We start from the raw sequence: 72,089 nt of genomic DNA, 5'->3' as shown, positions 1-72,089 counted from the left end.
GGAGAAAGTATTATTATGCACGTTTTTTTATAGGTGAGGAAAGGAAGCTCAGAAGGGCGGGGTGACATGTCCAGGATCACACAGCTAAGTAGCTAGGAGCACTGGGGTTGGAATCCAGGTTTTTGATTGCTCTTCTGTTGTAACAAGTGGTACGATTATGAATATAGTCCTGGGCTTCCTGGTGGCTCAGTGGTAAAGAACTTGCTTGCCAGTACAGGAGACTCAGCTTTGATCTCTGGGTGGGGAAGATCCCCTGGAGAAGAAAATGGCAATCCACTCCAGTGTTCTTGCCTGGGAAATCCCACGGACAAAGGAGCCTGGAGGGCTACAGTTCATGGGGTCGCAATGAGTCAGACACGACTTTGCAACTAAACAACAACAACCCATATAGTTCCAGCTGTTCATTCACTGTGTGACCATGCATGGTTGTGTGACCTCTCTGCTCGTCTGTAAGATTCGGATACTATGTGGACCTACCTTACAGGGCTCACGTGGAACAAGGTTTCTCGTATATAACTGTAGCACAAATGTAAACTGCTGCTATTATTCTACAGGGAAGAGGCAGTGGTTTGAGAGATGTCAGGTGATTTACAGCACTCTTTTCCCACTCTTGGGACTTAACATGAACTGCAAAACTTAAGTTGTTACTCGGTAGCCTGTGTATGTTTTTGGTCTGGTTTGTTCATTGATTTACCAGCCGCGGTTTGCAGAACTGACCAGAACAAACTGGCCTTCCCAGGGTAAAAGGACCGTCTGAGTGAGGCACTGAGTCCATTTTGGATTCACACTTCCCTTCCTGCTGCATTTCTGAATTTTCTGGCTCTTAATGGTTTTTGAAGCAGTTGCTGTATGTGTCCTAAGCCACCTTAAAATCTGTAACATGTCATATATGTAACACTTCATAACAAGGGAAGTACTTGGGCTCCCTGGGCCTAGTTTTTATTTCTATTTTTGAAATTATATGGTAGTCGAACTTTCTCTGTCTGCCATCACTTGACATAATATCCTCAAGATTCATCCCATGCTGTCATGAACAGAAAGATTTCATTCCTATTTACAGCAAAGTAATATTCCATTATATGCCATTATATATTCCATTATATGCCATTATATATTCCATTATACACGTGTGTGTGTGCTAAGTTGCTTTGGTCGTGTCTGACTCTGCAACCCTATGGACTGCTGCCCACCTGGCTCCTCTGTCCATGGGATTCTCCAGGCAAGAATACTGGAGTGGGTTGCCATGCCCTTCTCTAGGGGATCTTCCAACCCAAGGATTGAACCTACATCTCTTATGTCTCCTGCATTGGCAGGCAGGTTCTTTACCACTAGTGCCACCATATAGTGCATGTATATATATATACACACACACACATATACATATAGTGTATATGTATATATGTATATGTATACATATGTATATGTAGTGTATATATATTCATTCACCCATTGATGACACTTATGTTGTTTTCGTGGCTATTGTAAGTGATACTGCAATGAACACAGAGGGTGCATATATGTTTTCTGATTAGTGTTTTCATATTCTTTGGATAAACACCCAGAAGTGGAATAGCTGGATCATATGGTGGTTCTAGTCTTAATTTTTGGAGGAATCTCCACACTGGTCTCCATAGTGGCTGCACAAGTTTGCATTCCCACCAGCGGTGCACCAGGGCTCCCCTTTGTCTGCCTCCACTCCAGTGGCTTTGATCATGGCCATTCTGACAGGTGTGAGCTGGTATCTCACTACGGTCCCTAGGCCTGCATGGAGGGCCCTGAGTCAGTCATGTGGGAACTTGTGGAGCTCTGTTGTTTGCCACGCACTGGGCTCTGCTGTTGGGGAGTAGATCTGGGTTCAGTTCAGTTCAGTTCAGTTCAGTCGCTCAGTCGTGTCCAACTCTTTGCAACCCCATGAACCGCAGCATGCCAGGCCTCCCTGTCCATCACCAACTCCCAGATTCTACCCAAACCCATGTCCATTGAGTTGGTGATGCCATCTAACCATCTCATCCTCTATTGTCCCCTTCTCCTCCTGCTTTCAATCTTGCCCAACATCAGGGTCTTTTCAAATGAGTCAACTCTTCACAACAGGTGAAACTCCAAAGTATTGGAGTTTCAGCTTCAGCATCAGTCCTTCCAATGAATATCCAGGACTGATCTCCTTTAGGATGGACTGGTTGGATCTCCTTGCAGTCCAAGGGACTCTCAAGAGTCTTCTCCAATACCACAGTTCAAAAGCATCAATTCTTCTGTGCTCAGCTTTCTTTATAGTCCACTCTCACATCCATATATGACTACTGGAAAACCATAGCCTTGACTAGATGTACCTTTGTTGCCAAAGTAATGTCTCTGCTTTTTAATATGCTGTCTAGGTTGGTCATAACTTTCCTTCCAAGGAGTAAGTGTCTTTTAATTTCATGGCTGCAATCACCATTTGCAGTGATCTGGGTTAGGAGAGAGGTGTCTGAGGTTTCCTTCATAAGAGATAAAAATAGGGACTCAGTTAAGAGAAGGGCTGAAAGGAATGTGTTCCTTCAATCCCACTTTCATCATTCAGCATACTGTCAGTGAGACTTAATGTCTCACTGAGACTGATGGCACTTAATTGTATATAAGGACACTTCTTATTTATAAATGCAGGTCATTTTACACCTATTTTTAAAAATTTATCACTGTCAACTTCCACTATTTTTTTCATAATTCTCTCCAGCATAATACTCTACATTCAATAGATTTTTAAGAAATGTTGGCAGGAACTTTTTTGTCTCTGACATTCACTCACATATTGTATTCATATAAGAAACATTTATTAATTTTGACTTGATGTTACACACTGTACAAGTGGGACAGGGTGGATACAGCTGGAGGTAAAGAGCCATAAAGACACAGTTTCCATTTCTAAGGAACTGATTGTTTTGTGGGGAGCAGAACATGAGTGCAAAATTGAAGAGGAATGTACTTCGCTCCCCATCTTTCTTGCTACCCAACGTCATTTGCTATCTATCGCATTTGAAGATTGAAGACAGGAGAAGGGGACGACAGAGGATTAGATGGTTGGATGGCATCCCTGATTCAATGGACGTGAGTGTGAGCAAGCTCCGGGAGATGGAGTGAAGGGAAGCCTGGTGTGCTGCAGTCCATGGGGTTGCAAAGAGTTGGATACAACTGAACCACTGAACAGCAACAGCAGTTCTGCTGTCCAACATTCTTTGCTACCTGACATTCTTTGTTACTGTCCATTCTACTTCTGGATATAAACCTTAAAAACTTTAACACATATGCACATCGTAAGATCCAAGAATATTCATTGCACAATCTGTAGTATTAGTGAAAACCCAGGAGTGGGATGATGCTGTAATAAATACTCAAAAATGCAGAAGTGGCTTTGGAACTGGGTGATGAGTAGAGGCTGGAAGAGTTTTGAGGTACCTGCTAGAAAAAGCCATCATTGCTATGAACAGACCATTTGGGTGATTTTTTCTCTTTCTTTTTAATTTAAAAAAAAAAATTTTTTTAATTATGAAAGTATGATAACACATTTACAGGAGACTTGGAAAATACAGAACAAAGTTACATATACTTCCCATATATATTACAATTATCTTAAGTAATATATATAATAATGTATCTAAAATTAAGATTTTTAGTTGAAGTTTCAATACCAAACTCTCAAAAATTAATAGAATGACTATACAGAAAAGTAGAAGGATATAGCAGACCTGAAAAGCACCATGAATCCATTCAACGTAATTAACATATATACAATTTTCACACAATAGTAGTATACAAATTCTATTCAAGTTCATTAGGGGTGATTCTGATGAGATGGAGCCGCTGCTGCTGCTAAGTCACCTCAGTTGTGTCGGACTCTTGCGATCCCAAGGACTATAGTCCCCAGGCTCCTCTGTCCATGGGATTCTCCAGGCAAGAATACTGGAGTGGGTTGCCATGTCCTCCTTCAGAGGATCTAAGACACCAGGAAGCCTCAATCTTCTTAAGTACTTCTGAACAGAATGTTGGCAGAAGTCAGGATGGAAAAAGCCATTCTGATGAAGTCTTAACTGGAAACGAGGAACATTTTATTGGACAATGGAGGAAAGGCCATCCTCCTAAAGTGGCAAAGAATTGAATTGTGTTCATGTTGTCATGCTTTGTGGAAGTTAGAACTTGCAAGGAATGAAATGAGATATTTAGCTGAAGCAGTTTCTAAGCAAAGAGTTGCAAGAGTAGCCTGATTCTTTCTGACTCTTCAGGATAAAATGTGAAAAGAAAGAGAAATGACTCAGATGAAATTGTTAATAAAAAAGAAATAGAAATTAAAGATTTGGGAAAATCTCAGTGGTGCTGGAGAAGACTCTTGAGAGATCTTGGGCCGCAAGGAGATCTAACCAGTCAGTCTTAAAGGAAATCAACCCTGAATATTCATCGGGAGGACTGATGCTGAAGCTGAAGCTCCAGTACTTTGGCCACCTGATGCGAAGTGCTGACTCACTGGAAAAGATCCTGATGCTGGGAAAGATTGATGGCAGAAGGAGAAGAAGGCAACAGAGGATGAGATGGTTAGATGGCATTACCGACTCAATGGACGTGAGTTTGAGCAAACTCCGGGAGACAGTGAAGGACAGGCAAGCCTGCTGTGCTGCTATCCATGGAGTTGCAAAGAGTCAGACACAACTGAGCGACTGAACAACAACAGTGTCTGTGTTAGAACAAATGAGAAGTGCCGTGTGGGAGAGGACACCAAGGATGGGTCCAGGCGAGCCTTCGATAAAGAGATTTATTCTGCCATCTCCATGGAAACCAGGAGCTCTTCTCCAAGATGATGGGAGACTAACTCTCCTTTCCCTCCAAACTGATTCAGAGGTCATCAGGGGTGCTGCTTCCATCACAGGCCTGCCTTTAGGGTGGGAGAGAGCAGCAGGGGCTGCTGGCGCCTACCGGAGCTCAGGAGGACCCACCAGCACCACCTGGCATCATGTGTCTGCAACCTGCACTCGGGCATGGTGCTCCTCAGCTGCCCTAGGTGCAGGCAGGTGCAGCTGAGGCAGGGGCAGCAGACTTTGGCAGCATCCATGCTGTGCCCATGGAGTGCATCCACACTGGGCGCATGGCTGCCTCCACCTAGGTTTTGAAGGATGGGACCAACCACCTGTGGAGCCACAGGGGTGGGAACTGTCACTCCTTCCTTCTTTCCCGTCTCTCCTCTTTGAACTGGGAGTGTGTGTCCTGTGCCCCTCCTACCATTTTGTATTTTGGAAGCACATGACAGGTTTGGTTTCACAGACACACAGCTGGGGAATGTGCCTCAGGATGAATCTTACCCTGAGTCTCACTTTATCTGATTTACATGATAATTTGGAGGAGACTTTGGACCTTTGAGTTGACATATGAGTAGGACATGAATTCTGGAGGGTCCATGTGGACTGCTACAGGCTTTATTATAGCTGTAATAAAGATTTCTAAAAGCCCTTATTCACCCTCATCTCTGTCCCTTTCCCCCTAGCTTACCAGTTACCTGTTCTCACTATCTGAAAGTGAAGTTATTATACGATGACATGGATATTTCTGTGCCACCTCCCCAGGTCATGTGTTAACAATCCTAACCTCTGATGTAGTGGTATGTGTTTAGAGGTGGGGCCTTGGGAGGCAATTAGGTCATTAGGGTGGACCCTTCGTGAATGGGATTAGTGCTCTTTTTGAAAAAGACCCCAGAGAGCTCCCTTTCCCTTTCTGCCACATCAGGACACAGCAAGAAGACAGTTGTCCATGACTAGAAATCTCACACCAAATTTGCTGATCCTAGCTTGCAGAACTGTGAGAAACACATTTCTGTTGTTGATAAGCTATCCAGTCTATGGTTTTTGTTACTAGCCTGAATGCACTAAGGCATCAACATAAACATCCATCGATAGGAAATGGAAGAACTGTATTATATCGTTACAGCAATTAAAATGAGCTAACTTTACATTTGGGCTTCCCAGGTGGTGCTAGTGGTTAAGAATCCACCTGCCAATGCAGGAGACATAAGAGATGTGGGTTTGATTCCTGGGTTGGGAAGATCCCCTGGAGGAGGTCATGGCAACCCACTCCAGTATTCTTGCCTAGAGAATCCCATGGACAGAGGAGCCTGGCAGTCTATAGTCCATAGGGTCATAAAATGTCAGACACGACTGGAGTGACTTAGCATGCATGCAACATTACATTTATAAACAAGTATAAAGCTCAGAAATACAGTGGTGAACAGAAAAAGGCAATCTTGAGAAAGCATAGTATGTGACATTTATATAAAGCTTGAAAACATGTAAAACAATATTATAGAATGCTCATAATAGAGGTATATATAGTAGTAGGAAAAAACATGCATCTGAAAAAATAAAATCAGGATGTGGCAGGTACAGGTGTTGTTATGCAACTTTATAATTTTCATGAATGTTTTACGTGCTAAACAAAGCACAGCTGAAATGCTTATCAGCTTGGCACAGATCAAGATGGAAGACACATTACGAAACTTAAGTGATCCAGACATCCTCAACCCTTCTGGCACCAGAAACCGGTTTCGTGGAACACTGTATTTCCATGGACCAGGAGGTGGGGGATGGCTTTGGGATCATTCAAGTGCATTACATTTATTGTGCACTTTATTTCTATTGTTATTACATCAAGTCCACCTCAGATCATCAGGCATTAGACCCCACAGGTTGGGGACCCCATTGTAATTGCCGTTCTACTTCATGTCATTGTAATTTCACTTTCAGATAGTGAGAACAAGTAACCGGTGAGCTGGGGGGAAAGGGACAGAGATGAGGTTGAATAAGGGCTTCTAGAATTCTTTATTACAGGTGTCTGTGAGGGTTTTCTGGAAATTTGAGGTGAGGTTTGAGACAGGAAGGAGGCAGCCTGGTGAATAAAGCAGAGAACACCAAAGAGAGATCGGATGATGAACAGTCTGCTTGAGTAGTGAGCCATTTCGGAGTGATTCATGCAGCCAATATTTATGATGTATCACTTATGCACATAAATCACAGAGACGACCTAAAATGTAGCAGAGAAACAAGAGCCAAAAAGGAAATGGAATTTGCTCTCCCCTCCCCCAACCCCATCACTCTGCATTCTAAAGTCAAAGTAGAACAGGACACAGAAAAATCGGCAGCGGGGAGGGGGGCAGGGAAAGGATTCTAGGGACGGGAGGGTCCCTCTAGAGAGGCTTGTATCTTTGTACAATGGGAACAAGAAACGGGGGTCCCAGCTGTACTGCTCCGTTTTTCATTCAGACTTGAAACGTTTCCCGCTTGGGGTTGCTTGGCAGAGCACTGGCTGCTCAGAATAGAAAACCTGATCACAGGCTGCTTTTCCTATGTGACACACCACCTACACTGTAACATGCTTCGGTGGCTGAATCAGAAGGTGACGTGCTTTTCAGTTCGCTAGAAGATATCCTGCTTGTCACAAACCAAGTAACTCTTGCCAGCATTTTCCAGTACAGCCTATTCGGTTATGGATCCCTCTACTAAACATAAGGTCCTCCAACAGAGAGGGGGGGAGGAAGCGTTGCTGCTAACGTATTAGCATCTTGCAGCGTATTCACGACGACTTCCTGTGGAGCTCAATGAAATGCCAGGGCTCAGTTGTCACAGGGGACTGTGTTCATTCATTGAGTTCCCTACCGGCAACCCTCCAGAGTGTTACAAATCCACTTAACAACCTCGAATTCTGGGTTTTCTGTTCATATTTGTAAATTAACATAAAGAAATACAGACTCACAAGCAAGGAGAATTCCCATAGGCTGCTGCCAAGAGGTTTTATGTTTATTTTGGCATTCAGAAGAAATCTTTTTGAATCCCTAAAGTGGGGAGCAGTTCTTTCATTAGGAATAAGTGAGGCTGGCCTAAAATGGTTCTGGACTTTCAAAAAAGTCTCACTTCTAACGAAAGCACTGACGCAGAAGTATATGAATAAAACAGAGCAAAGCCTCATGGTGTGCGGATAAGGCAGAAACTGAGGCACAAGGTGCCTCACTTCCTTCTCTGGGTTATTATCTCCTCCCATTACCTTCAAAAAAAGGCAACATCAGAGAGACAAAATTGCCACCCTGAAAATCTTTTTAATCCTTTTCCTCCACTTAGCCAAATTCCAGTTCACTTTATGAGGACTCTGGTACCACTTCCTGGCTTTTCTCTTAACTTTTCGCCTCCTCTCACTTGCCAAGGAGAAATAGGAAGGTCAGCAAGTGAAAAGGCTGAGTTTCCACATTCTAAGGGAGGTGACATTCCAGATGAAGCCTGGGGTTCAGACCAAGCTCTGGGAGAACACTGCAGGCTCGTGGGCAGTGAGACTTAGGGCCAGGTGAGGCCAGGGGCCTCACAGAGACCACTGCTATTGGGGAGCTGCGTCTTTGATCTTCACAGACCTGAAACGCAGAGCGCCTCTACCTGTCAGGAGTGGCCCCTTGGCACGCAGGGCAGCTGCATGTTTATTTAAGAACCCCACTCCTCTAAGGCAATGTTCTTGACCCTTTCTCACTGACATTCACAGTAGGAAATATATGTTACTTTACCATCTGTATTGGTCAGGGTCCACCAGTCAGGAAAAAAAGAAACTAAGTATTTTAACAGAGAGAATTTAACATAGGGAACGGTTGAACAGAAGTTGGAGGGCCTAAAAAACTAAAAAGAACACTGGAGTAACCCATACATCATAATTGTCTTGGGGACTGGAGATCAGAACAGTGAAGGGCCAGCAACTTTAAGGAGAGATGCTGAGGAGTTGGGCCATCAGAGAGGAGGTTTCACTAAGTAGAAAAGCTAAAGACCCACCGAGTCAAAAACATTCTGTCCTTTTAACGCCAAAGATATTATAAAGGTATTTTGGGGAATATCCAGAAATGCACATCAGAGGAGCTTGAAATTTAATAAGGAGAAAAGACAAAAGACAATGAGTAATTAATACTCGATCAGCCACTAGGCAGCCTGGTTAGATGTCAAGTGGATGACATAGAGGAGTAATACTGGGTAGAATAGGATTGTGAGCAGGAATGATCCGGGAAGGTTTCTTGTCAAGGCCTGAGCTATTTTTGATGGAACAGGCAGAGTTTAGGGAAGGAAGGGAGCATCCCAGGTGAAGAGAACACCAGGAGCAACAGGACGAGTCCACGCACGTCTGGTGTGGTGCCGAAACCTGGGAGTCAGAACCAGCGAGGGAAACCCGCGTGCTGGCCAGGGCCAAAATGAAGCCTTGCTCATGGAGAGGGTCTGTGAACTGAACGTTGGAAACTGTGCCCACGTTTAAGAAGCAGGTAGAAGACATAGTTAGGAATTCAGTGACAATGCTTTGCAGAGAACCAAGGTCAAGGAGCATGTAGGAGGGAGGTCTGCAAAGTCAAAGGCTGCTGAGCCCAAGGAACTGAGGACTGAGGGAAAACTCTGGTTCACGTTAGAAGCATGTTTCTCTTTTTTTTTGGGGGGGGGGGCGGCGGGGCTGCTGCACAGCTTGTGAGATCTTAGTTCCCAGACCATGGACTGAACCCCAGGCCCCACAGTGAAATCGCCAAGCCCTAACCACCGGACTGCCAGGGAATTCTCATGAAGTCTCTTTGATGAGGGTAACGGCTCTTGACCATATTGTCTGTCTCAGTGGATCAATCTTTCGAATTTGCTTGGTGTGTTTGACTATCACTTGGACTGGTAGAAAGTGCTGAGTGAAAACACCCAGTCCCCATGGTTTCCCAGCCGTCCGGAGCAGGTTAGGGTTTTTAAGGCTGTGCTTCAGTGGCTGGTGGTCTTCTCGTGCGTAACTGCCCTCCTCCAGCTTCCTGCAAAGCAGCTGTTCCCTTTTGCTGCTGTCATCCACTCTCCTCAAGGGGCCTGTCCTTCTGAGCAGAGGCTCTGGGATCCTGACTCAAGAAAACAAGGAGGGGTTACACATGGGACCGTGTGTTTGGAGACCTGTTCATGGTTGTGGGCTGCACTGAGACCCCAGCCAGCTGCCTTGCAATTGCGAGTAACTGCGAACGAGGGAAACCAGATGAGGGATCGATGGATTAGGTGAACCTGTCACCCCAACTAAACATGTGTTCAGCTGGGAGCCGAGCAGTATCAGCTTCCCCAGGAGAAAAGGAGAGTCTATTTATAGCCTTATTGTATGTGCACAGTTGTGACCAAATTGCTAGAGGTGACAGGTCTGGGTGTTGCTTCTGTGCTCGTTACACAATTAGGTTTTGTTCTGGATTTTCTCGTTTGAATGCTGTCATTTCTTCTGCACGATAGAAGCTGTGATCTTATAGTTTGGTTTCTTTTTTCCCTCCTAGACATCAGATTCAGCTACTGGCAACCCCTTTCTCACTTATACTAAATAGTTTTCATAAAACTAGTTTTATGCTAAATAGTTTTACAGGCTACCACTCTGTACGTAGCCTAAACACATCATGTGCATAAGCTGCTTAATACTTACTGAGTAACTATACTGTGGGCTGAATCAAATAGAATATGCAGATATATTCTGGGGGTGAAGACTATTATTTTAATAGCTGGCACTACAGTTTCTCTTGGCAATATACTTTCTTGGTATAGGAACATACTTTGATAAACAGTTTAGGAATGGAAGGTGGCCCTAAGTATAGACTCGGAGACAGAGATAAGAGTACTAAGTAAGGAGAGTATATCCTTCATTTAAAACACTTCAGTTGCTCCAAACCTTCAGAAGACTCTGCTATACAAACAACCAAAGAGTCTGCTTTCCACATCGTGTGGCAGCAGGAGAGAAAGGCATTGTAGGAGGTGGGATGTGAAGGAGTCTAACTCTTCAGAGAAAACTAGAGCTCGGAACCAGAATTGACCCTGAAACTGTAAGCCCCCAGGGAACATCTGACCTTGGAGAGAACCCTGGCCTTCAGCAGGAGTTGGAAAAGGGACTTGACTTAATTTCCACAAAACCCCTGTGGACAAGGTGACCCCAACTGAAAACTGGATGACATACATGGCAGCTTGCTATTTTTAATCATGATTTCTGGAGAAACATTTATTACTAGAAAACAACAGGGCCAGTAATCCCTACTTCCTTCTCCATTTACTTCAATCTGTAGGCCTCAATTTCCTCATCTACATTTCTGGCAACTGGATCTAGAATATGTATATGGTCTCTATTAGCATTTACAGCTCACTGAAAGGACTGATGCTGACGCTCCAATACTTTGGCCACCTGATAAAAAGAGCTGACCCACTGGAAAATATCCTGATGCTGGGATTGAGGGCAAGAGGAGAAGGAGGCAACAGAGGATGAGGTGGTTGGATGGCATCACCAACTCGAAGGACATAAATTCGAGGAAGCTCTGGGAGATGGTGGACAGAGGAGGCTGGGGTGCTGTAGTCCATGGGGTCATAAAGAGTCAGACACGACTTCAAAAGACTTAACAACAACAGCTCTAATAACAATCGCTAACATTTTAAATGTTCCTTTTTGAGGTAAATTTACTTACAGTGAAACATACAGATCTACAGCTAGCATTTCATGGGTTTTGACAAATGCATATACCCTCCTAAAGTGAAGTTGCTCAGTCGTGTGGGATTCTTAGGGACCCCATGGACTGTAGCCCACCAAGCTCCTCTGTTCATGGGGATTCTCCAGGCCAGAATACTGGAGTGGGTGACCCTTCTTTTTTCCAGGTTATCTTCCCGACCCAGGAATCTAACCAGGGTCGCCTGCATTGCAGGTGTATTCTTTATCAGTTGAGCTACCAGAGAAGCCTCCTAACCCAAATCCTAAGCAAGATACAGAACTTTTCCATCACAGAAAAATTCTCTCTTCAGGCAAACTACACCCTCTCCTCCAGGCTCCCACCCTTCTGGCTCTGATCACCATGGATCAAAGAACTAATATTTAAAAATTATGTTTAAATCCCAGCATTTTAGGGTGCTTCATTAGTATCAAAGCTTTTATTTCTCACAAGGCCTGTGAAGCAGCTATTACCTCCATTTTGCATACGAAAACGTTGAGCATCAGTGCGATTCACTGGCCCCTGGTTATCAGTATTTTAGACGTTGTTGCTCTTAACCTCACAGCATCTCTGAGGCGGGTCACGACCAGTCCACACCGATTGCTGCTAAGTCGCTCAGTCGTGTCAGACTTTGTGCGACCCCATAGATGGCAGCCCACCAGGCTCCTCTGTCCCTGGGAATCTCCAGGCAAGAACACTGGAGTGGGTTGTCATTTCCTTCTCCCCCACACCGATTATTCAAGGGTTATTAGAGACCAACTGTCAATTGAAATCAACGCCACTTAACAAATTCTCAAGCCTTCTGAATAATCGTAAAGGCCGTGTGCATTACGTTTTAGTAAATGATTCGTTTTATCCCACTCAGAAAATGGCAGAAAGGAGGTGTGAAAGGCTGCAGATTTGGTTTTTACTGGTGAAGAAGCCCCAGTGAGGTGGTTTTTAGGTTCCAAACACGCCAGACGGCCGGGCCAGAGGAGGCTGCCAGGATGGGCGGCGAGGGAGGGGCTGGACCCGCGACCTTGGCAGAGCCGGCGCCGCTCCTTCCTCTGACGCCACTCGCATCTCTCTCTCAGGAAAGAGTGGACTCGCGTCCTGGCACGGGGGTGGACGCTGCAGCGCAGGACTCGTCGGCGGCCTCAGAGCTCAGCTCGTCAGCCGTCCTCCTCAGTGGCGCCGTCTCCCTCCGCTCTCCGGCGCACCCTCGCGCCTCCCTGTTCCCGCAGCCCCGGCCGCTGCCCAGGCTCCTCCCCGAGCCGACTCCGAACCCTCGCGCTACCCCCCAGCCCCACCGCGCGGCCCACGGCTGTCATGGCAACAGGCGGCCGCCGCCGCCGCCGCCGCCGCCTCTTCACGTACGTAGGGAACTAACGGACTCCGCAGCGGCGGCGGCGGCCTGTGTCCTACCCCAACCCCACCTGGACCGCGGCAAAAACGGTCGGCCGACCTGCGCCACCTAGGTAATGAATCCGAGGTGGGGCGGGGGCCAGAGAGAGAGCCGGTGGTGGGGTGCTTGGGTGGACAGCCACACCCCAGCTCCCGCTGCCGGAGACACTGGGGCCATGCGCGGCGGGGGAGACTGCGTGCTGCGCGAGAGCGGGTGAGAGAGAGGCCGCGAGCGGTGGGCGCGCGGGGCATTATGGGGATTGTAGTTCAGAGGCTCCTCGGGCCTGCGGCCTTGGTGGCTCGGCCCGGACGGGCGAACTACAAAGCCCGGCGGCCCCGACAGCTGGGAAAGACCGATAAACTTTGAGCCGGCCGGGGGAGACAGGGAGAGTCTCTCTCTCTGGTGAGGGGGTTTCTGGGGTGGTCGCTGAATGGGGTTCTAAAGGGGAAGTGGAGGTGAGACTCGGGCGTTCCGCCCTGCCATTTGTCCCGCCCCGGCTGCAGCGCTGTCTCCACCCCGGCCCGGCCACAGCCCCGTGTAGAGTCGGGGAGGAGTCGCCTCCGGGGCTGCGGGGCCTCGGGCCTTCGGCGCCTCTCACCCTCCCTAGTTGCTGCCTCTTGGTGCAGAACCGTATGTATGGCACAGTTTTGATGGGCGACCGAAAAACTATATTTTAACCGATTTTTCTCCTTTCCCTGATTTGCTCCTTCATTGCTAGGTACTTGATCAGATTTGTTCTGAAGTAGTTCAGAGGTGTTTGCATTAATTAATCCCATTGGTTAATAATTACTCAAAGGGCATTAATGTTTAAAGGTTAAGTGTGGAAGTAGATAAAAGGTACCATGCTGTTGTATAGTAGTATCTGATATTTTTTCCGTTTTGCATTTTATTTATTGAGGGCCACGATTACAAAGTGAGCACTCCTTCACCTCAGCCTACTAGCCTGAACACTACCTACACATATTTTGATGCCATTTTATGATTATTTCAACTTTGAATTACTAAATTTTTTTTTTTAAGTATAGGATTGTGTTTTTAAACTAAATTTTTAGCAGTGGGTAGTAATAATTATTTTCTTCTATTATTACCATGTTTTTCAAAATTTCTTAGGACCATTTTTCAGAATGAAAAGTCCCCTGTTGTTTCTTTTTTAATGCTCTGAAATACATTTTAGTCCCTAAAGTTTGCCCAGGCCCTGGAGGTAAGGAAGCTGATACAGATTTAGAAAACCTCCCTAGTCCACCCTTTTAAAATTTTTCAATAGATAGATAACTATCCTAGAAATCTGGTATTTTACAATGGTGTGTTGGAAAATTATTGGTGCAGTATGGGCTTCTTTTGTGTGTGTGTGTTTCTAAACAAGAAGACAACTTAAGGTCACTATGAAATTAATTTTCTCTCACTATAAGATTCATTTTCTCTTTGGTCACTGTAAACTTGATTTAAAGAAGCAGTTTTGTAGGAGGAGATAAAAAGTAACTTTAATAAGACCACTGGGGATAAAATCGAGACCTTATGTTACACATAAGGAATTTGAAATATTTATTCATTTAGGATTTATTTATTCATTCATTCAGGATTTGTTAAGGATCTATTATCACATATCATATTGCACAAGGCAGTATGCCAGGTGGTGGGAATTAAGAGCTGATAGAAGATAATCTGTGTCCTGCATAGGCACACAGTCCTGTCATCATAATAGTGTGGAGAGACGGGTGCAAGTTGCTGCAAGCCCAGAGTGGGAATATGTTATAGTGATATTATATCACAGTAACATGTATTGAATACTTACTCTATGGGAGGCATATTTTGCATGCAGCCCCTTATTTTATCCTCACAACAATCCTATGAAGTAGCTCCTGTTATTTAGAGATGAGGAAACAGCCTCAGAGACCTTGCCCATAGCTGAATAAGGTCATAGCTGAGTGAAGTGTGAACCTGGGATTTCAGCCCAAGTGGGTCTAACTCATCTAAATGATCTCAACCACTGATGGCATCCTTTGTACCCTTGGGGAGGATTGTGACTGTCTAAGGAGATTAAGAGAAATCTCCAGAATGATGTGACATTTGACTTGTGCTAGGAAAGTTCATTAAGCTTTTATTGGAGTGAGGCTGAGGAAAGCCGTTCTAGGCAAATGGCATAACAAAAGCAAGGGAGAGATTTGAATGTTTTGTGTTTGGGGCATCCTTGACTGTTCTGATGACTGAAACCCAGAATATTTGCAGTGTAGTGGAGAGACCAGATATCAGATTACTCGGTACCATGATAAAGAATGTAGAATTTTTCTTCAACATGGGGTCACCATTGAAGAATTTCCAGTGGAGTAGTGGCCTTATTGGGCTTCGCAGGTGGCTCAGTGGTTAAGAACCTCCCTGCAATGCAGAAGATTCAAGTTTGATCCCTGGGTCAGGAAGATGCCCTGGAGGAGGAAAATGGCAACCCACTCCTGTATTCTTGCCTGGAAATCCCATGGACAGAGGAGCCTGGTGGGCTACAGTCCATGGGGTTGCAAAGAGTGTAACATAACTTAGCTACTGAGCACACATGCAGTGGCCTTAACAGGTTTATATTTTAGAAAGATAAACATAGTTTAAAGTAGAACTTTTTTCTTAAACCTCACATGTAAATATTATAAGTGAATTAGATAGATTCCCTGATAGCTCAGCTGGTAAAGAATCCGGTCACAATGCAGGAGACCCTGGTTTGACTCCTGGGTGGGGAAGATCCACTGGAAAAGGGATAGGCTACCCACTCCAGTATTCTTGGGCTTCCCTGGTGTCTCAGCTGGTAAAGAATCCACCTGCAGTGCAGGAGACCTGGGGTTGGAAGGTCCTCTGGGGAAGGGAATGGCTACCCAGTCCAGTATTCCGGCCTGGAGAATTCTGTGGACTGTATAGTCCATGGGGTTGCAAAGAGTTGGATACGACTGAGCAACTTTCACTCACATTAAAAATTAGTTTGAAAATATTTGCTTTCCTACTTAAAAACCATTACTGTGGAGACAAAAGAATTAACTTAAAATTAATATAAAAATTATAGTGACATCTGAAGCAATTTTGGGTTCTGAGAATAAGCTGGTTTTTCAGTTCAGTCCAGTCCCTCAGTTGTGTCCAACTCTTTGTGACCCCATAGACTGCAGCACACCAGGCCTCCCTGTCCATCACCAACTCCTGGAGTTTACTCAAACTCATGTCCACTGAGTCGGTGATGCCATCCAACCATCTAATCCTCTGTCGTCCCCTTCTCCTCCCGCCTTCAATCTTTCCCAGCATCAGGGTCTTTTCAGATGAATCAGCTGTTCTCATCAGGTGGCCACAGTATTGGAGTTTCAGCTTCAGCATCAGTCCTTCCAATGAACACCCAGGACTGATCTCCTTTAGGATGGACTGGTTGGATCTCCTTGCAGTCCAAGGGGCTCTCAAGAGTCTTCTCCAACACCACAGTTCAAAAGCAGCAATTCTTTGGCACTCAGCTTTCTTTATAGTCCAACTCTCACATCCATACATGACTACTGGAAAAACCATAGCCTTGACCAGACGGACCTTTGTTGGCAAAGTAATGTCTCTGCTTTTTAATATGCTGTCTAGGTTGGTCATAACTTTCCTTCCAAGGAGTAAGCGTCTTTTAATTTCATGGCTGCAGTCACCACCTGCAATGATTTTGGAGCCTGAGAAAATAAAGTCAGCCACTGTTTCCCCGTCTATTTGCCATGAAGTGATAGGACCAGATGCCATGATCTTAGTTTTCTGAATGTTGAGCTTTAAGCCAACTTTTTCACTCTCCTCTTTCACTTTCATCAAGAGGCTGTTTAGTTCTTCTTCACTTTCTGCCATAAGGGTGGTGTCATCTGCATATCTGAGGTAATGAATTTTCTCCCAGCAATCCTGATTCAATCTTGTGCTTCTTCCAGCCCAGCATTTCTCATGATGTACTCTGCATGTAAGTTAAATAAGCAGGGTGACAACATACAGCCTTGATGTATTCCTTTTCCTATTTGGAACCAGTCTGTTGTACCATGTCCAGTTCTAACTTGCTTCCTGACCTGCATGCAGGTTTCTCAGGAGGCAGGTCAGGTGGTCTGGTATTCCCATCTCTTTCAGAATTTTCCACAGTTTATTGTGATCCACACAGTCAAAGGCTTTGGCATAGTCAATAAAGCAGAAATAGATGTTTTTGTGGAACTCTCTTGCTTTTATGATGATTCAGCGGATGTTGGCAATTTGATCTCTGGTTCCTCTGCCTTTTCTAAATCCAGCTTGAACATCTGGAAGTTCATGGTTCACGTATTGCTGAAGCCTGGCTTGGAGAATTTTGAGCATTCCTTTGCTGGTGTGTGAGATGAGTGCAATTGTGTGGTAGTTTGAGCATTCTTTGGCATTGCTGTTTTTTGGGGTTGGAATGAAAACTGACCTTTTCTAGTCCCATGGCCATTTCTGAGTTTTTCAAATTTGCTGGCATATTGAGTGCAGCACTTTCGCAGCATCATCTTTTACGATTTGAAATAGCTCAATTGGAATTCCATCACCTCCACTAGCTTTGTTGGTAGTGATGCTTCCTAAGGCCCACATGACTTCACATTTTAGTTTTCCCAAATGTGTGTCTTAGTCGTGGTATAAGAGAGAAATCCAGTTATGCTGGGGGAAAAGCTTTGTGTGCGTGCATTTGTTTTGTGGGTCGATGGTAATTTTAAAGAAGAGAAGGGTGTGGTTGGAGATGCTGCTGAAGAGATAGGTTGGAACCAGGAATTTGTTAGGTTTAGATCTGAGTCATGAAGGAGACAAGTCATAATTATGTAGAACCAAATGAGGCAGCATTTTTTCTTCTTGGTCTGAGCATGAACTTGAACTGAGCTCTTCTTTTTGTTCTGAGACTAGAACTCTCCTTGAAGATATTACTTGGACTGTTGTGTATAGGGCAACACTACTGGGTCAGTTCAATTGCAAATATTGTAAGATGCTGATTCATTTTTGAATACATGATAATGCTCAAAATAAGAGAAGTATTGTCAAGTATGTGGCATTGTTAAAATATCTATGCCTCTTTCAGATGTAACCTGACCATTTAAAAGTCCTAGAAACTCTTCTAATTTAAATTCAAGGAGATTTTTGAAAAAATCCTCTTACGTTTCAAAGAGTTTAAATGGTTAAACCTTTTAAAACCTCTATTCACAGAGGTTATGGTTAAAAGTAATTAAAGTTGTGGTACAGCTTCTAGGAATTAACAATGAAAACTGGGTTAGTTGAAAGTAGCGGCTTTAAACTTATGCATTAACGTTGAATGTGGAGTGAAAATAATAGCTTACGTTGGTTCAGTGTTATGTGCTTGGAATGAGGCTAATGTATTTCACATTTAATTTTTGCAATAACCTTGTGATGATAAATATTATTTTCCCTATTTTATAGATGTAGAACTATGTAGAGGCTGAGAGAAGTTACATGATTTGCTTGAGAGCACAACTGAAAATTTGTAATGCCTGGATTCATACCCAGGCTTTTTTGCCTGAAATTTTAATGTTGCCTTCACACTTGAATAGTTTAGCTTGGTATACAAGTCTAGATTGGCAGCCTCCAACTAGTAGCACATGAGAGACATTATTCTGCTGCCTCCAGGCTTCCAGTATTCCTTTTGAAAAGTTAGCTGTTAATATATTATTTTTCCTTTGTTGATAATATATCATTTCTCTCTATTGGTTTTAGGTTTTGTAGTTTTACTACGTTGTCCTAGATGTTGACTTGTTTTTATTTATTTTGAAACAGAGTTACTATCTTGTATAGATTTTGAAAAAGTTTTAGCCATTATGTATTGAATATTGCTCTCTCCTTTTTTTTTCCCTAGAATTCGTAATAGACATATATTGGGCCATGTCTTTGTACTCTCTGCATTTCTTATCTTTGTTTACTTATTCTGTGTTTATATGCTGCATTCTGGGCAAGTTCTATAGCCCTATAGTCTGGTTTCTTGATCCTCCTTTCATCTGTGCCTGATCTGCTATTTCCTCAGTGCACTGAGTTTTTCATTTCAGTGAACATTTCATTTTAATGCTAAAAGTTGTTCTTGATTCTTTTTCAAACCTGTCTGTTTTTTAATGGCTTGCTCCTATGTTTTTAGGTATATTTATTTTGTAGTGACTATTAGATTATCAAATGCTTTTGATAATAGCAATAATTCTGCTATATGTTGTAGCATTTGCCTCACTCTTATAATGGATTATATTTTTTGTACCTTGACATTTTGGATATAACCTCAGTGCAAATACTGTGAAGTCTTGGTCAAGGATGTATCCTGTACTTTTGGTTGTTTCTGTGAAGTGCCTTATGGAGAACTGGTGAATGAATAAATGCATTTTAGTATATTCATATAATGAGGTGCTACTCAGCAATAAAAGCATCAAATTACCGATACATACAACAATCTGGTTGAATCTCAGAAGCATTATTCTAAATGAAAGAAGTCAAACACCAGAATGTATGCTATATGATTCTATTTATGTCACATTCCAGAAAAGACAAATCTGTGGTGATTAATGAATGGAAGAATGCATGCAGTTTTGTACACATTTTTCAAAAGAAATAAAATTGTATTCTTAAAATGTGTGAATTTCATGGTGTAAAAAGTATACTTCAGTAAAGCTGATTAAAAAAAAAAAAAAGCACGCAGCATTCTATGGCAACGGAAGTGAGAATAGTGGCTGCCCTGGAGGGCAAGTACCAACTGTGAGGAGTCATGGCTTCAGTGGGGTATGAAAATGATCCATATCTTGATGTGGGTGTTACCTGGGTGTAATCCGTTTTAAAATTCACTGAAGATGTGTTTACTCTGTGTGTGATATACTTCAATAATAAAGTGCAAAAGGAGAAAAATACTTCATAGAGAGGAGCTAGAATACAAAGTTGAGAAAATCTAGAAGAAAGTTGAGCAAAAGAGCAAAGAGAGAAGATAAGTAAATTAGAGGGCTAATCTAGAAAGTCCAGTAGCTAAATAAAAGGTGTTCAGAAGAGAGAAAAATGAAAAGAAATCGTCAACGAACTAATTCAGAAGTTTTCCTAAAATTGAAAGACACTAGTTTCTAGTTTGAAAGAATCACATATAGACCCATGTCAAAGCATTTCATCAACAGTTTTAGGAAACTTGTGTCAAAGAGAAGATCCTATAAGTTTGCAGAAAGGGAAAAAGACATATATAAGCGATCAGAAATTTGAATGACTTTAGTTGCCTCAACTTAATCTTGAAACTTAGAAGGTAATAGAGCAATGCTTTTACATTTTTAAAGGAAATTATTTGCAAATGAAAATTCAGTAATCAGTCAGACTATCACTGAAGTATGAAGATAGTTTACTAAAGGTATTTTAAGACATGCATAGTCTCAAAATTTTATTTTACTCCCCATTTATGGAAAATGTATTCCATAAAGGAGACACTTGCTCTTTGGAAGGAAAGCTGTGATAAACCTAGACAGCCTATGAAAAAGCAGAGACATCACTTTGCTGACAAAAGTTCATACAGTCAAAGCTATGGTTTTTCCAGTAGTCATGTACAGATGTGAGAGTTGGGCAATAAAGAAGCCCGAGTGCTGAAGAATTGATGCTTTTGAATTGTGGTGCTGGAGAAGACGCTTGAGAGTCCCTTGGACAGTGAGGAGATAAAACCAGTCAATCCTCAAGGAAATCGACCCTGATTATTCATCAGAAGAACTGAAGCTAAAGCTCCAGTACTTTGGCCACCTGATGCTGACTCATTGGAAAAGACTGTGATGCTGAGGAAGATTGAAGGCAAAGGAAGAAGGAGGGAGCAGAGGATGAGTTGGTTAGGTAGCATCACTGACTCAATGGACATGAGTTTGAGCAAACTCTGCGAGATAGTGAAGGACAGGGGAGGCTGGCGTGCTGCAGTCTGAAAGTGAAGTTGCTCAGTCGTGTCCGACTCTTTGTGACCCCATTGACTGTAGCCTACCAGGCTCCTCAGTCCATGGAATTTTCCAGGCAAGAGTACTGGAGTGGGTTGCCATTTCCTTCCCCAGGGGATCTTCTGAACCCAGGAATCGAACCCGGGTCTCCTGCACTGCAGGCAGACGCTTTGCCATCTGAGCCACCAGGGATGCCCTGCTGCAGTCTGTGGGATTGTAAAGAGTCAGACACGACTTAATGACTGAACAACAAGAGGGCAAACCAAGAAAGGAAGAAAGACATGTGATAGACCGACAAAAAAAAAAAAAAAGATTCAATATAGAAAAGACAAAGACTACTCCAGATAATTGAAATACCAAATTGAACAGCCTTGGGAGGTAGATAAGAGTGTCCAGAGTAAAGGTTAGGCTTGCTTACAGCCTTGAAAGAAAGATAGTATCTTCATCTGGAACAAAGGATAGGCATGCATGGTGTTCAGTATGATAGATTTGGGTTCCCTAAATTTAGGATTCTTGGGTAATATAGTCTGCTGCATTTGCTGTTACCACGTGGCCCATTACATGTTGCTTTGTAGAAACGGGTTTGGGGGACCAGTACAAAACACCCCCACAATCTTAGGTTGCAAGTTTTGTAGTTTTAACTCTTATATTTGAGTCATTCATTTTGAGTTAAATTTTGTATATGTTGTGAGGTAAGACTTGAGATTGAGAATTTTTTTTTTTCCCTAATATGGATATCTAGCTGTTTCAACGGAGAAGGCAATGGCAACCCACTCCGGTACTCTTGCCTGGAAAATCTCATGGACAGAGGAGCCTGGTAGGCTGCAGTTCATGGGGTCGCTAAGGGTAGGACATGACTGAGCGACTTCACTTTCACTTTTCAGTTTCATGCATTGGAGAAGGAAGTGGCAACCCACTCCAGTGTTCTTGCCTGGAGAATCCCAGGGACGGGGGATCCAGGCGGGTTGCCGTCTATGGGGTTGCACAGAGTCAGACACGACTGAAGCGACTTAGCAGCAGCAGCAGCAGCTGTTGCAACACCCTTTTTGGAAAATATATATATATATATATACACACATATATATTTGTACATATATATATTTATACACACATATATATATTCGTTGATTTGCCTTGACAACTTTGTCAAAAATTAGTTGGCCATATACGTTTCGATCTTTCTGTACTCTGATTTCTTCCATTGGTCTGTGTCTATCTTTATGCCAGTCCCATGCCATCTTGATTCCTGTTAATTTTACAATAAATCTTGGAATTACTATAAGTTGTCCTACCTTACTATAATTTTTTAAACTGTTTTGGCTGTTCGTGTCCTTTGTATTTCCATCTAAGTGTTGAATCAGCTTGTCAGTTTTTGTAAGAAAGGCTGCTGGGATCTTGATTGGGATTTCGTTGAGTCTGTGGATCACTTTCAAGAGAATTGACCTTGAGGGTTTCAATTCATAAATGCATGTGCACATACACACATGTATGTATATCTTTTAACTTAGGTCATCTTTAATTTCTCAGTGCCCAGATCTTACATATATTTTGTTGCTTTTATTCCTGGAGTATTTAGTATTTTTGAGTGATTTTACTGTTTTGACTTTAGTTTTCAATTTTTTTATTGTTAATAGAAATACAATTGATTTTTTAATATTAACCTTGTATCCTGCGTATCCTGCAACTTTACAAAACTCACTTACTAGTTCTAGTAATTATTGTAGATTCCCTAGGATTTTCTCCATTAACAATTAACATTGTATGTGAATAAGAGCAATTTTCCTTCCACTTTTCTAATATGTATCCCTTTTATTTTTTTCTTGGCTAGTTGCACTGGTTAGAATCTATAGTTTTCATGTTGAATAGGGCTTTGCTTATTTTTTCTTGATTTTGGGAGAGAGTACCCAGTTTTTTCTGGAGAAGGCAATGGCAACCCACTCCAGTACTCTTACCTGGAAAATCCCATGGGAGGAGCCTGGTAGGCTGCAGTCCATGGGGTCGCTAAGAGTTGGACACGACTGAGCAGCTTCACTTTCACTTTTATGCATAGGAGAAGGAAATGGCAACCCACTCCAGTGTTCTTGCCTGGAGAATCCCAGGGATGGGGGAGCCTGGTGGGCTGCCGTCTATGGGGTCGCACAGAGTCGGACACAGCTGAAGCGACTTGGCAGCAGCAGCATTCAGTTTTTTCACAGTTAATCTGATGATAGCTGCTCTTTACTAGATTGAGGAATTTCTATTCTCAGTTTGCTAAGCGTTCTTATCATGAATAGTATTGAGCTTGTCCACTACTTTTTCTGCATCTGTTCAGATGATCATGTTTTATTTCTAGTCTCTTAAAATTGGCTTTTTAAATATATACTACCTTGAATTTTTTATATAAACTCCACTTGGTCATAATGCATTATCCTTTTTATATACTGGATTTGATTAGCTAAAATTCAAATATTTTTGTATCTATATTCCTGAGGGATACTGGTAGGTAAGTTTCTTTTCTTATAATGTCTGATTTTGGTATCAGGCTAACACTTGTCTTAAAATATGAGTTGGAAGTTTTCCACCTGTTTCTTTTTCTGAGAGTTTGTTTGGAAATTGTTTGTTTTTTTTTTTTCCTTAAATACTTGGAAGAATTCACTCATGAAGTCTTTTGGATTTGGAGTGTTGGTTTTGTTTTTTGTTTTTCTTTGGTGGGAAGATTTTAAACTACAAATTGAATTTCATTGATTGACACAGGACTACTCAAATTAATTATTTCTTCAGAAATAGCTTTGGTATGTTGTGACTTTATCTCTACAGTTTGTAGTGATGGCCCCTCCTTCATTCCTGATTTTGGTAATTTGTGTTTTCTCTCTCCCTTTCTTGACTAGTATAACTAGAGGTTTAATAATTTTTAATGATCTCTTCAAAGAACCAAATTTTTACTACATTGAAAATTTTTTTCTTGTTTCTATTTTATTGATTTTTGCTTTCAACTGTGTTATGTTCTTCCTTCTACTTCTTTTGGATTTAATGTGCCTTTATTTTCCTAGATTCTTAAGACAAGCTGAAAGCAGGAGTTTGCAAACTACAATCTGGGGACCAAATCTAGCCTGAGACTTGTTTTTGAACAGCTGGTGGCTCAGGTGGTAAAGAATCTGCCTGCAGAGTAGGAGACCCAGGTTTGATCCCTGGGTCAGGAAGATCCCCTGGCGAAGGGAATGGCAGCCCACTTTAGTACTCTTGCCTGGAGAATTCCGTGGACAAAGGAGCACAGTGGGCTATGGTCCATGGGGTCACAAAGAGTCGGACCATACTGAGAGACTAACACCCACACACACACATGAACTAAGGATGTTTTTTCATTTTTTTTTTTAAAGTTAAGTCAAACGAGGAATAATGTTTTGTGATATGTGAAAATAAATGAAATTCAGTTATCAGTGTCTGTAAATAAAGTTTTATTGGGACACAACCACACTCATTTGTTTTCTTTTTTTTCATTTGTTTTCATGTTGTCTGTGGATGCTTGTGTACACAGTTGAGGAGTGCCATAGCGACTTGGTGGTGTCTCAGTGCTCAAAACTGCTGCTTGCTTCCACTGTCGTCAGTGTCTCATGTGCCCTCCATATCCCTGTACTCTGGCATTTTACTCTATTATCAGCGGAGTCCCGTCATGTTAAAAACAGAAAAGATGAGAAAAATGGACTTGAAGTATTTATACTTTTAAAGCACAGTGCAGTGAGGAATATTGAACAGGATGACAAAGCATTGTGATTATTATGCAATGACTCTACAGGTGTGCTGAAGAAATACAGTTTATCCTGATATCACCAGACGAATCACTCATCATGGTATTCCGAATTCATAGGAAAGCAGTGGCTAGAAAACTTAAAAAGGAGTATCTTTTCAAGCAGAATTTCTTCACGAAATTAAAAAACAAAAATCAGGCTGCCCCCGGAGTAAGTTTCTTGAGTGTCTCATTAGTTGGCCAAAGAAGGAATCATTTGCCGATGGTGATTTAAGTAAATCTTATTTGACTGTAGCAGCCAAAGAAATGTGTCTGGAGAGAATAAACTTGTTTAAGACTATTAGCCTTTTGGTGAGAATAATTGCTAGAATAGTTGAGGACATCAGTCAATTAAAAAAACAAGGCAAATGATTTTGAGTGGTTTTCCTTGGCTCTTGGTGAATTGACAGATGTTACCAAAACAGCTCAAGTGTTTATTTGCAAAGTCAGTGCTGAGTTTGAAGTTACTGAAGAAATACATTTAATGAATAGTGTTCATGGAATAGCTACAGACAGGAATATTTATTAAAAAGTTGAGAATACACTTATTCTGTATAACCTGGAGTGGAATCTGATGTGTTGGAGCTAGTGGTGGTAAAAAAATAAAAATATGTGTAGAAGAGAAAATGGCTTACATAAACAAATTTACAAAGCTGTGAAAACATAGGGTGATAAAGTTGATGGTTCTTTACTTTTTTATAATCAGCAGGTATTTTGCAGAGAATATTTGAATCTATCATGTGATAAGAAACCGTCAGTGTCCTAAGACGCAGGAGTGTTACTCTTGAGGGCTTAACCATTGTCAGTTCCTTGAATTTTTGTCAGAAGCAGAATATCCTGACGTCTCCCTGCCACACAGCAGTTCCGTGGCTTGTAGTGGCGAAGTTCTGTTGCAGTCTTGAGTTATGGGCTAATCTGAAATTTTTCTGAATGAGAGGAACTGTTCTCATCCACTGTTAACTGAACACTGAATAGCTTTGGAAAGCAGTTTTGCTGCAGACTTGATAATGTTTCTTAATAAATTCAGTGGAAAGTTTCAGGATCAGACTGCTTACGTGCGAAACTAAAGTTATTTTGATGCCAGCTGATGTTTGAATCACAAGTAGCACTGAGCTGTTTTATAATATATAGCTTTCTACACTGTCAAAAGTTAAAGCAAAGAAGTGAGATCTCTGTTCCCACCCAGATTTTCAGTGTATTTGAGCTCAAACTACTTTGATGCAAGTCAAATGAAATTTCCATATTACAAAATCCATTTAACTGTGTAATGGAGATACTTCCACTTAACCTTCATTTGGAATTGATTAATATGCAGTGTAATGACTTACCAAGAGAAGAATAAAACCTTCAAATGCTTTTCAAACAGTGAATATGCTGGATTGAAATTATATGCTTGTGATTTGATATCAGTATGTGACAATACCTCTCTTGGTAAACAGGCACTTTTAAACATGAAATGTGTAAATCTTATTAAAAAGCAGTATTGACACATGAACATTTGCAGTTGATCTTGATGATAGGAAACACTTAACTCTGAATCCCAACTACATGAAATCATATCCCCTGTTCTGCAAAAAGTTGTACTCAATCATTACTACTATAATAGTTTGAATTTTGTTGATAAAAATTATGGACATTTTTGTCTCTTCAAAACTACTTACATAATACCCTCAAATTTTCCTGTTGCCCCTCAAAGCTAAAAATATTTAGCCCTTCACAGGGAAAGTTTGCTGACCCTACTTTACATGGAAATATTTCCATTGTGCATCTTTGTGTTCCTGCATATATTAGCAGAATTAATGCTTTTGTCTAAGGACTCATTTGAAGAATTGTAATTTAAACTGTGGAAAATTCTGAAAGAGATGGGAATACCAGACCACCTGACCTGCCTCTTGAGAAACCTGCATGCAGGTCAGGAAGCAACAGTTAGAACTGGACATGGAACAAGAGACTGGTTCCAAATAGGAAAAGGAGTACGTCAAGGCCTGCTTATTTAACTTACATGCAGAGTACATCATGAGAAACACTGGGCTGGAAGTAGCACAAGGTGGAATCAAGATTGCTGGGAGAAATATCAATAACCTTAGATATGCAGATGACACCACCCTTATGGCAGAAAGTGAAGAGGAACTAAAAAGCCTCTTGATGGAAGTGAAAGAGGAGAGTGAAAAAGTTGGCTTAAAGCTCAACATTCAGAAAACTAAGATCATGGCATCTGGTCCCATCACTTCAAGGGAAATAGATGGGGAAACAGTGGAAACAGTGTCAGACTTTATTTTTTTTGGGCTCTAAAATCACTGCAGATGGTGACTGCAGCCATGAAAGTAAAAGACACTTACTCCTTGGAAGGAAAGTTATGACCAACCTAGATAGCATATTAAAAAGCAGAGACATTATTTTGCCAACAAAGGTCCGTCTGGTCAAGGCTATGGTTTTTCCAGTGGTCGTGTATGGATGTGAGAGTGGGACTGTGAGGAAAGCTGAGCGCTGAAAAATTGATGCTTTTGAACTGTGGTATTGGAGAAGACTTGAGAGTCCCTTGGACTGCAAGGAGATCCAACCAGTCCATCCTAAAGGAGATCAGTCCTGGGTGTTCATTAGAAGGACTGATGTTGAAGCTGAAACTCCAATACTTTGGCCACCTCATGCAAAGAGTTGACTCATTGGAAAAGACCCTGATGCTGGGAAGGATTGGGGGCAGACGGAGAGGGGACGACAGAGGATGAGATGGCTGGATGGCATCACCAACTCGATAGGCATGAGTTTCAGTAAACTCCAGGAGTTGGTGATGGACAGGGAGGCCTGGCATGCTGCGATTCATGGGGTCGCAAAGAGTCAGACACGACTGAGCCACTGAACTGAACTGAATTTGAAGAAAAGGCTTTCCGTGGTTGTCCTATATTCTGTGGGTAGATCTACTGAATGTTGCCATTTCTTACTGTGTAAGAGTGGTATACTATTTGCTGCAGTGAGGTTCTCAGGTAACATAAATGCTGCCTTCAAGGAACCTATGCTGGGAGAAGGGGCAACTAAAATGGCAGAACACATAAAAAGAAATGACCTTAATCTTTTCAAGAATGTACTGGAGTCAGCTAAAATGCCTAGAAGTAGTTGTTAGTTTTGAGGAAGAGGTTCTGAGCCCCTTAAAAACAGATAAGAGGTAGAGAGGAAGAGCCAGGCTACTCCCATCAAAATTTAATCCCCTCAGGAAAGCATGGGACAAAATGATTTTTCTCTAAGTGTATTTTTTGGTTTACTGTTCCAGGAAGTAAGAGTAGGTCAATTTGGACTCCTTCCCAAGATGTCATTCTTCTGGATCTCTGGACAGTTTTCAGTGGAAAGTATCTTTGCTTAGAAGCCTTGGATGATCTTGGGAGACTGTTGAGAAGCCTGGGGAAAGGCCAGAATTATTGAGCTGGAGGGCTTTGGTGGAAACCAGAGGTTCAGATGGTATTTTTCCTAGTTTCTTGTAGAAGGGGAAGATTAATGATAGTGATTTGCACAGGCAAAAAGCTCTAGAGAATGGCAGGAGTATAGAAGATTACCAGATGGGGTGCATCAGACAGTTAAATACAGGTTTTTGTTTAGATTTAAGTTGTATGAAACACTTAAATTCATATAAATGATGCATTGACAACTATAGGCTGTAGTTTTAAAATGTGTTCCTTAAGTCAGAAAATTCCTGCCCTTTTTGTTCTTGGGGCCAGATAGTTTTAGTGAAAAATAATTTTTGCAGTTTTAATTGATGTTGGTGGAAAATGTGAGCTATTTATATGTTTAGCTTTACATTGTCAAGAATAAACCGACTAAAATAAAGCAAGTTGATCTTTACTGTTCGTGCAGCTTGTGGTGATTATGAATGAGCAAGGAGAACTGGTGTCCAATTTATGTAGCTGAAACATAAATTGATAGTGCAGATCTGTGTCATTTCTCTGGTTATCTCTGTGGGTGTTCTTTTGTAGTCTGTGCATTTCCAAAATTGGGAACTTTGTCCAGTATCATTATAAGATGCATTCAGATAACGTCAAAGAATGAGAGAAACATTTTGACTTTCAAAGTACTTTTAAGCAGATCTTTTAAAGTGTAATAAGAAATGCTTTAAAGTCAGTACTGAGAACTTAATAAAAAGCCATTATATTTTATGTTTAGATCTCTGAAGGATGAATTTGGCTGAGATTTGTGACAACGCAAAGAAGGGAAGAGAATATGCACTTCTTGGAAATTATGACTCATCCATGGTATATTACCAGGGGGTGATACAGCAGATTCAGAGACATTGCCAGTCAGTCAGAGACCCAGCGGTCAAAGGCAGATGGCAGCAGGTAAGAGCACGTGCAGGTGTTCAGTGGGTGAGGACAGTGGTCTGCTACACTGGAAAGATTTGAGTTGGAAAATCAGTTTGAGATTTTGCGAATAGTTCCCTTTTGTCTGAATGCTGAAATATATTTAAAAATGTACTCTGGATAGTTTTTCTGTCTTTCCTAGTTAATATGTATATGATTTTCATAATATATTGAGTTGGCCAAAAAGTTTGTTCAGTTAGTGAACACATTGTTCAATAAAACCCTTGGTGAAAATGAAAAAATGTCTTTTAGGTTTACTTAGAACAAACTTTTTGGTCAACTCAGTATTTTTGAGATGTATTTCAAAGCCATTTAATTCAAATTGATTCTCATTGTTTTTTCCTCTTCAGTTGACTAATTGTGTGTGATTACAAGTTGTAGAAATGAGTTATTTCTACTTGCCCTTTCCCCTTTCATTTTTACATGTAATTTTGACCCATTTCACAAAACTTGTCCTTTAAGAAAGTTTCCTCTTCTTTTGAAAGACTCTACAAATACAAAGGAGTCAGTAATCTAATAAAACACACTAATATATTTACTCTGTCTCTTGGCTATACAATTTGATTTTATAATATTAGTTAATAAAAACTTGAATTACAATTTCCCCATTTACTCTTAAAACTTAAAATCCTTTTAAAATTAAAAGAACAAAGTCAAGCATTTCTTTGAAGTTTCATTTATGTGCTAATGCCTTTCAAGTGTTTCTTTTAAGTTTTCCACTGGTCAGAAATTGATGTTTTACTAAGTTTTCAGGGTAAATTTGGCTTTTTTCCAACTTAAGCGTTACCAAATTATGTAGAGTGAGAACAATATATTGGTTTTAACTCAAATTGAAATTTTTGAGTTCTTCTTTCTGGTGTCCTAGCCACAGACAAGACTTGTTTACTAATCCAGCATGGAAATATTTTTGACATGTTCTTAATTGTGTTAAATAGCATTTCTATTCTGGTACTTCTATTATGTTTATTTCCATTAGGTTCTGAAATTTCATTTCTCTCAGTATAGCATATAGTTGCATATATTAGGTGAATTTAGATTTTTCTTTGGTTTTATGACTTTGTTTATATGTTTCTGTATGTTATTTGAGATAAAGTTAAGGGAACGCTTCTTATGCTCTGCTTTATAGTGAAGTGTACTTTCTGGTTAAGAAATTAGAATTGTTGAAATAAGCTTATAAATGTAATTTTCAATCTGTTACCTGTTTGCCTTTGAAAATTAATTTGGGCTCAAAATTTGAAAACATAAGAATTTCCACATAGTGCTCAGTAAAGTTTTTTAAATGTGGGAAAAATCTTGCCTCTGAGCTTAAAATAAACTATAGCCAGGACTTGAAAGATCTTAAACAAGGCCAAAAGAATTCAGACTTTGATGAAGCAGAACTTAAACTGGAAATGGGTATTATGCCACTCAGGGCTTTTAGATGCCCGTGAGAGGCATTTCATATCTTGTGATAATGGGGATAGGAAATGCTGATGAAAATTTTGGCTGACAAGTTTTGAGGGTGTTATTTACAAATATATTAAAAGAATTTAGCATAACATTATAGATTTCTGGGAATGGTTACTGGTTAATAACTTAGTTGCTTGTTTTGAATTGTCTTAATGGTCATCACATTCTTTGGTAGAAAGAATTTCTTTATGAAAGATACATAACTACTAGTCTTAAGAAAAGGTATATGTCTTTTTCCAAACCAGTTCCTGCCCTCCTATCTATATTACTTTAAATAGTTCTTTGGCTTTTTGGCTGCGTTTTAATGACTCATTTTGCATACTTTGAATGGCATTAAGAAAACTAACATTCTATAGCAGTTTGTTGTTGGCAATTTACGTAAATAGCTTGTGGCATAAAGGCTATTTTTTTTTAAAGGTTCGGCAGGAATTATTGGAAGAATATGAACAAGTTAAAAGTATTGTCAGTACTTTGGAAAGTTTTAAAATCGACAGGCCCCCAGATTTCCCTGTGTCCTGTCAAGATGAACCATTTAGAGATCCTGCCGTATGGCCGCCCCCCGTACCTGCGGAACACAGGTAAGTGGAACTTTATGTTTGTTCTCCTTAGGTACTTCTTGAGTTAATTGATGTTCAGAGTGAAGAGTAAAGCTTTATTTGAACCAAGTATGAAAAACTCTTTGGGGCGGCATGCCCCATGTAAATTTAGTAGCTGTTTATAATTTTCACACATGTGTGTCTACAGGGTTTGTAGTTGATAAAGAACAGAACTATGTCATTTGTCATATATCTTGCTTTTGAAATATATTACTACTGTAATCATAACAGTAGAAATCCACTGCTGGTCCTAAAGTTTAGTTTAACTGATAAATTTATCAGTTAAGCAAGTTCTTTTTAGATTTCATAATGTCAACATCAAAGCTTTTTTGCTTTGGAAGACTAACAATTTCAGATGAAGTGGTGGACAAACTGGATCCATCTGGTTGGGCCTACAGCCGGTTTCCAGAATCTTAGTATAGAAGGAACCTTACCTTTCCTTTAAGGTGGAAGGGTGAATCAGTAGTGTGGCAGTAAGGCTTGAAGTTTATGTCCTTGATGCTCAGCCTGTGTACCATCTATATTAAACCTCTCTCTTCTTGTTTTTGCTACCTTCCTGTCTTTGCACAGTCTGTTCTTCCTCAAGGAATAGCCATAATCTCCATCTAAGCAATTCTTATTCATTCTTCAAGTCTCAGTTAAACTGTTTTTCCTCTTTGCAGCCTTTTCTGGTTTGCCCAGGCATGACAGTGTGTTCATCCCAGTTATGTTGCATTTCTTTGTCTCTTGACAAGGGTAGGAGTTTGCAAGGGCAAGGACCATGGCTTTATTTACTCAACACAAATAACAAATAGCAAACGCCACTGCTCACGCAGCATTTGGCACATAGTAGGCATTCAGCCCAGAGAAGGCAATGGCACCCCACTCCATTACTCTTGCCTGGAAAATCCCATGGATGGAGGAGCCTGGTAGGCTGCAGTCCATGGGGTCGCGAAGAGTCGGACACGACTGATCGACTTCACTTTCACTTTTCACTTTCACGCACTGGAGAAGGAAATGGCAACCCACTCCAGTGTTCTTGCGTGGAGAATCCCAGGGATGGGGGAGCCTGGTGGGCTGCCGTCTATGGGGTCACACAGCTGAAGCGACTTAGCAGCAGCAGCAGCAGCAGGCATTCAGCCAACACCGAGTAAATTCATTAATTCTACAAGTAAGGAAACTGAGGCCTGGGAGACCTTGACCTGTAAGTTAGGCTAGACCAGGAGCTGTGTTTAGTTCTTTCTGGCTTTCAGTCCCGTTTTCTGTGAAGTCGTATTGTGGTCTGAGTGTTGCTTCACAGAAAATAAAATTTCCTTTTGATTAGTAGCTGTGATCATGTGTTTAGCTTGTTGATCTCTTAAAATTTTCGAAAAGCATTTAAAGAACTGAAAAGTAGTTAATTTATTTCGTCAGGAGTTTTTCCACTGAGTTAGAGATAATTTTATGATTCCCATTATAAAAACACAAGAGGATTCTTTTCTAAGTATTTTATTGTTTTTGGTGCCAGTGTGAATGGGATAATTTTATTTCTTTTTCAGATGTTTTATTGTTAATATATTGAGGCACAACTGATTTTTTTTATGTTGATCATGTATCCTACTGAATTCATTGATTAGTTTTCATTAGTTTTCTGGTGAGCCTTTAAGGTTTCCTGTATTTAAAATCTTACCAGTTGCAAATAATGATGATTTTTGCTTATTCTGTTCCAGTTTGGGTGCCTGTTATTTCTTTGTCTTGCCTAATTACTCTAGCTAGAACTTTCAGTGTTATGTTGAATAAGAGTGATGTGAGTAAGGTCATCGTTGTCTTGTTCCTGATCTAAGAGGAGAGACTTTCAATTTTTCACTGTTGAGTATAATTTAGTTGTTGTTGTACATGGCCTTTATCATGCTGAGGTATGTTCTTTCAATTTATTGAGGGTTTTTCTCATGAAAGGATGTTGTATTTTGTCGAATGCTTTTCTTCATCTATTGAGATGATCTTATGATTTTTATCTTTTATTCTGTTGATGGGAGAGATCATGCTTATTGATTTGTATGTGTTGAACCTGGCATCCCAAGGATAAATCTTACTTGGTCATGGTGTATTATACTTTTAATGTGTTGTTAAATTTGCTTTGCTAATATTCTGTTGAGAAATTTTGCCTCTGTATTCATTGAGGATATTGATTTATAGTTTTCTTTTCTTTATCATGTCCTAATCTAGCTTTGGCTTCAGGGCAATGCCGGCTTCGTAAAATGAGTTTGAAGTGTTCTCCCTTCTTCAGTTTTCTGGAAGAGTTTTAGGCGGATTGGCATTAATTATGTTTAAATGTTTGGAGAATTTTCCAGTGAAGCCATCTGGATCAGGAATAACTTTCAGTGTAGGAAGTACCTGTTCTTAATTGCTGGAGCACCATGATATACTGCAGAAAGCAGTGGCCACAGATAACAACACTAACATCTGTGCCTCAAACTGAATAAAAAGTATGGTTGGCATTTTCCCGTTGATGAATACTTTCCTGAAAACTTCTCATTAGAGAAACACCAACCCAGTTATTTCTTTTTCTTTGACCTCCCTTAACTGGCTTGTAGCACAGATTTGATTTATTTTTATACTTGTCTTTTAAGCCTTATTCTTAATGAAAGTGAAAGATCAATGGACCAGAATATGTTTCTCCAAACCTCCTTCCTCCATACTAAATTTTAAAAAGTTTCCCTTGTGTGTTCAGTTCAGTTCGGTTCAGTCACTCAGTCGTGTCCGACTCTTTGCGACCCCATGAATCGCAGCATGCCAGGCCTCCCTGTCCATCATCAACTCCCAGAGTCTACCCAAACCCATGTCCATTGAGTCCGTGATGCCATCCAGCCATCTCATCCTCTGTCGTCCCCTTCTCCTCCTGCCCTCAATCCTTCCCAGCATCAGGGTCTTTTCCAGTGAGTCAACTCTTTGCATGAGGTGGCCAAAGTATTGGAGTTTCAGCTTCAATATCAGTCCTTCCAATGAACACTCAGGACTGATCTCCTTTAGGATGGACTGGTTGGATCGCCTTGCAGTCCAAGGGACTCTCAAGAGTCTTCTCCAACACCACAGTTCAAAAGCATCAATTCTTTGGCGCTCCGCTTTCTTTACAGTCCAACTCTCACATCTGTACATGACTACTGGAAAAACCATAGCCTTGACTAGATGGACCTTTGTTGGCAAAGTAATGTCTCTGCTTTTAAATATGCTATCCAGGTTGGCCATAACTTTCCTTCTAAGAAGTAAGTGTCTTTTAATTTCATGGCTGCAGTCACCATCTGCAGTGATTTTAGAGCCCAAAAAAATAAAGTCTGACACTGTTTCCACTGTTTCCCCATCTATTTCCCATGAAGTGATGGGACCAGATGCCATGATCTTAGTTTTCTGAATGTTGAGGTTTAAGCCAACTTTTTCACTCTCCTCCTTCACTTTCATCAAGAGGCTTTTTAGTTCCTCTTCACTTTCTGCCATAATGGTGGGTGTGTAGCCATTGTGTATACACATATTTTCTCTGTGGATCAGAAATCCTTAATAAAAGCAAATCTAATACTTGCAGGCTTCTACTAGTGAAGGAATGCTATTACCATGAGTAGTATAGGATTAGGAGTTTTAAACTTTAAAATCTTTATATCAGCAAATCCACAGATCCTTTACCAAGTAATCAGCATAGTGATATCTATGTAAAGCAGAATGAAGTGAACTTCATTGTAGCACAGAATGTGTGCATGTGCTGATAGAATTAGGGTTAAAAGTTATGGGAGATTGAATTTGTACAATTTTTTTCCTTTTACAATTTCATTTCTTCTACAGATCATATAAAACAAATGTAGTAAAATATCCACCTAGAGCTAGTGAAACTGAATATAGCCCTTAGATATTCTTGGTGTGGTGGGAAGACACTTGAGCCCATGAGATCTGAGTTTGAATTCTACTTCTGACACCTCCTTGGTTTGTGACCTTGTACAAGTTATTTAACTTCTAAACATTTAGTTTCACTCTCTGTAAAATGGGATGTTTATCTCATGAAATTCATTAAGAAATTTTAATGTTTAGGACAGTAACTGGCATGTAATAATTAAAATGAATCATCAACTCTGAAATAAAGTGCTACAGTGTTCTTTCATGTAAATAGTAAGAGCTAACAGAATTTAAAAAATGATACTGCCTCATTCATAAAATCTCTCAAGGAATTTTATGTCCTTCTTGTACATTCTACATAAATTCTTAGTTTTCTGAAACATTTTGAATAACTCTGGCAGACAGGATGTGGTTTTTTTAGATGTCGAAGCCTCATGAAGTGGGTGCTCATTTTCAGGAAAAGGATGAGATAACTAGTTATCGGTCACTTTGTGCTTTGCAGGCATTTTCTTAAACCTCCAGTGATCCTGTGAAAGAGCTACTTGTACTGTGTACCCATATTACTATTGCTCATTTACTGTTATGAACTCCATCTAGAGCTAAGGAAATTGAAGCTTATAGAGTTTATTTTCCCAAAGTTATCTGAACAAGAAGGTGGCAGAGCTAGGATTTGAACCCAGATCTCTTCAACTTTAGGAGTCTTGTTTATATCCACTCCGCCATGTTACTTTCCTACACATACTTGGTGATATTTGTGGGTATATTTTGACAAGTGTCTGTATATCCTAATATATAATTCTGTTAAGCACTTGATTAAATTCTTACTAGAGGGGGTAGGAGAAAAGGAAAATAAAGAATGCTTAATGAAGTACTTAAAGATGCTTAAAGAAACTGAAAATGCTTAGTGAAATAAATAATGTAATTTTAAAAATTTCTCTCTGGTAATACCACACTGAAATTGCAGTGTGGGCCATTCGGAAAATATAATTTACCTTATTCTGTATAAAGTATTTCCAGAATGCATCTGATGTTTGCTGTTAGCCACTAATTTGGTAGCCCTGCTTGTAGGTCTGTCCTTTTCACACAGAGCTTCTTCTGTTACCACTGGTGGTCTCTGGTAGTAGTTTGCCATATTGTTACAGGTTATACCTCATATGTTGTGTGTCCTCTGAGTTTAATCATGATCCTATTTTAGATCACTAGCAGCTGCTTGGATAAATCAAAGCAGCCTTTTAAAAAATGAATTAGATTTATTGCCTTTAAATATGGGGGAAACTGAGCTACAAAAGTAGGATTATAATGGGGAGTACTGGCAATATTAGAATTAAATTCCAAAGAGATGGAGCTTCCAGATTATTCTTAGTGTCCCAAGTTAAAAGCTATCTTGTGTTAATTACATTGTTTTATAACATTTGCCATATAAGTTTTTCAAGCATACTTACTTTAATGAGGCCATTTAGAAATGATCTTTCCCAGTGAGACCTAAGGCCATGACATTAAGATTTTCTGTATAGGAGCAGTATGTGACATAGATTATATTCAACGAAGTATTTTTTATTCAACTTCAAAAATAATTGTGTTAGGTCTTCTAAAGTGACATCTTTTGGAAGAGATGGTGGTAGCAATAGGATACCCCAACCTGAAAAGCATCATCTAGGTTTCTTCCATTCAGGTTTAAAAAGATAACTCTAACAGGCCCTCTAATGCTGTTTCACCTGGAACTAAGGGAAATGACATAATGTGTTTCTGCATACAGATAGGTGGGAAGACTGATTTTTATCAACTTTGTGCTGTTCTGTAGAATTTCAGCCAAGAGGAAATTCTTGTTGACTTGGTATTAAAATCATTGCTTTATGTTTTCTGTGGATACCCTAATAGATGAAGTAACTGCTCTCATGTTAAAATCCCAATTTGCACTGGAAAAAACTCAGTCATGGCCAAGGTTGGGTACTGATACAGAGTACCCTGCCTTCTTATCCTTATGGTGTCTCACCAAGGCTCTGGGAAACTTTCCCAGGGTTGGGAGGTGGGAGAGCAAATTTCTGTATCAGTGCCACCGCTAATGGAATGGTCCTCCAAGTTAATTTCACTTCTACGGGCCTCAGTTTTCACCTCTTTAAAATGTGTATCAGGATGAGATTGTTTTGTAAAATCGTTTTGAAATCTTAGGAAGAAAAAAACACTACTATTGATCTATCTAACATCTGTGTTAGGGGCTTCCCTGGTGGCTCAGATAGCAAAGAATCTGCCTGCAGTGTAGGCCAGGCTCAAATCCCGGAAGTGGAGCTAAATGAGAAATAATCCAGACATAGTGGAAAGCCTCGCCGAGGATGCTGGCTCCTGTCACAGGCCAGGTGCCCTACTGGCTGCCAGTCCCACTGTAGGGGTATGGCGGGGCGCAGCCTTCCTGAGCTTGCAGTCTTGTAAAGTGTGTGAGAGCTGTTAGTGAGCTAGGATTGCCTGGATATGGTGACTAATGGGCTTTAGAGGGTGAGAAAAATTCGATAATTAAACATCTAGATGAAACTGTTGAATAGGAATTGAAAGTGAGAGCCAGAGTTTAAGATTGGGATTAGTAGTTAGTTACTTGGGAATCATCAACAAGTAAGGCATTTTAAGAAAGAAATTTTAGGGTCATTCTTCATATGGTGTGGAATAGGTTATTGCCTAATATGATGGGCAGGTTGAGATTATGCTCACTTCTAAGCATTCTGGAGTCTTAGTCTCTTCCAGAATTCTGTTTCTGGAGTATGGAGTATACAGACTATGGTAGAATGTAGCTAGCAGTGCTGATTAACTACAATAACTAACATTTATTGAGTTTTTAACTGTGAACCAGCTACTGTGCTGATAAACTCTCTACATGGTTTATTTCTTAATCTTCAACAGCCACCCTCTAAAATAGGTACTATTAATATCATCCCTATATTTTTTTAGAAGAAATTGAAATTTGAAGATTCTAATGCTGCATATAGGTTACATAAGATAAGGGTTGAGAATTGGATTGGATTTAGCAGCGTGGAGCTCACTGGTGACCCTGATGAGTGATTTTGGTGGAATGGCCGGTGGGTTCAGAGAATGGGAAGAGAGGAATTGGAATCAATGAGTACTTGCAGTTCTTTCAACAAGTGTTGAGCACAGAAATTGAGTAGTAGTTGGGGAAGACATGGAATCAGAATTTGTTGTTTAGAGATGTTTGTGTGCTGATGTGAATGCTACAACAGGAAGGGGCAGAGTGATGGTGCAGGGGAGGAAGGGGACCATGCTGGAGCAGTGTCCCCGCATAGGCAAGAGGAGACGGGATCCCGTGAGCGGTTGGAGTGGGTGCAGGACAGCTGGTCAGAGTAGCTGTAGGGAAGACTGTCAGTTATGAAGAGAAGCAACAAGATTGTCCGAGAGTGAGGGCAGGGTTGCAGGTGTTTTCCAGGGTCTAAATTCTCAGCCGAAGGGTCCCAAGAGCGGGACTTCCATTCCAATTGGCTACTTTATTTCTTTTATGTAAGTTTTCTAGGGAGCATTTGTCTTATTCTGTAGGACTCAGTAGTCACTCATTTGAAATTTTTATTTTGGTATTCTAGGTGTTTATTACAATAAGTGCCTAAAAACATGGTATTTCTATCTTTTTTTTTTATGTTACAGAAAAGACAACTGAAAGATAGAAATTTTAATTCATTAGAGATAAACTAAGGAGTGGGAACAAGATAGTGGTAAGTCAGACTGAAATCATAACGTGCTCATTTTGTTTCTCCTTTCTTGAAAGAAGTCTTCGCCCTGCTGCACTCTAATTTCCTCTGTCTTCTTCCCTCTATGTTCCTTTGGCAACTGCTGTGATGTATACACTCCCTCTGTTGCCCTTCACTGCTTCTTGTTCCCTAAGAAGTAGGGATCCTGGATCTCTGTCCGTTGCAGTACTGGGACTGAATTCTTAAAAGACAGCTTCCTAATGTAAAGTGGAATGCCAGGTTCTCAGGAGTTAGGGTGTGTAAGTTGTTAGCGATTGATTGTGTTCACCAGCTCTCTTCTCTGGCGTGCTTCTCTTCTGTTGGCCTCTCGAACAGTGATGCCTTCCCTTTTCCTTCTTGGCCCCCCGCCCGCCGCCCTCGGTACTCTGGCCTTTTCTGCTTCTCTTCCGTCCTCCTCTTGTCGTTCCCTGGTGCTGTCCTGTGTTCTTGCTCTGTTCACTTCAGCCTGTTCCACCCTGCTTTGCAGATGAGATGTTAGTGATGGCGGGGTTTTTACCTGCTGGCTTGCATGAGCAGTCAAACTGGTGTTTGTACTGATAGATACCTTCTGTTTTCTCTCTCATTGTTTTTATGATTTTATTTTTTGTCTTGGTGTTAAGTAGTCTCACTACAGGTTATCTAAGTGTGGATTTATTTTTATTTAACACTACTTAAGACTGATGCTTCTTTTGTTTCAAATGCTTTTTTATGCTTTTAGCCATTTTATAGTTCATAACTAATAGTTCTGTTGTTAGAAGTTATTTGGTGCCTTATCGTTTTTGTTATTTCTAATGGCTCTTGTTTGTGGTCAAGTTGAGAGTGTCCCTTCGAGATCTGAGCCCTTCTGACGAGTGGCTTGTTTAGAGGAATGTCGCTTCTTGGAGGGTCTGTGTTGGCCCCAGCCAGCTGCCTTAGGGGTGTCACCTGCCTGGACCACTTTTAGGTAAATTTCTTGGCTTAAGTGAGTGTGAAACTAAATCCCAAATCTCATGTGCGCAGACCCCTGGTTACTATTTCTAGGGGAGACTTGTGCTTACTGCACACAGAGAGAGCATAAGCTGGGCTGGGCAGATGTACTTATTTCCTCCGTGTGCATCTTTAAATGTGCCCTTTGAGAGTCCTGGCTTCACGTGCTAGTCTCTGCTCGTCTTTGGCAGTGCAGGCCTCGGGCCTGTCTCAGGCCTCACGATGTGCTCGTTAAAGTCTCAAGCCCTGAGGTGGCAGAGACCTGGAACCTTCAAGAACCACAATGCCATCAGCTATATTTTATTTATCTTTTGGCTGTTTTGTATTTCTCTTTATCTTCTGGTAAGATCACCTATGTATAAAGAGGATATTTGTTACATTTTATTCAGAATACCTTTTTTATTTTAGTGTTACAGGAAAAAACAACTAAAAGAAAATTCAATTCATTAGAAATAAACTGGGGGAAATAAAAAAAAAAAAAGAAATAAACTATATCTATATACTTAAGTTCTTGAGGGCCTTACCCTCCAGTTTATTGTTTTTGAGGACTCTTGTTTATAGTTTAATTGGGAACTCTTCTTCAGCAAGGCTTTAGTTGTAGGATTTATATGTGGATAGAAAAGGGATGTCCAATACAATACATAAAATATGTATATATTTTTAGCTAAACTATAAGCTTCTTGAGTGCAGTGATTATTCATATTTTTTGTATTCCCATGTTTTGCAAATCAGTAGAATAATTTCAAAACTTGACTATAGACAAAGAACTGTGAGACATTTAAAATTCAACTGATAGTATTTTAATATAATCTGTAAAAGTTGTGTAGATTTCTGTGGCCTGTCTCTATACACTGTTTCTATATCCTGAAACAGTGCTGTTGTCATCTAGTTTTAGGGTCTTTGGGAGTTAGGCAGAAGAAAGGTATTTTAAGTTTTTTAAGTTCAAAGTTCTTTAGAGTTAAATAGAAAAGGCAAGGGCCAATCTTTAGACCCAAAGAAGAGCAAAGTAAAATTAATAAATTATCACCCTGCCTGGGAGTGGTGGCATCCTACCATTAGACTAAATAATCAGAGATGTTATCATCCCCTTTCCCACACTATCTTAGAAGTGATAGAATGACTGGCTTAGTAGCTCTTTGAATGAGGCTTAGTGCATCCCATCAGAGTCTCTGATAAGAATTTAGTCACTGTCCTTGCTGAAATTCCTAGTTGTGGGTGACATCAAAATGCTAAGAGGGCAGCCCCGATGATAGTTAAATGGGATTGTATAATATTTGGTGTGAGAAATGTGTCTGCAGCCCCAGATCTCATACAGTTTAAGTTTCTGGTTAAATGTCATCTTGGTTAACTCGGGCGATAATTATCTTCTGTATTGGGTAAGCATCTTTCAATTCCAGTGCCATTAGAATGAAGAACAAAAATGTCTTAAAAGAATCAAAATTGTTATAGTAGTATTTATTTTAAAGAGATATGTACATGTTTATTATTTTTATGTACCTGTAATTTAAGAAAATATGGCTATTGAGAGTGATAAGCATGCAATTCCAATCAGGTGTATTGTGGAATAATTTAAATTGTGATTTTTACATAAAAGTTTGTGTTAAGTACTTTGGCGGAACGTTTAGGAGAATTTGAGGCTTACTTCATTTGTAAGTTTAAGTTACTAAGTTTATGAAAGTATGTATATATAAGCTGTGCTTTGTTAAGAAACATAATTGAAGAACTAAGAAGATTGTGAAATATATTACATTTATACTTGTAGGTTAAAATTTTTAGTGACATTTAATTAGCCAGGTTTTAAATGGCATCAAGCATTATTCAGAAGCCTGACTTCTAAAATCTGCTGCTTTTATGCATAGAAAAAAGATTTGTAAACAAATCCACAAACTTTAAGGACTTACTGAATTTTTTACATTTTATAACTTTAGTAAGGTGAATATTTAAAAAAATCAAAGCAGACCTCTGAAGAGATTTTCCTCACAAAAAACAGCCTTGAGGACACAGAACTACTCATAATCAGCCTGGCTTGTGGTTCTCCTTGGGTTCTGAATGGGATTGATTTGCATGTTAGACAGTGAGGGAAAACTTAGCCCAATATACAAAAGCCTTTTATATTATGTAGTGTAGTGTCTTGCATTCATCAAAAGTTCAGGTATTTGTTTTTATCTCCAAACATTATCTTGCTTTTCTTGGAAACCTACTGTCTGTTCTTTTAGCTTACTTTTTCACCCAGCATTATGGTCCTGAGATTGATCTATTGTTATTGCATATGGCTATGATTTATGTTCACGTGTATATAGTATTCCATTATGTGTATAATGATTCATGCATCTGTTCTGATTCTGGACCTTTGGGTTATTTCATGGTGTTTACCAATCAGCAGTGCCACCACTCCCAGTTAGGAACATTTACATACAACATTGATGATTAATTTTGCTTAGAAAGAAGGCATTGACTTTTGAAGGAAATCAGGGTTTTTTGCACGTGATAGAATAAGGCACCCTTCTTCGCATTCCTACAAGGAGATACCCTCCCATGGGAGAGCTGAGCTCCGCGTAGACATGCTGCTTGTTTCTCTGCAGATTGCCAGTGCTTCTCTGATTTGAAATGCTGTAAGCTGGGAGGGTGTCAGCCTGGGTTTGACTGTTGGGGCAGAGGTTGATGACGCTGTGGCAGGTGGGGGTTGAGTCGCTCAGTCGTGTCTATCTGACTGTAACCCCACGAACTGTAGCCTACCAGGCTCCTCTGTCCTTTGGATTCTCCAGGCAAGAATACTGGAGTGGGTTGCCATTTCCTTCTCCAGGGGATCTTCCCAACCCAGGGATCAAACCCGTGTCTCCTGCATCTTCTGCATTGGGAAGTGGATTCATTACCACTGAGCCACCAGGGAAGCTCCGGTTATGCAGTGCAGCCCTGGTAATAAAGTCTTTTTTAAAAAGGAGACCAGGAAAACCAGCCTTGAGCCTTACTGTTTACAGCCTGGAAGCTGTCACTGAGTCCTTAAATTGAAGCGTGACACTGTGCAGTGATGCGCTGATGGAGGAGTAAGTACAGACAGAATCAGGGGTGTCCTTTGGGAAGCTGACAGAGTCTGTTTCAAGTGTAATTTCAAACTGCAGTGAGTCGGAACCGAAGACCTGCAGAGCACAGGCAGGCTCTCTGTGCCACTCTGGACTGGCCACCAGTGGCTTGTCTGGCTTCTTTGAGCAGTTTCACGCAGGCCGGGATGAGCTTGTCAGAATATTGAGCGGCAGGACAAGGTCGGCAGCAGCACTCTTGGAGTGCCGCCTGTGTACGAGCTTTGAAATAATTCCTCTCGCAGCACAGCTTTACTGACCTGCATGTGTGTGCAAAATGCACTACAGCAGGACTCCTCCAAGGCTGCGAAATAGCCAGCCGAGGTGGGAAGGCACAAGCTGAGGAGGCAGAAGAGCTGTTTGAGGATTCACTGCAGTTCTCCCCTCCTCACGGAGGCCCAGCCGGGCCAGCCCAGCAGCCGTACAGCAGCCTGTTGCGCAGCTGTGAAGGACGGGCTTGCTGTCTGCCAGCCAAAGCCTCAGGCTGGCCGTGCCTCGGAAGAGCAGGACCACAAACAATGACGGACTGCTTAAATAGCAGGCACAGCTGCTGGCAGAAGGCGAACACACGTCAAGTGTGTTCTGTGTAAGGAGGTTGTTGGTTGCATTTGATTGTCTTTGGCCACGAATCTGACTCAGGAGAGACATTTATATATGTGCAGATATGCGTTTACTGTTACATATATATATATTTAACATTATATATATATTTACTGTTTTATTTATATATATGTAGAATAATAAGGTTCTGCTTGCCTACTTGATACCTCTTCATCAAAAAGGGAGTTCAGTCAAAAAACAATGGTTGCAATGAAATATTAGGAACAGAGCAGTGTAACATTTTTCTTTTTTTTAATTCTTTGCCAGTCTCATCACATTTTTTAAAATCTTACTGGCAGTCAGAATACTTAAAAGGCTAATAATGCTCTAGAACCAAAAACATAGTAATGCCTTTAAATTTGAAAATGTTGTATAACCATTTCACTCTACATGATTTTTGAATTCCTTTCCTGTGGATTTTTTCCCCACAAGATTGCTCTTTCATCTTTGTCTCCTCCGAGGGCCTAGCACAGTAGAGGCTATATGCCTCCTGACGGGTGTCTGGGTGTTCAGTACATAATTGTTTAATTGGACTGAATTCGAAGGACTCCGATGTCAGTGTGTGGTACCCTAGTAGGTAGACACACATTTTCCACCAGGCTCTCTCATCCGTAACAGTTTCACGTGGTGATTTGATTCTAGTGGTCTGAAGATGCCACAGTATGTTACCCATTTTTTACCTTGAGTTTGCAGCCTTCCTGGCTTGTCATCCACTTTCCTGGGTTTATTGAGTTGTACACATGTGAGCCTTCCCTGATATCAGAGAGAGAAACTTCCATGATGAGTTAGATGAATTAAAATCAAGAAGCTGGAAAAGAGATAATGATAGATTTGGCATGTGGGTGGAGAAAGGGATATACATATGGGATGTGAAGGGCTACAAATATAGGTGGAACTGTAGAGAGAGTAAAGGTAGAAAACAGAGGCAGAGACAGATCAGGAAATCAGACGCAAAGTGATGGTGTCTCAGCCAGCACCCAAAGAGGGGCAAGTAAGTACTGTGCTGAGGAGCCCTCTGACTTTACTGTTTGAAGAAGACTCATTTCACATTACATGAGACAAAGTGTGCTACTTTGTCAACATAGTTATATTTATATGTTTATCAGAATTCTTTTTTAAAATTGCCGTGTAATTGACACACTACATTGGTTTCAAGTGTACAGCGTCGTGATTCAGTATCTGTATGTATTGTGAAGTGGTCACCACCATAAATAGAATTAACATCTTTTGCCACATGTAGTTATCAGAATTCTTGATTCACGTTTGGGGGCCTGTATGATTTGAATGATTCTTGACTTTTGACACTGTCAAAGCATAAATTTTAGATACACCTAAATTAAGATTTCATTAAGCCTTGCTATTTGTAACTTGATGAATAAAATGCTGGTTTTTCCAATACAGAAGCAGAGAAAATAATTTTGGTTGTAAAGGATAAACTAGTAAGCTATGCAGATAGACATATTTTCAATTCTTGTCTTTTCAGCTTCTAGTACTTTTTTTTAAAGTTACTTATTTGGTTTAGGACAGTAATGAATAAGGAACTGATATTCTGTTACAGTATTATTAGATGGAAATAGTCTGTATTGCCCTCTATTGGTGATTAATTTGTTACTTTGACAAAGTAATTGCTGTTATATGTATCATTTATATGTATTTGATACTTGTATCAACCAGGATTTTTTACAGAAAAGTACTTTCAAAAACTGACCTAATAGTTGTGACCATGAATTGGCAAAAGGGGAAAAATTGACTTCGTGGGCTAATTGATTTAATAGTTTTATTAACTGAGGTAGTGTTGAAGTACTTTTGCCTTTGATTAATTTTAATTTTATTTATTTTTGTTGGTTAGAGCTCCACCTCAGATAAGGCGTCCCAATCGAGAAGTAAGACCTCTGAGGAAAGAGGTGCCAGGAGGCGGCGCCCGGGGACCCGTAGGCCGAGCACATCCCATATCTAAGAGCGAGAAGCCCGCCACCAGCAGGGACAAGGACTGCAGAGCCAGAGGGAGAGATGACAAGGCAAGCCTCCCTCTTCCTGACTCATTCGCTTTAAGCCCATGACCTTGGTGCATATTGTAATTTTTGTAGGCTTTTCAGAGGACTCTGGTTTTGACATGGAAGAGATTTAAAAAAGAACTCTGAATAAAAAACTTACGCAGTCTTTGCATTTTGAAGGCCATTCTGCAGTGCCAGTAAACTCAGAGATGTATTAAATAAATACACACACAAATTTGTGTGTACAAATCTTAAGTAAAATGGAGCTTTTGTAGAAATATTCAAAATAAAGTTTTAAAACTTAAAAAAATATTTTACCTAGTATTCTGAAGTAAAATGAAACAATAAATGAAACACAGCTAGGGGAAAGATTTATAAGGAAATAGATGTATATATAGTCTTCACAGAATAAGACAGTGGATACAGTTTATTACTGATATAGATTTTTAAAATTTAGATTTATCTGTAAATTTTTGAGTAGAACAATATTTTTTTTTCTTTCATGAGAAAATTTCCTTTAGTATATACGTTTATCTGGGAAATTGATTGGTGAATAAACATAATTCTGGGTAGAGATTCTGTGCTGTGCTTCAGTTCATTTCAGTCGCTCAGTCGTGTCCAACTCCGTGACCTCATGGACTGCAGCACGCCAGGCTTCCCTGTCCATCACCGACTCCTGGAGCTTTCTCAAACTCATGTCCATCAAGTTGGTGATGCCATCCAACCATCTCATCCTCTGTCATCCCGTTCACCTCCTGCCTTCAGTCTTTCTCAGCATCAGGGTCTTTTCCAGTGAGTCAGTTCTTCACATCAGGTGGTCAAAATATTGGAGCTTCAGCTTCAGCATCAGTCCTTCCGATGAATATTCAGGACTGATTTCCTTTAGGATTGACTGGTTTGATATCCTTGCAGTCTAAGGGACTTTCAAGAGTCTTCTCTAACACCACAGTTCAAAAACATCAATTCTTTGGTGCTCAGCTTTCTTTATGATCCAACTATTACATCCATACATGACTGTTGGAAAAACTGTAGCTTTGACTAGACTGACCTTTGTTGGTAAAGTAATGTCTCTGCTTTTTAATATGCTGCCTAGGTTTGTCATAGCTTTTCTTCCAAGGAGCAAGCATCTTTTAATTTCATGGCTGCAGTCACTGTCTGCAGTGATTTTGGAGCCCAAGAAAATAAAGTCCGTCACTGTTTCCATTGTTTCCCCATCTTTTTGCCATGAAGTGATGGGACCAAATGCCATGGTCTTAGTTTTTTAAATATTGAGTTTTAAGCCAGCTTTGCACTCCTCTCTTTCACTTTTATCAAGAGGCTCTTTAATTCCTCTTTGCTTTCTGCTATAAGTGTGATGTCAACTGCATATCTGAGGTTATTGATATTTCTCCCAGCAATCTTTATTCCAGCTTGTGCTTCATCCAGCCTGGCATTTTGCATGATGTACTCTGCATATAAGTTAAATAAGCAGGATGACAGTATATAACCTTGACCTATTCCTTTCCCAATTTGGAACCAGTCCGTTGTTCTATGTCCAGTTCTAACTGTTGCTTCTTGACCTGCATACAGATTTCTCATGAGGCAGATAATGTGGTCTCATATTCCCATCTCTTTAAGAATTTTCCACAATTTGTCATGGTCCACATAGACAAAAGCTTTAGCATAGTCAATAAAGCAAAAGTAGATGTTTTTCTGGAACTCTCTTGCTTTTTCTGCGATCCAGCGAATGTTGGCAATTTGATTTCTGGTTCCTCTGCTTTTTTCTAAATCCAGCTTGAACATCTGGAAGTTCTCGGTTCATGTACTATTGAAGCCTAGCTTGGAGAATTTTCATTACTTTGCTAGTGTGTGATGAGTACAATTGTGTGGTAGTTTGAACAGTCTTTAGCATTGCCTTTCTTTGGGATTGGAATGAAAACTGACCTTTTCCAGTCCTGTGGCCACTGCTGAGTTTTCCAAATTTGCTGGCATGTTGAGTTCAGCACTTTCACAGCATCATCTTTTAGGATTTGAAATAGCTTAGCTGGAATTCCATCACCTCCACTAGCTTTGTTCATAGTGATGCTTCCTAAGGCCCCCTTGACTTCGCACTCCAGGATGTCTGACTCTAGGTGAGTGATCACACCATCGTGGTTATCTGGTAATTGATTTAAGTAATTGATTGAATTACTTACTAGGAAATGGCCATTTTTTGAATATTTTCTTTCTCTTGCTTAAGTCTAGGAATGTCTGATATGTAGAGATATAAACTGGGTTGAAGTATTCTTTTGAGAAATGTGGATCAGTAGTTATACAAATGAACAATGACCTAAAAAATCTCTTTATTGAAGAAAAGTATATAGATTATAAGGGTAGTATTTGATGAATGATGATCATCTAACAGTAGTGTACTGGTAAATGTCTAATAACTAGTTTTTTTTAAAAAAAAAAGTCATATGTATGCAACTACGCATACATATTCACACAAGTTTATTATAAATCTGATAATAAAGGATGTACAACATATAATTTATAAATAATAAAACAGATAAGACTGTTTATTGTAAACTTTTATAGGGCCCATGGACCCTCATGAAATGCCTTTGCTGCTTTTTGCTTACTTAACTCTTGCATCTGTAGGTACCTTTGGTTGCAGTTGACAGATGTTTAGGAATGTAGTTCTGACAGGATTTTGGTTGATACTAGTGAGTCAGTTGAAAATGAAACAACAGAAACATATGTCAGAACTTCACTCCTCCATCAATCACTTGAACAACTTTGATGAATCATATCATGGTTTTCAAATACTGAAAACTTATTTCCTTAATTTTTTGTGCTATGTACATCGTAAAAACTATAGAAATGACACACTCTTTAGTTTAATGTTTCCCCCATTAGTTTAAGTCTAGACGGTTAACAGAACAAGAAATCAAGTCCCCACTTTGTTATATTTGCTGATTTCTATGGTATAAACACTTCCACTATGGCTGGTTCCAGGCTACCAACACGAGATCACTGAACTCAGAGTTGACATGAGTAGCAGCCTACCATTCTGCAGCGTAGACGCAGTACAAGTACATCAGTGATAGTTCAATAGTTGGCAGTGAGGAGTTTTGAGCAATTACTTCTTCTGTTTTTAGTATAATTTATTCTAAGTTTGTATAATTTTTACTAATTTTTCACAGTTGGCTTGAAAAATTCCTGAAAATTTAATAACTGGCGCTTACAAACCGGTAAGAGTCAGCTTGTACTGATTGCATGCGACCTCTGTAACCACCATGTAATCCGTGTGACTGTCGCTCAGGGGTCAAAAATAGAACACTGAGCTCCTCAGAAGCCACACTCATGATCCCTTCTGATCTCTGCCACTTACTGCTTTCCCAGAGAGAACCACTCTTCTGGTTGCAGTTAATCTAGTGGGTTAACTGAAACCAAAGCTTTTCACTCATATTTGATATTTCCTATTTTAATTGATCTGTTTGTTAAGAAGGATAGTTGTCACCCATTTTGTTGATCTCCCAGTATCACCAAATAGATTATTTATTTTTAGTTTCCTAGTTTTGCTTTTTAGTCACCTCACCATTTTGAGTTGAAAAAGATCTAGAATCTTCTTTGGAGTACTTACTTTGTATTCAGGTCTCATCTGTACTATTGAGAAACTTTGGGTGGGAGGGCAAGTGCTTTGACTGACTTTCTACCCATGTATCTTCTGTGAATTGAGAGCCTTGACTTTGCTGCTACAGGCTTTTATTTCCCAGCTTTTCCGTCTTTCTCCACCCCACCCTTTTTCCCATATAGCAACTACAAGGGTCATTTTAACATGTAAATCAGATTCTGTCATTGCCCTTCTTGGCAAGTTTCAAAAATTTCCCTATTTGCTTAGAATAAAATCTAAACATCTCCCCATGGGCTAGAGGGCCCAGTGTGCTAACTTCTGACCATCTTTCCAACCTATTCTTAATTTAAAAAAATGCTTTATTATTATTATTATTATTATTTTGGCCACACTGCACAGCATTCAGGATCTTAGTTCCCCAACCAGGGATCAAACCTGTGCCCCCTTCAGTGGAATCTAGGAGTCCTAACTAGTGGACTGCCGGGGGGCCCCCCTCCAGCCTCGCCTTTTTGCGCAGTACCTTTTAACTATACTGACCACTCAGTGTCTTCATAGCACATCACAGTTTGTGTGTGTTTGTGGTTTACTTGTTAACTTCCTGCCAGTAGTCTAGCAGATAATCTTATTTCCATGCACTGATCTTACACTGAAGGCGCAATAGAATGTCTTGGACATAGATAGTCATATATTTATTTATCTTAAAATCCTATGATTCCTGTTGCTTCCGGACAAGTGTATACCTTTTACTTTCCCTTGATAGTGTTCATCAAATCCTCCCCACCACTTGGATATTCATATTAAAATGACTCTCTGCCTATATTTTTAATTTTTTTTTTTTTGGTAAGTCTCAAATTACAATGTCATATCAAAGCTTGTTAAATCCCAGATATATCAGTTTCTGTTGCATTCTCTGGTTGATTTATTTTTAGAAGAGTTTTAAAAACGATAATAGTGTTCGTAGTGATCTGTTTGAGTGTGACTATCCTTGGCCCATCTTTATTATAAAATATGATTCTAGGCTGAGCTTATTTTAAATTTGTTGACGTTATCTTTGTTGAGTAGGCACGCCAGAAATTTACTCCTTTTAAGTGTCAGTGTTGGGATCTGTCATCTGAAGTACAAGAATCTTCCTGAAAATTCAGTTTCATACCATGCTAACCAGACAGTAAATTATTCATTTTGGAGTCAAATTACCAGAGTACTGTTTGGTCGTTTACCCAGTGGCTTAAAGAACTGGAGCGTCAGCCCACAGGGAGCCATTTAGCTCTCTCTGTACTTAGGATCTAGTTTATGGTTTATCTCAGATGGAGTGTGGTAGGCGAGGTTCATCCTGTTCTCTCTCTTCATATTGAAGCTTAGGAAATTGATAAGTGTTTGGACCATTTTTCCTTCATTTTTGCCTTAACAGTAACTGTGGGGCTGAAGCTCTGGGGAGGTGCTTGGCTCTGCTAAAGTAGTTCTAGTGGTTGAACTGTTTCTGGCAGCTGAGCACGTCTCATTTAAAGCTCTTCAGAGCTGAGTAAATGTTGGCAGAACCCCACAGAAACCATAGCATGTAATTCTTTTTTTTTTTCTTTTTCCAAGCTAGTGTGTTATTAAATAAAGAATTTGGGGTAAAGTATATTGCTTTAATGACCCTGATGATACTATTTTAAAAGATCCTTTTATCTTTGTCATTATAGTGACTTTATGATGTGGTCCAAGGACCTTACTAGGAAGAAACCCTGAACCCTAAGTGTGTACTTACACTGAGTGGGAAAAAGCTTTGTAAGCTGCAGTTCAACGTCACAAGTCTTTCCTCATCTGCAGCCTCTTAGATGCTTAGGAGGATGTAATAGTTCTACCATATGTAACCTACTCTTTTTTTTTTAGTGAAATATATTTGATATATATTTATTAATGTGTTTCAGGGGTACGGAGCAGTGATTCGGGTATAGACATTTATATACATGTTTTTTCAGAGTCTTTTCCTTATAGGTTATTATAAAATACTGAGTATCGTTCCCTGTGCTAGTAGGTCCTTGTTGGTTACCTATTTTATATATAGTAGTGTGTATATGTTAACCTCATCTTCATAATTGATCCCTTCCTGCCTCTATAACCTGCTTTTAAGCTTTAAAATGACCCAGACAGGCATGAGGTGGTCTAATGTTGTGAAAAAGCATGAGTTTGGGGAGTCAGAAGATCTGAGTTAAAATCTATACTCAGATGTTTAACAATTGTGAACTTAATTAACTTTCTGAGTCCCAGTTCTTTATCTGTAAAAACAGGGTAATAATACAACCTTACCTTTAGGGTTGTTGTACTAAACGAGATAATGTATTTGAGATTTCTTGCTGTGCAGTAGGTTTTCAGTAAGTTGGTTTTTTCTTCCTCTGTATTAATGCTTGAAATATTTTCTAGTAGTGGCAGAAATCCCTAACAATCCCAAATTTAGAGATATCAAGCTCGTTTAGTCTTAATGTGCACTTCTCCCCTCAAGAATGTAGTGTCTCCTAAGGTTGGCCAGTTCATCTATTGCTGATGAATTAAATAGGGGAGGATGGCTTTGGGGGTAATTAGGAAACACTATTTAAAAAAAAATAAGCCATTTAAAATAGTTCCACTGCAGTATTTTGAAAGCTTAATGATGTTAATTAAAACTATCTTGTTATTGATTTTTTTTTTCTACACCTGTTCCCAGGGAAGGAAAAATATGCAAGATGGTACAAGTGATGGTGAAATTCCAAAATTTGATGGTGCTGCATATGATAAGGACCTGGTGGAAGCCCTTGAGAGAGACATCGTCTCCAGGAACCCAAGCGTCCACTGGTGAGTCTGTTAGGTTCTTGAATCACAGCTGCGGAGAAGGCTGTAGGTTGGCTTGGTGTGGCTTGTCTTGCTATCCATTCACCTCCTGATTCTGACTTCACCCGTAATATGAGTGTGCAGACTTGGCAGAACAGTTGTTCTTGTAGAATACAGCCAAGACATTTTCATGTTAATTTGATGTTGACGTAACCAACAAAGGTTGCTAATTGAATAATGTCCTGATTTATAACTGTAGTATGTTTTCACTGATCATTTTATACAGTAAAAATTAGAATACTGTTCTTCCTATAAGAATAATTTTCTAAGTGAAAAACAATTCAAAGAGCTGCTATTGACTATAAATCAAAGGTGACCCCAAATAAGCCTGTAACGTGGCTGTTCTTCCAAAGGGATGACATAGCAGATCTGGAAGAAGCTAAGAAGTTGCTGAGGGAAGCTGTCGTCCTTCCCATGTGGATGCCTGACTTTTTCAAAGGAATTAGAAGGCCTTGGAAGGTGAGAATTTATTAAAATAATATAGGCATAAAACTGCAGCTTGCATGATAAAGAAAGCCAGCGTTGTAGTTTCCTTATGCATTTATTAGCGTGGTCTGTAAAGGTTGGGGGAGGCTGGTGTGTACCTCGGGTACCTGGACAAGGATTTGTGGTTGAGATGCTGCCTCTGCCTGGCAGGAGACGGGTCGAGAGTGTTGATCCTGTCACCTTTAGAGTCACTTCCCTCAAGGGTGCTGAGCTGGAGACGAGTTTTAAGAATTTTCCAGGTGTCTGTTTCTGTAAATGGAAAGTTAGCAAACAAATTAAATAGTAATAGTACATAGCCATAGAATAAGTATTTGATCAAATTAATATCTTTTTAAAAGCTGACCTGTTTCTCAGTAATTAATTATTTTGATCACTTCATCTAGGCCAGGTATAAATTCTCAGAGGTAATGAGAATGTTTAGATCTTTCTAGCTTGCCCTGTGCTTTATAGTCTAAAGCCTGGCCAGGACTCGCACCTCCTAAGTTCAGTGCTTTCATTCTAGTGTATTAAAAAAGCCCTTCCGATAGCTGTTGCCTGAACTGTTTTTGGTCTTAGCCATAGGCAGAGTCTTGCTTTGCTCTGATTGGCAGAATGAAATAAAAGCGTGATCTTACTTTGCCCCTTCTAGATTAACTGGAAGGTCTTTTATGTTCTTAATACTTCCTCCTTGTTTGTGCCCAAAAGGAGAAAGGAGAAGAAATTGTGTGTTTATACCATGGCATTTTGATTGCCTCTCACAATTTAAAAGCTTCTATAGACTGTTTGTTATCAGTTCAGTTCAGTCGCTCAGTTGTGTCTGACTCTCTGCGAACCCATGGATTGCAGCACTCTAGGCTTCCTTCTCCATCGCCAACTCCTGGAGTTTACTCAGACTCATGTGCATTGAGTTGGTGATGCCATCCAACCATCTCATCCTCGGTCGTCCCCTTATCCTCCTGCCTTCAGTCTTTCCCAGCATCAGGATCTTTTCAGATGAGTCAGTTCTTCTCATCAGGTGGCCAGAGTATTGGAGTTTCAGCTTCAGCATCAGTCCTTCCAATGAATATTCAGGACTGATCTTTAGGATGGACTGGTTGGATCTCCTTGCAGTCCAAGGGACTCTCAAGAGTCTTCTCCATCACCACAGTTCAAAAGCATCAATTCTTCGGTGCTCAGCTTTCTTTATAGTCCAACTCTGACATCCATACATGACTATTGGAAAACCCAGAGCTTTGACTAGACGGACCTTTGTCGGCAAAGTAATTTCTTTCCTTTTATGTGCTATCTAGGTTGGTCATAACTTTCCTTCCAAGGAATAAGCATCTTTTAACTTCATGGCTGCAATCACCATCTGCAGTGATTTTGGAGCCCCCAAAATATAAAGTCAGCCACTGTTTCCACTGTTTCCCCATCTATTTGCCATGAAGTGATCAGACTGGATGCCATGAACTTAGTTTTCTGAATGTTGAGCTTTAAGCCAACTTTTTCACTCTCCTCTTTCACTTTCATCAAGAGGCTGTTTAGTTCTTTTTCACTTTCTGCCATAGGGTGGTGTCATCTGTATATCTGAGATTATTGGTATTTCTCCCATCAATCTTGATTTCAGCTTGTGCTTGTAATTTCTATTGTTTTGGATATCCATCTATTTGTTTTAGATAGAGATAACTATTTTTTATAGAGATTACTAATTTAGGCAACAGTACCATAAATTTCCCCCTTTATTATAACTTTAAAAACAATGTTTAAAAGAAATAAGGCCTTCATAAAAATAGGTGTTTAAAGGGGTTTTAAAACACCTGGAATGGTAGGTGTATCCTCCCTAGCATGACAAGTCCTGTGTCCTAGAACCAGCCTGGAGAGGAATAGTTTCAGGGGGAAGGGAATGAACGGTTATTGGCAGCATCAGAGATCAGAGGGAAGAGAGAAGCTGTGAGTTAAAAAGTGACCATTGGGTTAGTCAGTCTGGTATTTTTTGTGGAGCATTGGGGGCAGAAGTCAGACTGTAGCTCATGAAGAAACAGTAAGCATAAAACATTTCTTTAAGAAGCTTGGCCAGGGAGGGAAAGGGAGAGGTAGATAGTCATTAGAGGATTTGTAGGGTCAAGTGAAGGATATCATTTTTCAAATAAACAGAAGAGGAGATACAGGAAAGAGAGGAGACAGTTGATGGAGTAACATCATGAGGAGGTGACGTGTTTGAATGCTGTCCTGTATCTGTGAGCTGTGTTTGTGCACAGATGCTGACACTGGAAATCATCTCCTGGTCGTGGCCATGTTAATGACATTATGAGAACTGAGGGCATTGGGAGGACAGTGGAAAGAGAAACAGGGCCTTTTCTGTAGCTGTGCCTATACCATTAGTTGTCTTTACAGTTTTTGAAATATCAGTGTCACATATAGTTAAAGGTTTCTTGCAAAGCAAAAACAAATTTTTATAAAATGAGTGTTTTAAATCCTACTGATCCCTCATTGTCCTGGGTATCAAAATTCCATAGCTAGAAGCAGGTTTGGACAGTTTCTGAATTTAGAGTTTATGAAACTTTGCTATGCACATAGTTTTCAAAGTTTAACTCCTCCAAAGCTTGTTAACAAATAGCTCAGAATTCATCTTAAGATCACCAACTATTAGGCCAAAAAATGTAGTGTTAAGTATATATCTGAACTCTCATTGGAAGTGTTAGAAGAAAATGGTAAGTATTTAAAAATCTTCTAGCCTTCAGGACTGGAAGATTAGTGTTCTTGGATAATTTGTACTCCTTGATTTATTTTTATAGAATACTTCTGTTTATTTGCTTTCAAAGGTGAGAAATAACTAAAATTTAGATTTTTGTCTATGTTATATTTGGCTTTTTCATTACTAACAGTGTTTTATGTAAACTGTTAACTGTCCAGCACAGTTAAAATGCTAGCTAATTTGATTGTTTGAATCATCAGTAGATTTTAGCTACCTTATAAGCTGAAAAATGGATCTTTATTTCTGATTGAAAGTATATATTATGTGTTGTGGAGGATAGGTTTTGTGCCTAAGGAGGGCAAAGGATATATAATTCTGCTCCATGTGCTAGAAAATGTCATGTATTTTCATTGCTTAAACAGAGCAGTAAGTCTTAAGCTATGCCCAAGACCATCCATGTTTGTCTTCTGCCAGGTCCTCTCCAGATGTCCCAGGTGATTCCTTGTTGTCTAGGCCCATTGTCAGTCCAGCTCTCAGCACCTCTGATACCTTTGAGACATTCTGTGAAGTGATTCGTCATTTTAGTTTTTTTTGTCTATAAAATGAAATGTGTCACATGCACCATGATTTTACTGTGACAGTTGAACTTCTCTTTTGATGGGAAGAGTTTCATGTACATTATTAGCTGATGATATTTTATAAGAAAGCATTTTAATCTGATAAATCACTTAATACATCTTTTGAAATTTCAGGGAGTGCTGATGGTTGGGCCCCCAGGCACTGGTAAGACCATGCTGGCTAAAGCCGTGGCCACTGAGTGCGGCACAACCTTCTTCAACGTCTCCTCTTCCACACTGACATCTAAATATAGAGGGGAATCTGAGAAGTTGGTTCGTCTGTTGTTTGAAATGGTGAGTGATGATATGTTTGGATTTCAGAGTCCTGTTTGTATAGGCACATGGTATCCCTGTAACCTAGATCCATGATTCACCTAGGTATCTTTTTAAAAAAGGTCAAGTATGGTTGTAGTTTCAGAGTTCTTGACACTAGTAAGACATGGGGTGGTGAGTTTTGTGAAGTGGCTCTTGTGTCTTCAGCTTGCATTCCCCTCTGAGGTTGAAGCCCCGTGGCATCCCATCCAGGGAGGGTAGAAAAGACTTGGGAAATGTGTGTAGTTTGGAGGCTATTTCTGACTCTCTAATGAGCTGATTGAGCAGAAATTTATTTTAATATATATTTTGAAAACCAATTAGGAATTGATCTATTATTAAAGTTTGTTCCTTTTTCATAAACATTTGCAATAGTTACTTAGGAATGTATATTTGAGGATACGTTGATGATTTATCTTTAGGAGCGTTCTGTATTATGGAAGTTTTCAAACACAGAATTAAAGATAGGACCATGAATCCTTGTGTATCTGTCACCTGACTTCACCAACTGTATAACTTATCTTTTATTTTTAGGATTTTCCTTTTTCTGATATGATTAACATATCAGTAACCAAAGAATGGCATTAAAGCAGTGAGAAATTTCTGCTCTTTTTTACTGTTGTTTTAGATGGAGGAAAATGGCATTTTAGAAATTCAGTTTATTTTATGAGATCATTAAATGATTTCTTTCAAATATTTTCACAAAGGCTAGGTTTTATGCCCCGACCACGATCTTCATCGATGAGATAGATTCTATCTGCAGTCGAAGAGGAACCTCTGATGAACATGAGGCAAGTCGCAGAGTCAAGTCTGAGCTGCTCATTCAGATGGATGGTAATTGATACTTAATTACTGCCTCAAAACTATTCAGAATCCTTTTTGAATTTTGTGTAAATTTATTTTTTGGAAATTCTTAGCGAATGGACCAGAAGGCCGCTGGAGTTTATTTGTAGTCATTTGTTCATCCACCTAATTATTCATTTCTTCATGCACTCAGAAGACGTCTGCTACATACTTGTACTGTTTCAGGTTCTGAGGTTACAAAGAAAAGGAATGTCATGGCCTTCAAGGGGCTTACTGTTTAGAGATGTGGTCCAGGGTCCCAGGGGTCTTTAAAACTCCTAAAAGGTGCACAGATGCTGAACTATTTTCATAATAATATCAAGATATAATATTAAGTGAAAAAACTTAACTTTTTTCACTCCCATTCTCTTGTAAGTAAAGCAGTGGAGACTTTCAGAGGCTATAAGACATGTGGAATATCACAGTAGGTAAAAAGCTGAAGCAGATATAAGAATCCACATCTTCTCTGTTGAGTCAGACATTAGAGAGATTTGCAGAAATGCAAAAAAAAAAAAAAAAAGCCAGCCTTCTTACTAATCTTTTTTGGTTTAAAAAAACAGTTATTTTTCATAAAATATATTAAAAATATGTTAACAAATAATGTATTTTTTATTGTTAAAATGAGTTAATATTTTTTAAGTCTCAGTATTAGTTTTTAATAATAAGTATTGAATATTGATATACTCCACACACACAAAAACTCTTTGGAGCTCAATAATCTTTAAAGGTGTAAAAAGGATTCTGGGACCAAAAAGTTTGAGAACCACTGTTCTAGTTGAGAAGCATGCACTTCATAGACAAGTACACTATATCGCTAGTTCTGTAGTAGAACTAAACTCTTGAGTGTAGTGAAAACACAGTATAGGAGGGGTACCACCCGGAAGAAGGAAGTCATAGAAGGGAATAGCCAAGGGGCTTTGAAGTATTGGTAGAAGTTATTCAGATTCAGAAGGAAAGGCTTTGGGGAGCCATTGGAGGAAGAGAGTAATGGGCCCAGAGGTGCTCTTTAGAGATTTGTGACTCTGATTGCCAGGCAGTGTAAGAGGTATAAAATAATTCAGTACTAGGAGGCCCTTCCCTCAGTGAGTTTACCATTTTTATGTCTGTTGAAGTATAAAAGAAAGGAATGTCTGTGTTGTATTTTTTTGCAAGCAGGGATGTGGAGGAAAACACATAAAACATTTAAAAACATCACCAAATACAAAATCATTTGTATTAGCTGAATTTTATTGCTGGGTATTTGTGACCATTAGTTGGACAGCTTAACTCTTTATAACTATTGAAATAGGAGTTTAGTAATTTATTAAGAAAATACCATTGAATTAAGTTGTTTTAAATCTACTACTTTGGTATATCAGACTCAAAATTCATATCAATAAAGTTTGTGAGTTTTTGGTAATTTTTTTGTTTATTGTTTATTTTCCAGAGTTTCCTTTCTGTAAACCTGTTTTTTTGTTCTAAAATTTTAATTCTGAGAAGGTAGACCCTGTGTACATATATTTGGTTTTGTGTAAAAAGAAATCATTATTTTCAGTAGCAATTGATTATTATATTCATTCTTAAATTTCTTGTTTATTTTTTCTCAGTCACTTAAAATTAGAAGGACAAAATTATTGCAGTATAATGTCTCTCAAAATTATGATTGCATGCTAGTATTAAATAAATGTGAACCCTATTCTGTTCTCCTTTCTTGAGAAAAACAAATTAGAGTAATAACTAAAAAATTCATGATTAAAAAAAAATAAAGTAGTAAAACAGCATAATCTCCCTTGCTTCCTCTTTGCAGAGGAAAAACACACAAAAAAGATTACAGAAAAAAATTAGATTTTCTTATCAGATTAGACTTCTGCAATAGACCATGGGAATTCTTCTGCCTCTTTCTTTACGTGTGGATCTGTCTGGTTTCTGACACCACACAGGTGAGAAGGACCACATCATGTTTGTCCCTGAGCCTCCCACCAAGCCTATAGCTGATGCTTAGAAGTATTGGTTGAATGAAAGAATAAGGGACTGTAAGAAAAATGCTCTTCTTTACCCTTGTTGTCCATAGGAGTCGGAGGAGCTTTGGAGAATGATGATCCTTCCAAAATGGTCATGGTATTGGCTGCCACTAATTTCCCATGGGACATTGATGAAGCATTGCGGAGGAGATTAGAAAAAAGGATATATATACCTCTGCCAACAGGTATGATGCCTTCCTTTTACTCCATTTTGATCTTTCTTTTACTTCTTGTTACCTTTCTCTGTTTCTCTAAGTCTTCATTCCATTGGCATTTCGCTTATAGAAGTTTATAAATAACCAATTTGCTATTTATGGAGACAGAGGCTACAGTGAAGTTTCTTACATTCAGGGCGGCGGTGTTTTTTTCCCCCATGGAACATGCTTTATTTTATTTAACACTAATACAACCCTGTTAGGTAGGGAATGTTGATCCCACTTCACAGGTGACCCGTGTTCCCGAGGCCCCAGACCCAGGTGTAGTAATAGCTGATATTTGTGTGCTTATACTGTGCTCTCTCCTGGCTTAGCTCCTCAATGTACTTATTGAGTACTCCTGTGAGATAGAAAATATATAATTAGAAAGAAAATTGATGACAGAAGTTTATAAACTGCTGAGGAAAGCTTAGCTTGGGGGGAAAGATACAAGTTGATGGTACAAAGGCAGCGATTCAGCTTTCTTTGAAATATTGGAGAACATAGACCTGGCTGACTATTGAGATTTTTTTTCTGAACTTATTTTCCTGTATGAAAAGGTAATGTCCATCGTGGGTAATGACTTTTAGGTGCTTCTCTTTGCTCATTACTAGTCTGAACATGTGTAGCTCGTGACCATAGAACTGGAGAAATTGCTTTCTCCTAAAGGGCTCCCAAACAAATACTCACAATTAGAACGCCACTGTTTCTGACTTCTTTCACCTGTGTTAATTAAGGTCCCAGGTGTTATTTAGCTCTTTGCTGTTTGCAGGACATTTGTTATTAAGTGTTGTGTCAGGATGAAGATGTGTGCCCCTTGTCCTTAGAGCGTCTGAATGGTTGGAAGGGAGCCGTACACCTGCCCCATTTAACTGCAGTGAAACCCGGGAGCACCTGATACCGGGGTTGCCCGTAGTCTTTTGGGGTGGAAATGAATAGTAAATTCTGACCACGGTGCTGAGGGGAGACTTCATGGAGGAAGTTGCATTTTTCACTGAATTTCCATAGAGAAGGATGAAAACAGAGGCATGGCTGCTTGAAAATGAGTAGACAGCTATTGTGGGATAATCTGGTGGGATAGAAGGGTGTGGAAGAATCTGATGGGCAAAGGGTATGGAAGAGACAGAACTATAAAGAAAATATGGGAAGACAACAGGCCTGAAAGAATGGTTTAGAAATCTAGAGTAAAAGGAATGGAAAGAAAAGTAGATTTAGAAAGTTAAAAAAATTGAAGGACATTTTATGAACAAAATCTATGCCATGAAAAGACGTTTTTAGTTGGAAAAGGCAAGAAGTACAGGAATGAAAATAGATAAAACAAGAAAAGCCACCCAAAAAGACATATTGTAAGTTATGTAATTTACATAAAGAAATATGCAGATTTCTTTAAGTTTGAGAGGCAATTAGAACTTGATGGCAAGGAAAGGCAGTGGATGGGTTACTCTTGCCGTTGCAAACAGTCTTGTTTTGCTCACAGAGTCTGTGGATCAGGAATTTGGATAGGGCACCACAGGATGCTGTGTGTGTGTGTCCCCTCATGTCTGGGGTCACAGCTGGAAGGTCAGCAGAGGAGGTGACTCCACGCTGGAGTCTGACTCATCTGGAGTGTCTCCACCTGGGGCGGACACCTGGGGCCTCAGCTGGAGCACCTCTGTGTGTTACTTGGGGTTATTCCATGTGGCCCGGGCTTGTTCAGGCATGGCGGCCTCAGCTGATCACGTTTCATACACGGTAGCTCAGGGCCCCAGGTGTGATTGTTCCACTGGAAAAGGTAGACGGTGCACTGTTTTTTGACCTGGCTATAGAGGTCAAGCAGTGTCACCTCTTTGTACCCAGAGTAGAAGCATTTACAAGCCCACCCATTTTCAAGTGGAGGGGAAGGAGACCGCCAGCGGGTGGGGATGCACACCACGCTGTAGAAGTGCCTGTGGGTGAGAGGCTGTCACACCATCTTGGTGACTACCATCTTCCGTGGTCAGCAGAAGGAGGAAGTCAGGCAACAGGCTCGGTGGAGGAGCTTGGCCGCGCACTGAATACTTGATGCATCTGAATGACGGCAGCAAGCTCTTGTCAGCCTGACAACTGCCTTTCTCCGGCACCTTCATTTAGTTATGCTTGACTTTTAGACTCACCTCCCTAAACCACCAGCGCATCACAGAGTCTCTTAGACTCCAAATGATTCTTATTTCCTATCACATCAGGGTTAGAGTACTTCTTTTAAGCTCTCTTTTCAATACCTTATCTTTCCTCTTTGTGTCTGTTTGCATTTCTTAGTATTCTGTTGTACTTTTCTCCTGATATTTTTTTTCACGTGTGCTTCTTCCTACTTCCATGTCATGGTTTACAGCGCTCTCACTTCCCAGGGTGTTTTCCCTCTTCCTTTCTATTTAAGTTTTATTGGTTTTGCTGAGTCAATGAGAACACACCAGTTCTTTGAGGTCTTCTCTGCCCTGGCCCCTCTCCCTGTGTGGGTGTCACTCCCGTGGCCGTTTCCTCTTGTTGTGTCTCCCAGTTGGTCCTTTATGGAAGGGCTCTGGCTTTCTCTGTCACCCTCTAGTCCTGTTTGCTGGCTGACTGGGGGTGGTGGGGGTGGTGGGACAACGACCACTTACTGCCTGCTGCCTGTGGGCTGCACCTTTCAGGTGTTAGCTCACGGCGCCCGGCTTGTGAGGTCGATTCTCTTCTCACCTTTCCTCGTGAGAGCCGAAGCCCTGAGGGTTGGGTGTCCTCCCAGGGCAGCAGAGCTGGATGTGTGCCCAGTCCTGGAGCGCGTGCTGGTTATCCGCCATGCTGGACGGCCTCAGGTACTCGAGAAGAATTGTTACTACAAGTGTGTCATCCATCTAACAGTGTTTATTTAAATTTCAAATGTGTATTAACTTGGTCATGTAGCGTTGACAGTTCTTTATACTGTTGTTACCACATTAACCCCTCATTAAATACTTTCACAACGTTATTAAGTATCATTAATTCGGTTCTATAGAGATGATAAATCCTACTTAGAATCTTCTAACAAATCACTGATAGAACCAGTGTCAGAAGTTGCTTTCCCCACGTCATGGTCGCTGGAGAAGAGCGTGCTGCCTACTGAGCTTCAGTCCTACCAGGCCCTCACGTAGGAGAGGCTTATGCCCCAGAGTTCCTTGAAGTTTGCTGTTGGGAGTTTTATTTCTGTGGAAGATCATGTTAGGTTAAACTCAGTGTTTTAAGTTCTTAGGACAGGCCACAGTAAAACATCCTGATTTACAAACACAGTGATGTTCTAGTACTGGGACTAAAATAGCAAAGTAATGTTCGTTTATTCACGAACATCCACCTGCTGTGTGTGGAGCACTACCAGCTGCATTGGAGCCTAGAGTTTCAACTTAAGAATTTAGCGGGGACACAGTTCAGCCCATAATGTCCATTATGTGGTCATACCACAATTACCCATCATGTTATTTGATGGATGTTAATACTTATTTCCAGTTTTAGGCTGCTATGCTGCTCTGAACATTCTTCTATATGCTGTAATGGTGCCAGTGCCTAAGTTTCCTTAGGCCATGATGGAGCATTCCATCCTAGGAGCGAATTGCTGGGTTGTGTAGCACGGCTGAAACATCAGTAGATAAATCCAGTCTGTCTTCCAAAGTGGTTGGTTGCTCTAGTGTACACTCCTCCCAGCAGTGTATGAGAGTTCCCGTAGTTGACATTTCTCCTTTGCCTAGTCTTGTCAGACTTCTAAATGTGTACCAGTGCTTATTGTGGTTTCCTTTGTCTTTCCTTTGCTATTAAGGAATTTGAACATCTTTTCCTTTATTGATTGGTCATTTGGGTTTTGTGATATATGTGTTCAAGTTTTTTGCCCATTTTTCTGTTAGGTGGTCCAACTTTTTCTTACTGATTTGTAGGAATTCTTAAACTATTTTAGATATAAATTTTTTGTTTAGTCTGTTGTATTTCTCAAACTATAGATTGTATGTTTTCACTGAGTTAATAAGCCGTGTCTTTTGATGAACAGGAGTTCCTGATTTTAATATGGTCAGTTTATTAGTCTTTTTGTTTGTAATCAATTTCTTTTATGTCTTATGAATACCTACTCTGAGGTCATTAGAATAGATTCCTGCTTTATCTTCTGAAATGCTTATGAATTTGCATCTTATATTTAGATCAGTAATACATCTGGCACTGATTTTTATGTATGGTGAGGTATGACCCAATTTCAATTTTTTCCTTCTGTGAATAGTCACTTCTGGCGTCATTTATTGAAAAGACACCTTTTCTCCCAGTGCCTGAATCAAGTGTCCACACTGAATGCCCTGCTCTGCTTCTGGGCTTCCTGCTGTCTATCCTGGATCTGCTCGTCTGCCTCTGCAAGAGTGTTACAGAGATTTGAATCTTATTGCTCTTCAGTAGAGAAGTTCCTCCCACCTTGCCGTTTTTCTTCTGGAGAGTCTTGGTTATTCTTGGTTCTTTCCATTAACATTTTCATATCTGTCTGCCTGTCAGGTTCAAATGTACCTGATGGAGTGTTTTATTGGAATGCCTTAACTCTGTAAGATCATCTGGGGGAGAATTGTCAGTGTTGTGAAAGACGACACAAACAGAACAATACTGGGGAACTGTTTTAGACTGAAGAAGACTAAGGAGACAGTAACTTAATGCCATCTGTAATTTAGGTCTTTAAGTAAGGAGTGAAAGCCTGGGACAAATGTGGACATTTCAGTCTGGATTGTGTATTAGATAATCCTCACGTACTGGTGTTAAATTTCCTGCTTAGTGAGATGATTGTATGGATACCTTTGTTCCTAGGAGACACTGCTGAGTAATTTAAGGTACAGTGTTGTGATGCCTGTAGCTCCTCACAGTTGATAAGGTAGGGGAGTAGAGGAGAAGGCAAGGGGGTGATAACTGGGTAACAATTGGGGGATCTAAAGAAAAGGTAGATGGCGTTCACTGATTCTCTTTTTACTTGAAAATTTAAATTTTCAAAATAAAAATTGAGAGAATTAAATTTCATTTTGTCTATTAGAAAATAATAGAGAGCCACATCTGAACTAATTTTGCATCATCTTAATGTGCTGTATTAAGCAGATTTGCTACAAAAACTGTTGGTAAAACAGCAAGATTAGTTATATTAAAAAGTCTGTAGTTTGTTTCAGCTTACTTCATATGCATTTTCAGTCACATTGGAACAACGAATGTCTGTGCGCTGGCTCTCCAAGTTAAAATATATATTAATAAGCGTTTTGTGCCAATTGCTGATTTCTAGGAAAAGAAAACTAGATTTAAAAAAAAATACCGATTAGAGTCCTAGAAAGTTTTTCCTGTGTCGTACTAAAAGATGAGCAAAATAACTCAGGAGTTATACTCCATGCACTCTAGTTTCATAAAACTAGGCTAAATACATTTTTGTTTTTACAAAAGCATTTCTGGTGCTAGAATACTAATGTTTTTATTTTTCATAAAGGGTCTCAGACCCTTTGTTCTCATGGCAAGTGTCTTCACAATCTTTTAGGAAAACTCCGAGTTTTGTTTCAGTTATTAGTCGTTGCAGCTAAGGCACACAGGAAGGTACATGCTTCCACGAGTCATGGGGTATATCAGTAGTTATCTGTAGACTTAGAGTTATTTACTCTTCTTTGCATTAGACTCTGTTTTGTTTCTTGAATGTTAATAGATGATTTCTTAACAAAATGGTTTGTAAAGTAAAATATCTAATAGCAGAGAAATCTTTTAACAGCAAAAGGAAGAACTGAGCTTCTGAAAATCAATCTTCGTGAAGTTGAGTTGGATCCAGATATTCAACTGGAAGATATAGCAGAGAAGATTGAGGGCTACTCTGGTGCTGATATAACTAACGTTTGCAGGTATTTTTTTTTTAATGGTCTGTGACCTTTTTGTATCTGTTGTTTTCTGTGAAGCTTCACTGGTCATTGTTAGATGAATAGTTATATAACAATATGTTCACCTTGTATAACCTTTGATTTTTAAGAAATTGTATTGCCTAACTTGGTAATAATGACTTCGACAACCTGAGATTAATTTAGCCCTAAATTGGAGCCTTGCTACATCAACATAAAATAATATCATTTAGTTTGGGTTGGTATCATTTTACTACACACATGTGAAGAAAAGTGATCAATTATATATATATATATATATATATATATATAAATTTCCCTTTCAGTTTAGTAACATAACTTTTAGACAGTTCACATCACTCAAGAGGATTTTTTTATAGTACTTAACTTTCCTGACAACACTTAAATTGACATCAGTAAAAACTGTGATGTCTATGTTACTCCTTTTTTCTACGATTACTTTTCTGTGCATCCAAGTTTAGTGGCACTCAGTAAGCTCATAATAGCTTCTACTATTACTATAGTAAAATGTATAAAAATGTGAAGTTTTGATTGGCTTGGCTGCCTGTTCTCTATCTTGTGAGCACTCATTGTCTACTTAACCTGTGTAATTATTTATAAGAGATCAAGAACAGAGTTGAAAATAGGATCTGGAGAAGTCAGATTTTACTTCTTCACTTGCCCACGAATATTCCCTGTGGGGAATTCCATATCTACTATGTGTACATGTATTCATGCTCCAAGGAGAAAGGTTCTTGACTTTTCTTCCTCTGCTTAGATTGTAGACAAACTGGCATAAGATTTAAGTTATTCTAACATTAGCCTTATATTTATTTCCAAATCCGCAATTCAGTATTTCATAATTCCCCTTCAGTTTCCTAGACTTCTGGGCTGTCTGTGAAGAGTAAGTGAGGGAAAAGAAAATTCAGCACCATCTGAGCCCAACCCAGACTTTTAGGATTCACCAACAGTCCCTTTTATGTTTAAGTCCTTAGCATCCTGTGTTCACCTTTCCTGAACCCTCAGGATGTCTGAAGTGGAAAATTCTGAGCGGCATCATAAAAACATGTAAAAATAATCTTTTGACTGTGTTCCCTTAACTTTATCATAATTAAATGTGTCTGAAACATTCACAACAGTAAATTCTCACTGATCCTGGTGTGTTTTTAGGGATGCATCCTTAATGGCCATGAGACGACGAATCAATGGTCTTAGTCCAGAAGAGATCCGTGCACTCTCTAAAGAGGAGCTTCAGATGCCCGTGACCAGAGGAGACTTTGAGTTGGCTCTTAAGAAAATCGCAAAGTCTGTCTCTGCAGCAGACTTAGAGAAATATGAAAAGTGGATGGTAGAATTTGGATCTGCTTGATTTCTGTCAGCTCTTTCATTTCTGGTATTTTTGTCTATAAAATGTGAAGAAATTCCAACAATTTTTTTTTAAACAGGTTTGGAACTTTTCATTGGAGAGATTTTTCTCTGAAAGGAAAACAGTTTAAAACCGCAAAGAGTATACATGTAGTAGAGAAATAAGAAAAGCCTACATAGAGAGCCTGACGTTCACGTATCCATGCGTTCCGATTGCACACCCACACCAGAGTATGGAGGGCTGAAGAAAGTGACCCATGTGCTGTTGTAGAAACTTCTTTACAGAACATCTAGAAGGAACTCTGTTTCTGACTTTGCATTTTTTTCCCTCTTTTTAGCTCTGAACATAAAGGACCTTTTCTGTTGACTTTTAGCATCAAAACTGGGTTTGTGTCAGATCTGTTCCTTGTTTTGAAGAGTGATAGTTTTGGATTAAATAATGAATCTGCTAGTTAAACCTTCAGCATTCAACCACTACTGTTAGAGGCTGTTAACACCATTTACCTTTCCTTCCCTCACCGTTTCCTCTGCTAGCTATTTAATCACTCATTGAGCTTTGTGAGGGTGTATAGCTTCATGCTTTGTGGTTTTTGAATCATCTTGCCAGGTGGCTCCTCTGATCTGGAGTATTTTTGCTGGCAGTACTTCATGTTGGAAGGGCAGGAAAAGTATCATGTTTGCATAAGAACTTCCTCTTCGTTCTAGACTTCTGAGTTTGTTTTCACTCTTCTTTCAGTAAGTTCAACAGATCAGCCCTTGCTCTAACATTGTGTTTTGCTGAATTTGCCTTTCGTATTCTAAATAAATGCTTTGGTATTCTAAACAAGTCCACTCTCTTGTGGCTAATGCAAAACAAAGCAAACTCTATGGTTTTCTGGACAGCTTGTTTATTAACAAAACAGCATCATGCGTAATGAATGATGTTCAGTTGAACATTTAGAAATCATTCCTTGTCTAGGTTGAGTGCTTGTACGCACACTAAAGTTAGGTTAGAAATCAGCCTTGCTCATTCACTTCAGCAGGAATTAGACAAGAAGGAGGCCAGAAAAAGAGAGGTCATGTATCTAGTTATGAGTAGCCGAATGTTAGTTTTTAAAAATTGCATTATTCTGACTGGGCAACCTGTGCTTTGATAGTCAAGCTTTAAAAAAATTTGTATTGGATGGTATCCTGAATTTTCAATTTTAGACAGTAACTACTAGTTTAGCTAAAAATAATACAGCTTTTTTGACAGTTGAAGATAACTTTTAGCAACTTGCTTAGGAGCTTTTCCCCTACTAAGAACTATATAATTTTTAAGTAAGTCTGACTCTGAACTGCAGTATTCATCTGATGCTTTAAATCACCCTCCCCCTTTCCTCTGAGGCGTAGATTTTAAGAGTTAAAATCATGAGATATCATGGTTTTTTTTAATTGAATTAGTTCACCTTAATTCCTTTTATTCGTGAACTTTTAAAATAGAGAAATAACCCCACTAACATCATCTTGCAGACTATTGCCAGGCAGTAGCTTATTTTTTTCCTTAAATTCTAGGAGTCATTGTTAAAACCTTAGTGTTTTGATTGCCAAAAATTTTGTATATGTTAGTTGATTAGTTAGACCATATTTCTAGATTTTATGTTGTTTGTCTTGGCTCATGTTTCAATTTTTCCTGACTTCTTCATGCATAATAACATGGTAATTGTGGTTTTTTTTTAAAAAAACTGTCAGTTGATTAGTTCCTGGGAGCTTGTCTTTACTGTGTTCTGTTAGTCGTGTGTGCTTTTTTACTTCCCTGGTTTCTCTGTCAGAGGATGGTGAATGCTTTGTATGTGTTAACCCCTTAAAGGATCCTGGCTCTAGCTAATGAAAATGAAAGGCACAGTAACCTGTGTGTGCTTTGAAAAGATAATATGTAAAAGTTTTTCTCTCTTTAAATTTGCTTTAAAATTAGAACTGGAATCCATTTTGTTGAACAATACAACCATTATAGACCTGGATGTTTTCAAGAACCATTTTTGCCATTTCCCAGGCTACATGTTTATTGTGAACATGTACACATGTAATTATGGAGAACCTGTAAACCTGTTACATGTTTATTGCAAACATTTTGTTTGCATAATTCCTTTGTTTTTAAAAGGAAATTAATATTCATGAAATGTGCCAGACAAATGGCTGAAACCTTCTAGAAATCCAAGTAGAAAGTAGACGTTGGTGTCCCAGATTTTGTCTTCTAGTCAGCAGCATCGTGAGCATTCCAGAATGACCAGATACATGTTGGGCTTGGACCTCTGCCTCCAAAAATGCCAGGACAGCTTGGAAGAAGTAGCATGCTATGTTCTAGCTGCCAGTGGGGGCTTTGTTTGAGCTCTGGAGATTGCACGTTTTATGATGTGATATTTGACTGTCAAAAAGTAGGCTGAAATCACTAATTATTCAAAAAATGAGCAAGTGTCTGGTGAATCTACTGTAAACAAACATATAACTGCTACACCAGGAAAAATACACCGCCCAGATTTTCAGTGTAATTGTCACTCTTCCACTTTGCTACATGTAGGCTGACTCTTTGAAATATGACATTATTGATACTGTAGGTTTTGAACAGCTTGAGTTTGTTTGAATTCCTTCCTGGGAGGTTTCTGTATAGGCTGCTGAATCCATGATGAGAATCACAGATCAGCTGACACAGTTCTGTTTTTACTTCTCCTAATCCCGAAGGACTTTGAGGTCCGGTGAAGGACGAGGCAGGCATTGTTTGTCCTGTGGGCTTTGGCTCCTTCCGGGTTGTCTTGATCATTGAGTCTTGGCGTGATAGATTCCCACACTTGCATTTCTCTTTGCGGGCGATAAGTCACCTTAGGGTATTTCCTGTGTGAAAGGCATAGAATGCTAAGGGTAATTGCCAGCCTTTTCCAAGAAAGGGACACTTTAACCACATAAGGAAGCAGTGGTAATCATTCTTTTAACATTTGTTTTGTATCTTCTGTTCCATAACTGTTTTGATTGTATAGATTTGTTTATATACTATATATACTACTTACTTTGTGATGTACATAATATTTATGTGAATTTAAAAATCTGTCACAATAGAAAAGGGTAGGAATTACAGTTGGAAGGCATATTGGAGGAATTCAGATATTTAAACCCCAAATGTTTTAGTCTCATTGCTGCTAACTTTTTTTCAGAAAAAGCTAAAAACCACATTATAATTACTGTGTTTACTTATTTATACTTTTAAATTAGGCTTTTTATACTTATTTATTTAATTTTTTAGGACATTTGCTTTTAATGTTGTTTTCTCTTGTGGAAACGATATGAATATTTAAAAAATAAAGCCCCTTAGTAACACTTATGTTTTTAAACATTCACAAATTGACAATAATTCTTTGCATTTTTATTAGTTTTTTTGGGCTCTGGACAACTCTTTAACTCTAGGGATATTTCTTAATTTCCAGTTGACTTGTTAATAAAAACAGGAAAAATATGAAGGTAATGTCATCAGATTTAGTTTTTTTATTTTACCTTTCTCATTTCTTGATTGATTTTATTTTATATGTATAAAAATAGCCTAGATTCTGCTTTGTCACCAGCAGTGTGTACGTTTCTGTACATTTATGGAAATTTGGCACAACAAATAGGGAATTAATATGGAGGTTTTCCTCCTGTGAAAGGACTCTGATTTTATGTTCAAAATTATAAAACACACTTTTGTTCTGCAAGCTCTGAAATGACTAAATATTGCCCTTTGGAAAACCTGAGTCTTTGCACATATCATTTCTGGAGTCTACCTCAGTTCAACAAGCTTAGTTTCACGTGGGAATGAACTGAACCATGCTGAAATTCAGTTCATCATCTAGGCAGATTTGTCTCTTGAATCGCTTCCTTCTTTCTCTTCTCTCACTCACTAGTTTTCTTTTTAACACTGAAAGTTTTATTGAAGATGCTGGTTGTTCTTCCTCTGGCAAAGCCACACCCTCCAGGTGAAGCCTCTGCGAACATCTACGTTAGTCTTCCCACCTCTGTCACGGCAGCTTCACCACTGGGGCTTCCATTCAAGGAGAACAGTGCACCTTCTCAGTAGCTTCATAAATACACACTCGTGTGGCAAGGACCTAACCCTTCCTGTACAAGGACCTGAGTGCTTTGTGACAACACAGAGAGGGGGGCGTGTGACACGTCCATTCGCACGGCAGCAACTGATGCCTTCGGTTAATGCTGTGTGGACACAGTGCCCAGGAAGAGTGCTCTGTGCTGTGGCCGTTGGTGTTCTGTTAAGCTTTTTGTTTCAGTGTCTGTGTCCCAGTGTTTGAACCTAACTTAAAAATATGTTTCCAAATTGTGTTTATTGGATGTGCTTCTCCTTACATTTTGTGTGGCCAGGCCGCCAGTTCCACGAGCTGAGCTGTGTCTGCGTAGAGTGTAATTTGGTAATAAATTTCTAGAGCGTGGCTTGTCGGTGTTTTCTCTGTGGTTCATGTTTGATCTACAGTCTCCGGTCCACTTATTGCCACCAGTGGGAGTAACAGATCCCTCGCTACAAGGGATGACTTTTTCCAGAGTTTTAGTTCTTATAAAATCACATATTGTAAACCTGTTATTTTGTGTTTGCCATGCATTATGCTAATAACTTCAAGCTTGATTCAGGTAAGATAAGAATGGCTTTTCAGTTAATTCTGTTTTAACAAATACATTTGTCTTTCTTGTGTAGAACCATTTTGCAAAGTGGGTGCTCCATAAGGTGAATTTTCTTGGTGACTGTGTCTTATTTTATGAATCCCCCAAAACTATTTTTAAAAAAATTCATAGGCTTTATTTTTTGAGCATTTTTATGTTTACAGAAAAATTAAGCTTGTGTGTCAGTAGAGTTCTCATACACTTCTTCCGTCCTCACCCCACCCTGCCATTTCCCCTTTTATCAGTATCTTCTCTTCAGTGTGATTGACTTGTTTTAGTTGGGTCAGTATTGATTATTAGTAAAGTTTACAGGTTACATTTCAGTTCACTGGGTTTGACAAAAGCATCATGTCATAAACCCACCATTACAGTGTCACACGGATAACGTCACTGACCTAACATCTTCACCTTTGCCCCCCCTCTTCACCCCTGCACCCAGTGTTCTTTCTACTGTGTCCACAGCTTGTCTTTTTCCAGGATGCCATATAGCTGCAGTCGCACGGCACGTGCCCATTTTAGACAGGCTTCTTTTACTTAGCTGTATGCATTTAAGATTCCTCGTCTTTTTGTGACTGATGGTTCATTTCTCTTCATCAGGGAATAATATTCCATTACGTGAATGTGCCAGTCTGGTCATCCATCGCCAACTGAAAGGACATCCTGGTTGCTCCCACCCAGGCTTTAACATTCATAAACAAAACTGCTGTCAACATTCCTGCTCAGTGTTTTGTGTGGACGTAAGTTTTTGACTCATTTGAGTACATACTTGAGAGGACAGTTGCTGGAGTGTGTGGTTGAGTTACGTTCAGTTTTGTAAGAAACCGCCAGGCTGCCTTTCCAAGTGACTGCACCATTTGCATCCCCACCAGTGTCCTTGCTGGCATTTGTTGTTGTCGTGGTTCTCACTGCGCCATGCTAACAGGGGTCTCCTGGGTTCTCAGTGCTGTTTGAATTTTGAATTCTCTAGTGACATGAGGTCAAACATCTTTTTATATGCTTATCTATTTTTAATTGACTTTTATTAAAAGCTTTCTGAAAGATGTCACACTTGTTCTCTGACTTTGTAAAACAGAGAATTTGAACATCTCCTCCTCTTTGTGATTCAGAGTTTTCCTTGTGATGCGCCCCCCCTCAGCAGCCAGTGGAGGGGCGAGCAAGCTTTTCTGCCTGTCACTCCGTGGTCTTTGAGTTGTGGCATTTGCTTTCATAGCATTTTTACTCTCCTGTTATCAGGCTGTCAACCTTTATTTCTCTTCCAATTTCCGACCTGCAGTCTTTCAATGAACCTAATGGAAAGAAACACGTTGTTAGACGTGTTAGAATTATGGGTGAATTAGGAGTACAGCCATTTGGGGATGAAGAGTGATAGGGAGGTGTGTTGGTTGAGTGTTCAGTGTTTGTGTTGTTTCTCTAGGCTATCTGTGGCCTTTTGGCTTTATCTCTGGTTCCCAGAGTGTTCCAGGTAGACCCAAGTGTGAAGCAGTTATTTATGCATCATTATTTTGTCATGTTGTATGATATTTATAGCTGGAAGGCACCTAGCAACAACTTGATTCCA

The 72,089-nt window shown here is 39.8% G+C and overlaps 1 protein-coding gene across 5 annotated transcripts; it reads left to right on the top strand.

Annotated features, from left to right (window-relative positions):
• Positions 1-12,588: 12,588 nt before the first annotated feature.
• KATNAL1 (katanin catalytic subunit A1 like 1) lies at positions 12,589-70,305 on the top strand. Of its 5 annotated transcripts, none has more exons than XM_020874302.2 (11): positions 12,589-12,945; positions 28,689-28,861; positions 30,749-30,909; positions 44,979-45,147; positions 51,402-51,529; positions 51,919-52,024; positions 55,457-55,615; positions 56,341-56,467; positions 58,527-58,661; positions 64,393-64,519; positions 65,684-70,305. In XM_020874302.2, the coding sequence occupies exons 2-11, from the start codon at positions 28,700-28,702 to the stop codon at positions 65,880-65,882; spliced, it is 1,473 nt and encodes a 490-aa protein (XP_020729961.1). In that variant the 5' UTR covers positions 12,589-12,945; positions 28,689-28,699; the 3' UTR covers positions 65,883-70,305. The 5 variants fall into 5 exon arrangements, with proteins under 5 accessions (XP_020729961.1, XP_020729963.1, XP_070327847.1 ...); XM_020874304.2 differs by lacking the exon at positions 12,589-12,945 and adding an exon at positions 13,160-13,274; XM_070471746.1 differs by lacking the exon at positions 12,589-12,945 and adding an exon at positions 13,160-13,327.
• Positions 70,306-72,089: the final 1,784 nt, after the last annotated feature.

The sequence above is a fragment of the Odocoileus virginianus genome, chromosome 8, assembly GCF_023699985.2.
Source record: "Odocoileus virginianus isolate 20LAN1187 ecotype Illinois chromosome 8, Ovbor_1.2, whole genome shotgun sequence".
Taxonomy (NCBI): Eukaryota; Metazoa; Chordata; class Mammalia; order Artiodactyla; family Cervidae; genus Odocoileus; species Odocoileus virginianus.
Note: the sequence above shows the minus strand (reverse complement) of the source record. Positions and strands in the feature narration are given on the sequence as shown.

Excerpts from the sequence above, each read along its gene's own strand:
- KATNAL1 (XM_020874302.2), top strand. The coding sequence starts at position 28,700 with ATGAATTTGGCTGAGATTTGTGACAACGCAAAGAAGGGAAGAGAATAT. Across the intron at positions 45,148-51,401 it reads CCAGAGGGAGAGATGACAAG|GGAAGGAAAAATATGCAAGA; the intron begins GCAAGCCTCCCT and ends ACCTGTTCCCAG. Across the intron at positions 51,530-51,918 it reads AGGAACCCAAGCGTCCACTG|GGATGACATAGCAGATCTGG; the intron begins GTGAGTCTGTTA and ends GTTCTTCCAAAG.